Genomic DNA, 64,341 nt, shown 5'->3' with positions numbered 1-64,341 from the left:
GAAGTCGGACGCTTAACCGACTGCGCCACCCAGGCGCCCCTGGCTGGGTGGTTTTAATTCGCATTTCCCATATATTTTGAAGGTAGAGTTTGAGGGTAGAGCCAATAGGATTTGCAAATGAATCAGATAAGTAATGTGAGAGAAGAGTCAAAAATGACTTCAACTCTGGCCAATCCCTGAGTACTTTTTAATATTTCTTCTCCCTGGCATGCACTGGCTGCTCCCTCTGCCTGAAGTGCTATTCCCCACATTAGCTACCTTGTAAATTCCTAAACCACCAAGGTCTGAAGAGCCTTCAGTGACCCTTTTGGGTGGCACCCACAGCCCCTGAAGTTTATCTTCACCCTTAAAGTTCTACTTTTCTGTTTACTCATTGTCTATCCTATTAGCTGATGAGTTTCTGGAGAGTATGGATGGTTAGATTATCTCACAATGACTAGCCCCTGCCTGCAGCCCAGTCTCAATCATTTCAGTGTATTTTCACAAACAGTATCCATTATATTTACATTTCAAATTATGGGTGCTTTATGTCAAGCTACGAGCCCTCTAGCAGTATGATTATGGCAACTTTTCTAACTTGAATATTTTGCCTTTTTTTTTTCCCTGGAACTCACAGATAGGTGCTTTACAAATAGTTACTCATAAAATCTCAATCTTTTGAGAAGTGAGTGGGAAAATTTTTCTGTAGAGGTCAGATTCCTTGCAGCAGGTAATTGAATTGCTTTCCCTGCATTGGGGAATCCACCCTGTTGTAGTAACTGTGCCATTTCCAGTCCTGGTGCTGGCCTCTCAGGTCTGTCTTCACCCTTCACCACTTACCTGCTACCATGACTGTCCTCTACACTGAGACCCTTGAGCGTGGGGCAAAAGTATCTGAAAAACTTGCCTTTGTTTCAAAATCTCTTGATGTCCCATATCTTACTAAATACAATTCAGACTCTAGCGTGGCACGTCCTCTCAGTTTTGGTCTATGCCTTACTAACCCTCTAGCCCAAATATTAGTGTTATATTTCATTCATTCAATTAAAAAAAGTGTAAAATCCCTTCTGTGAGTACCTACTAGGAGCCAAACATTATGGTAGAGATCTGAAGCTAAAAATGTGAATGTGGAACTGTCCAGGCTCTTGAGAGAACAATGAAATTGTGGGCGCAGGAAGTATGATAGGAGAATGATGTTAAGGAAGGTGTTCTGTAGGTGGAGAGGAAGCCAGGCAGAAGGGCCATGTGATCCTACTTATCATTTACCTGTCTTCAATCTGTTTGTTTTGTGTCCAGCCTGCTGCTGGGCCCCGAGCATTTAATAAGTAGATTTCATTCTGTGTTCCCAAGACCGAGGCAGGCCCTGAGTTTGGAGCCTGGGGTGGGGAATGTTGTGGAATAACCAAATGACTGCAGCTTCCCTGTCCAAGATGGGCATGTCCAGGAAAGTTTTCCCAGACAGCAGTGTGTAATCAATCCTGGCCCCAGGGACCACTCCAGGGTGTGGCTGTACTCAGTATACTTGGAGTCCTGTCTCCAGAGGGTATCTGTTGATATGATGGTAACTGGAGAAAACACAGTCATGAAGATTACCAGATTCCATCCCGCACCAGGGTGATCTCCCTGCTCCCTGACTCACTGCACTGACCCTAGGCTTCTTAGGCTCTAGTGTATTGGTCAGGCCAGCCCCAGTTCCAGGTTCTGCGTGGGCTCTCCAGCTGCTCCCTGTCTCTTGCCTTGGACAAATTCCTTGCCTGAGCTGCCAGGTTCTGTCTTTCTCCTGAAATACAACTAGTAATCCGTGTGAGAATGTGTGCAAAGCAGCTTCCTGGACTTCAAAGAACAAGCATGAGGGCAGCTGAAGAGTCATCATCATCATCACCATCATCATCATCACCATCACAATAACAAAAACTAAAAGTAAAGTAATATTTACTAAGGGCCAAAGATTATTCTCAGTGGTTTATACATATTAATTTGTTTAGTCCTACAACCTTCCTACAAAGTAGGTAGCGGTGTGGTGATTAAAAGCATAGACTCTAGGGACGCCTGGGTGGCTCAGTGGGTTAAGTGTTTGACTCTTTGTTTTGGCTCAGGTCACAATCTTGCAATTCTGTGGGACTGAGCTCCGGGTTGGGCTCTGCACTGGCAGTGAGGCATCTTCTTGGGATTCTCTGTCTCCCTCTCTCTCTCTCAAAATAAATAAATAAACATTGAAAAAAAAAAAAAGAGCATAGACTCTAGACTAGATAACCCAAGTTTGAATCCCTGCTTTGCCATTTACCAATAGTATGGGGGTGAGGGGGACAGCCGTGTTTCAGTTTCCCCATCTGCCAAAAGAGGATCATTCTAATACTATCTCATAGCATTGTTATGAGGATTAAATGAATTAAAATTTATAAAGCATACAAAACAGTGGGTGGCACATTGTAAAAGCTAAGTTTTTGATAAATCTAATTATTACATATGAGAAAACAGGCATAAAGGAGTTAAGTAATTTGCCTAAGATCACACAACTAGTAAATGATGGGGCTGGGAATCAAACCCCAGGAAGTCTGGCTTCAGAGCCTGCACTCTTAAATATCATTCGCTAGCAATGAAGAGGGGATGTCCGCATGAATTACTTTATGAAGGAAGTGGGTGGGGGAAGACCTGAATTAATTGATGTGGAAGCTTCTGGTACTTAAGATGTCAGTGTTCCTTCTGCTGTGGTAAATGAAGTTTGCAGCAGCTGGCTAATTTGGCCTCAGGTGCCCAGTAAGGTGGCCTTTTCCTCAGATTTCAGGAAGAGGAATCTGAGACATAGCAGGAGCTAAGAGCTGGGGTTCAGCCAGATTTCCCCAGTCTCCCGTCGCATAGTTCATTTACCTTGCTCTCAGCATTCCTCCCAGGGAGCCCGGTGTGACGTGCCTCTTGGGAGGTACTTGGCATAAATGGCAACTTAAAATGGAAAATCCTTGCTAGGCCTCTAGTAGTTTAAGCACTTGAACAATTCTGGGCCCTGGGGATACTGCGGTGAATTGAGAGGCCACTTGGACCTCAGCGTGCCCATAGTTCGGAGGGAAAAATGCACTAGTCGACGAGCAGATGGTGGGCAGGGAACCCAAAGCATAGATTGGAATTCGGTGCGAGTCGCGGGAAGTGTTCCCGGCCAGACAATGGCCCTACGCAAAGGCAAAAGGCCAGGAGGCTAGCTAGTTTCCTTTGGCTAGGGGCAGGGTGGTGATTTGGCAGAATCCTATAAGCCTGATTAGGGAATATTTTACCCTGAGGGAGGGGAGAGAGGTTTTCTGTTCCGGAGAGGAAAGATCGATTTTGCATTTTAGGAAGCTCACTCAGACTGCCGGGAGTTGGATCGAGCGAGAGCCATCGAATTCGAGGCTGGAGAGGAAGCAGGGAAGACAGTTCGAAGGCACAGACCCTGCCTAGGTAGGGGTGAGGGGACGGAGGAGCGCCTTGGGAGTAGCGCTTAGGGTTTTGCACAGGCTGTTTCCCTAGCCTGACTCTCCCATCCTTATGCCTCAGTACCTTTCCTCAGTCTCCTGGATGGGCAACTCCTGGGCCGCCCGGGACCCACCACATTTGGCCTGGGTCCGGCCTCAGTCAAATGGCGGCCGGTTCAGGACCGCAAATCCCAAGACCCGCGGCACTCAAACCCGGCCTTCCCGGCCCCACCCCGACGCTCGCGGGACACTCCCCGACCCGCGCTCCGGGCCTTGGGGCTTCAGAGCTCTGGGAGGTGCGGCGCTCCCCGTCCGCAGGCCCCGCCCCTGCTCCCGCCCCTCCGGTTCCGCCCCCGCCCCTCCGGTTCCACCCCCGCGCAGCCCTCAGACTCCGCCCCGCGCACGCCGCCCGCCCGCGCGCCAGGCCCGGGCGGCGCCGACGCGCTTGGCGGGAGATAGAAAAGTGCTTCTGTGCGCGCCGGCGGCGGCCGAAGTGCCTGCGAGCGGCGGCGGGACCTGCGTACAGGCTGACGGCTCCCAGCACGGCCCGGGGGCCCGGAGCGGCCCGAACAGCCGCGCCTGACCCCGGCCCGGCTCCCGCTCCGGGCTCAGCCGGCGGGCGGGCGAGCGCGGCGCGGCCCGGGCCGGGGGGATGTCTCGGCGGACGCGCGGGTGAGCGGAGCAGGGCGGCAGAGGGCTCCCCCCACCTTCCCTTCCACCCCGACTCTTGCCCCCACCCCCCACCCTCGCCGTGGCCCCTCCGGGCGGGGCGGGGCTTCCCCGGGAATTGCCGCGTACCGGGTAGCCCGAGGCAGGGGGGCCCGCGGGAAGCCGGGGGGCTCTTGGGGGCCCCTCGCTCTGCTCCCCGGGCGTGCTGGGCCTCGGAGCCGGGGCGGGCGGGGCTCCTGGGACCCGGGCCAAGCCCTGCATGATGTCATTTTGTCTCCCGCCTAATTGCGGGGTGGGGGTGGGACGGCGGTGTCAGCTGCTAGGGCCTTTATCGGGGAGGGAGGCGACCCCTGGGGTGGGAATGTGTTTCTCCCTCCAAGTCGCAGCGAGGGGGAAGCCCAAGCCTGGAGGACTTTTGGTTCAAGCCTATTTGGATTCGTTTCTGGCGGAGGGCGTTTCTTAACATTAGGGGAAGTACAGAGCACCCCCAACTCTCTCCGGCCTGAGAAGAGGGCCGGGGGGAGGGGACTCTTGTGTGTCCCCCACTCCCGCCCGTCCCAACCTGGGTGTCGAGCTGGAGCTCGGTTTAGTTTCAGAGATCTGTGTTCCTTTTCCACATGAGGAGTTTGGAGCAGCTGGGGTAGAAGGTGAGGGGAAGAGAGACCGATGCGTATCAAGACCGCTCTGGGGCCAAGCAGGAACTGCGGTCTCCATTTTACTTATTCCCCCAGAGAATAAGTGGCAGCGTGGGACCTGGAACCTCGTGTGTGGTACACCTGTGTGCCTGGGGCCTGACTTCTGGGCTTTTCATCAGTCTGGGAAGTCCGAGGACAAAGGGGGCCTGCCTGCCCTATTCCCTCCCTGGAATGGCGCAGCCCCCTTGACCTTAACCCCCTCTTCCCATGGTGTTTGCCCCCTCCCGAGGAGGGTGTAGACTAGAGAAACACTCACTGCTGGCCTTCCCCAGAGTTCCTCTCAGTGAGGAAGCCTCTGATCCCTGGGCAGTGGTGAGGGTGCCGGCACGGGTTCTGTCTCTCAGGCCACCATTTCCCAGGGCAGCTCCAGTTCCCAGGAGTTTTCTGGTCAGGCACTTGTGGGACCGTGTCCTGATAGGTGGTGCTGGAACTGTTACTCCAGGGAATGACCGAAGCCCCAGAAAACCCCCAGGTCCTCTGCCACTGCTCCCTTAGGGCTCAGTGGAGGACTCCTGTCCCATGTGAGGGGTGATTTCTGCGTCCTGGTACCCCACAGCCCCTCAGTTCGATTCTTGGCCGATTGATGTAACTCTCCTCTGCACCAGTGCCCCCACTTCCTGCTCAGCTTCTGACTCACCTGGCCTGGAGCAGAGCCCAGAACATCGAAGGGTATAGAAAGGGTGTGTTGGACCTATAGGTGGTTGCCACCACCGGCTTGGTGTCTGCTTTTTCAGCTGGCATTGCAGGGTGAGGGCTTGAAGATGCAGGTGTGCAGTCTGGCTCCGTGGACTTGGCAAGTGGCATAATCCCTATCAGCCTTGATTTCCACATCTGTTAAATGGAGATACTGGGAATGCTAGTGAAGTAGTCATTCATGTTGATGATAGAAGCAAATTTTGTATACTATCTCACAGAATTCTCCCAGCTGAGTTGCTTGTCCCCATTAAAGTATTGGAGCACCAGGGAGTGTCCACACGTTTCATCCTTGAGGGAACATTTACTGAGCTGCTATTAGAAGCTGGGTGCTGGAGAACCAAAGATGGTTTCTGTTAGAAGTCTGGATGCAATTGATTTTAAAGGCAGCTTTATTCTGTTAGTATCTTGTGGAGTTTTTGACTCCTACTTTGTGTTGGAGGAAGACACCATAAACGGGGTCAGGGAAGACCGGACAAGGCTCAATTCTAGCTCCTTCTGTGACCGATGTATTCCTGGGTTTAGACATTGTCCATTCCTTCTTTTTCTACTTTGAAAAGATTTACTTTAACATTTCTTGTCAACGAGTAGACTTCATGTTTAGTTATTAATTCGAGGACTTGGTCATTCCCTTAGCAAACATTTCTTAAGGTCTTTGGTGGCAACCCCCAAAGGGAGTCTCATTCTGAGACAGGAGGATTTCCAGCGTGTGGGAGCACAAGAGTGACTCTAGGAAGATGCTGAGCTCTTCCTAGAAGGGGAAGGAAGATGGACATGCAAGGAAGTCCTTGTCCTTTTGGAACAAGGCTTGTGCTGTCTTTGTTGTTTGGAAATGGCTTTTCCCACCTACAGACACCTGACTTAGGAATGTGCCTAACAGATGACCTGAGGCAGTCCTACTGACTGGAGTTGGGAGCTTACTAACCTTACCCTGCCTTCACCCCCAGCACCAGCATTCCTGGAGGTGGATAGTGTGATTTCCACTTTTGTAATCATTAAACCAGATAAATATGAAGACTTTGGAGGAACTTGAAAAACTACCTCTTAGAACATAAGAACATCCAGAAGTCCAGGTTGCTTGTACTTTGATTTTCTTTTCCATAAACCATGCCTGTGTGTAGGCAAGGATTGGAAAATGGACATAGTCACTGAGGATATGTATTTAAAATGTTATTCTCAGATAACCAATATTTCTTGAAATCCTGGTACTTGGTGATTGCATATATCATCGGGTTTAATCCTTAAAATAATCCATAAAATTTTAAAAAGTTCTGTCCAAAAGAAAATATTAAAAAAATTTTTTTAATGTTTAATGTTTAAAATGTTTTTGAATGTTTATTTAGTTTTGAGAGAGAGGAGACAGAGCATGAGCGGGGGAGGGGCAGAGAGAGAGGGAGGCACAGAATCCGAAGCAGGCTCCAGGCTCTGAGCTGTCAGCACAGAGCCCCATGCGGGGCTTGAACTCACGAACCATGAGTTCATGACCCAAGCCAAAGCCGGACACTCAACCGACTGAGCCACCCAGGCACCCCAAATGTTTATTTTTGAGAGAGGGAGACATGGAGTGCGAGCAGGGGAGGGACAGAGAGAGAGGGAGACACAGAATCCGAAGCAGGTTCCAGGCTCTGAGCTGTAAGCACAGTGCCCTACGTGGGGCTCGAACTCACAAACTGTGAGATCATGACTTGAGCTGAAGTCGGACACTTAACCGACTGAGCCACCCAGGTGCCCCTGTGCAAAAGAAAATATTAAATCGGTGTCTGGTTTCAAATATTATAATATTCTTGGTGAAATCTTTTTTTCTTGAAGCTTTTTAAATCATTAGGGTGTTTGTGAAAATAGAAAAATAAAGAAGAAAATAAAAATTGCCCATAATCCTAATTCATTAAAGAATTAAAAAAAGAGGAGGTGGACATATCAAAAGTAGAGCCTAAAAGGCTGCCTCCCCCAAGCCTTTACCTAGAGATCACTGTCCATCCATCACACAGCAGTGTGACACATGGCCTTGACCCTTAGCTTGCTCTCCCTGCAGCGAGGAGCTGGATGAGCTGCACTACCAGGATACAGATTCAGACGTGCCAGAGCAGAGGGACAGCAAGTGCAAGGTCAAATGGACCCACGAGGAGGTGAGTGACACTGAGGGACATTTTAAGGAGGGAGGCTGATGGCAGCTGAGGGGCTGGTCAGAGAACTGAGCCTGGGGTATGTCTGCCTGATGCCCCGTTGGGTATGATGAAGAGCCGGCGGAAGAGGTGGAGGGGTCCTCTGGTTCTCCACAATGCCTCTTCTCAGCACTCCACGTGGAGGACTCTCAGGAGAATGTGTCTCAGACCTCAGGGCCAGCAGTTGCTGTTCTTTCTCTTGGAAGCCGGCCTGTTCTGCATCATGGGCGTTAATTGTGCTTCTTGTCCTTTAGCTGCTAAATCTGCAACCTCCTCTTTATTATTTTTGAAAATTGTCTTCAGACATCCAGCTCTGAATTGATTCTCTTTTTCGTTAATCAACTTCCCAGAAGTATAATTTATATATAATCGAATGCACCTTTTAATGGTGAATAGTTCAGCAGTTCTGACAAGTATGTATAAGTAAGTAAGTACTTACTTACATAAGTAAGCACCACCTCCATTATCCCAGAAAGTCCCCTTTGAGGTCCATCTTCCCTGGCTCCAGGCAATGGCTAATGTGATGTCTCTTAGTTTGAGTTGTTTTGCCTATTCTTGAATGTCCTACAAGTGAAATCATAAGGCTGTATTCTTTTCTATCTGGCTTCTTTTGCTTAACAAAATAGTTGCTTGATTCAGCAATTTTTTCGTTTTTGTTACTGAATAGCATTCCACTGTATGGGTCTACCACAATATGTTTCACTTGTTGATGGGCATTTGGGCTGGTTCCAGTTTTTGGCTATTGTGGATAGAGCTCCTGGGAGGATTCTTGCCTAAATCTTTTTTGAGGATTGTATTTTCATTTCTTTAGGGGAGATAACTTAAGTATGGTCCTGGAGTAGATATAGGTTTAGTTTCATAGAAACTGCCAGACCTTTTCTAAGGTCTAGTCTCCTGTTCCATCCTAGACTCCTGCTGGCCTTATCTTTTTATTCTGCCTCCTTTTTCCTAGGTATGTTTAATTTAGGGCTCCCCACTCCCCCCCAGCTTTGTGTATGAGTTGTAAAACCTTTTAACATCATGTTTCTTCAGAGGAGCGCTAAGCCAGCCTTTTCTCTTCATCCCACTGTGGGTCAGGAGCTATATTCAGCTCTTGTAGGCCTAGAAGAACAAATAAATTGGGGCCCCCAGCCCAGAACCGCTCTCCGCTGGAGGTGGAGAGAGAAGACTGCATGGGCCTGTGGATGTGCTTTGGTGATCCCTGGTGCTGGCAGGATCAGTGTGTGCTCACTGTTGTATCTCTCCTTCCCGTGCTAAGGCTCCTAGTATGTAGGAGGGGTAATTGTTGAAATACCTTTAGGAGAGGTTAATGTTGCCTGAAGAGCTCAGGGAAAGTTTCATGGATAAGGATTTGGAAATCAAGTCAGGGAAGAGTACAAAGCGATGGGTATGTAAGAATAGGAAATGGGCTATAGGTGGAGAAAGGGAGGAAGAGGGGCCCTGGTTTGGCTAAAGGGAAGAGTCCTTGAATGGAATGGATTGAATGGATGAAAGATAAGGACGAAAAGATTGACTGAGGCCAAATCCTGAAAGGCCTTGAATGTCAGGCTCAGTGTGTAGGATTGTTGAGCTAGCAAGGTGGAGCCATTGAAGGTTTTTAAAGCAGAGGAGTGACCTGAACATAGCTGGGCTTAAGGGGAACTAATCTGTGTGTAGGATGGATAAGAGATTAGGGGGCAATCTGGGGCCTGGAGACTGGTGCCCAGCTGTGGAGACAGTAGGACAGTAGGATGGAAGTGATAGCGGCAGGAGGTCCCTGGATCCGGGAGGAGATGGAGGTGAAACAGCAAAGTGTCCTTGCCAGTTGTCGGGACAGCAGTGCTAGAGATGGATATGAGGACATGGGAAGAAGGGGAGTGTTGGCCTGACCAGGCTGGGTGGCAGAGGAGGGCAGGGTGTTTGGGGCTGGCTCAGCTACAGGATTTTTGGGGACTTTGCCCAGGTGGTGCTGGATTGCACTTGAGGGTCTGGATTTCTGTAGTGGCTTTTTTTTTTCTGTCCAGGAGTATGTGTGTGTTAAACATGGAACATTAACTTTATCATCATAGCCATTTTTAAGTATACAGGTCAGTAGTGTTAAATATATTCCCATTGTGCAACAGATCTTTAGAACTTCTTTATCTTGCAAAATTGAATTTCTTCTTCTTTTTTTTTTTAAATTTTTTAATGTTTTTATTTATTTTTGAAGGAGAGAGAGATAGAGCATGAGCGGGGGAGGAGCAGAGAGAGAGGGAGACGCAGAATCAGAAGCAGGCTCCAGGCTCTAAGCTGTCAGCACAGAGCCCGATGTGGGGCTCGAACCCACAAACTGAGATCATGACCTGAGCCGAAGCCAGACGCTCAACCGACTGAGCCACCCAGGCGCCCCGCAAAATTGAATTTCTATACCCATTGAACACAAATTCCTTTCACCCTTTCCCCAACTCTTGGCAACCATTTTTCTACTTTTTGTTTCTATGATTTTGACTTATTTTATTTACTTAAAATATTTATTTATTTAAGTGATCTCTATACCCAGTGTGGGGCTTGAACTTAACGACCCTGGTATCAAGAATTGCATGGTCCTCCAACTGATCCAGCTAGGCACCCCAATTTTGATTACTTTAAATATATATTTTTTAGTGTTTATTTATTTTTGAGAGAGAGAGAGAGAGAGAGAGAGGGAGGGATCAGGGGAGGGGTAGAGAGAGAGAGAGGGAGACACCGAATCTGAAGCAGGCTTCAGGCTCTGAGCTGTCAGCACAGAGCCTGACACGGGGCTTGAACCTACAAGCTGTGAGATCTTGCCCTGAGCCGAAGTTGGACGCTTAAGCGACTGAGCCACCCAGGTGCCCCAAGAATTGATTACTTTAGATACTTCACATGAATGGAATCATATAGTATTTGTCCTTTTCTGACTGGCTTATTTCACCTGTGTCCTCCTCGTTCATCTCTGTTGTAGCTTCTAACACAATTTCCTTATGTTTTAAGGATGAGTAACATTCCACTGTATGGATATACACCATATTTTCCTTTTTTTGTTTAAAATTTTTTTTTAACATTTATTCATTTTTGAGAATGAGAGAGACAGAGCATGAGTGGGGGAGGGGCAGAGAGAGAGGGAGACATAGAATCCAAAGCAGGCTCCAGGCTCTGAGCGTCAGCACAGGGCTGGACACAGGGCTCGAACTCATGGACTGCGAGATCATGACCTGAGCTGAAGTTGTACACTCAGCCGACTGAGCCATCCAGGCGCCCCTATACCATATTTTCTTTATACATATGTGTATAAAATACAAAAAATAATTTGAGGAATACTTTCCATACTGAACTGCAACCATTTAAGGTACAATTCAGTGAATTTCAACAGATGTATTACTGTGAAACTGCCTGCACCATCACATTATAGAACATTTCCATTAACTTCTAAACATTCCTTGCTCCCCTCTGATCTCAGACAACCACTGACTACCTTTAGATTAGTTGACATTTTCCAAAATGTCATATGCATAGAATCATGCAGTGTGTACTCTCTTATATCTGGCTTTTCTCATGCATCATCATGATCCTGAGATTTCATGTTGGGAGAGTCAGTAGTGTATTTTCAGGAGACTATTTTAACATCTACTGTCTGCCTTCTAACTACCTGTGGTTCTGCCCAAGATTCCCCATCTCTAGTGCCGCATTGCTGTCATCTCTGGCCTGGGGGCCTCTAATGGCCTCCCTTCCTCCATTCTGCCCTCTTACAACCCCTTTCCCTGAAGCTGCCGAGGTAAACTTCATAATAAGCACATCAGACTGCTCAAATACATCGGTGGCTTTGTGTGACACAGAGGCTCAAATCGATCTCGTGTGGGTCCGGCCCCTGTTGTGCCCCCCAGAATCATTTTGCATGCCCCTCTCACTTGCTTCCTGCATCCTATCTGCATTAGACTTCCTTTGAGCCTGTCCCTTGGTCTCCCTCAAAAGGCAGTCACCCTGTACCTGTCCATTGGCCCCGAGCCAGCCACAGGGTGGCTTTACTTTTGTTTGTGAGAGCCTTTGATTAGCTCCCTCTGGACTGTAATTCCCACAAGGTCAGGCAGCTCTGTTGCTGCCTGTTGCTGTGTCTGTATACCTGGCACAACGTTGGCACTCCCTACGTGACTGGCCTTTAGGCTGCCTCCATCATGAACGGCTGCTTTCTGCACGTGTACAAGCTGAGCCTTCTCTTTCTGGCGTTGGCAGGATGAGCAGCTGAGGACCCTGGTAAGGCAGTTCGGACAACAAGACTGGAAGTTCCTGGCCAGCCACTTTCCTGTGAGTGCAGCCCCTCGATGGCCCCCTCCGTCAGAGATAAGGGTTCTGGGTGACCAGACAGTGTGCCTGGGACAGACTTTCTGTCAAGGAGAAGAGGGTAGTTCTTACCAAGCTACCCCTGCTCCCCCTATAAAATAAAACAAGCTTTCTAGACCCTTTCTTCCCAAGCCAGAATTTGAGAGCCCCTGTCATAAGCATCTCCACACAGCAGCCTTTGCAGGCCTGATGGTCTTTAGGCTCTCTGTGGTCTGCAGTATGTGACCAGTGGCACATTTGCATTTCTTCATTCAAGAAGTACAAAGTCTCAACAGTGAGACTGAAACTGAAGGGAAGTGATACTTTCGTCAGGCTTCCTGGCGAGCATCTCCCCCCGCAAACAGCTAGAACCTCCTGGGGATGCGGGTCCCCCATATCCCCACCCCTAAGACTGCAGGTGTCATAGGCAGGGGATGTGGCAGGAGCTACTGTGTGGCTTATTTCCTGAGTTACTTGGCAGCTCACAGACCAAGTCAGCAGAGCCTTTCTACCCCAGTCCTCGCCTTCTCTACTTCCATGAGGTCTAAAACCTTTAGGGGACTAATGCTTTCTCAGAAGCAAAACCCCTGGCATATACCACCAGCTTCTATTGGAATTTATGGCTCATGATGGCAGGCTCCTTGTGTTGGGGGATGGGAGGTAACTTTGTACAGGGAAACCCTGTGTGTGGCATGGGGGAGTGCAGTGAATGGTGGGTGAAGGGAACAAGACAGAACCTGTCTGAGGTAGGCATGGCCCCTTAAACCCAGTGCTCAGCCAGGGTCCAAGGCTGCTGTCCTAGGAACCCTCACAGGTTCCTGTTCTCTTCCCAGAACCGCACTGACCAGCAATGCCAGTACCGGTGGCTGAGGGTCTTGAATCCAGACCTGGTCAAGGGGCCATGGACCAAAGAGGAGGACCAAAAGGTAACTATCGGGACAGTGCCTTGCACACAGTGGGCCTTCACCAGAGGATCAAGGGATGATGAGTCTGTCCTGGGGGTCGGCTGGGGTGTCTGACTGGCCCCTCTCAGGGCCATGGTAAGGTGAGGCTCACATGGAGGGAAGGTGCTGTGGTGGGCGTGAGGGAGGGCCATGTCTCCCTGACTTCACAGGAGACTTTTCCAAGGTCATCGAGCTGGTCAAGAAGTATGGCACAAAGCAGTGGACGCTGATCGCCAAGCACCTAAAGGGCCGGCTGGGGAAGCAGTGCCGTGAGCGCTGGCACAACCACCTCAACCCTGAGGTGAAGAAGTCCTGCTGGACTGAGGAGGAGGACCGCATCATCTGTGAGGCCCACAAGGTGCTGGGCAACCGCTGGGCCGAGATCGCCAAGATGCTGCCGGGGAGGTGAGCCGTTGGGGGCCGGGGGCCAGAGCAGGCAGGGATGTTCCTGGGAAGGGAAGGCGTCCTCTGGCCTTTTGGGGGGATGTACCAAGAGCCAGTCTGATTATTCTGTGGTTGTTCACTTTTCCCAGAAATGAATTAATTCTTCAGATTCTTGCCGGGGGGTGCCCGGGCCTGGCTGTAGACAGTTCTGGAATAGGGCAGGGAGAAGGAGCCTGGGGACCTTCCATTCTGTGTACACATTTCTCATTTGGTCCCTGTTGGAGCTCTGTGCACCATCCCTGCCCTCTGCCAGGGTTTTGAGGTCTTTTTTCTAGAGAATAAACCTCTCTCTTCCTGCCTGTGTGGTCAGGACCAGGACCTAGATGTCAGAATCACTGCTCAGTTTTCTATTCCTCGCTGGACCTGATCCCTTCAAGAGGCTCTTGGGTTTCTGGGGAAGCATTGGGAAGACTTGGCTCCATTCTTGCCAGAATCTTCCTCCAGGGTCAACTCCCAGTCTCCTAAGTTGCTTATTGATCCCCTAACTGCTTTCCGTCTTCTGGAAACAGAAAAATCTCTTATTTGCAGCTGTGTTCTATCCTGGTCTCTGTGTCCTTGTGCATTTCCCCCATATTCAGTTCTTAATCCTTTGTCTGTTACAGCATTGTGGTCCTGGGAAGGAGAGAAGATAAAATGCCAGATGGTGTATTTCCCCTGAAGTCTGGAATGGTCTAGTTTCAAAATTCAAACCCAGTGTGTTACTCTTCTGATGCTTCTAACACTTGGGTTGAAGACCGGGTCTCTTTCCCAGTGTGGCCTGCTTGTCCTGGCTCATGCCACCAGCCTGGCCTTGATGCACTGTCACCCTGCCTTACCTGTTGGGCTGTAGCCGCTCTGCCCTCCTTTCAGCCCTGCAGCCATGGCAAGCTCCTTCTGAGGAGCTCCTTGTGGTCCTATGTCGTCCTGGAACACACTCAGCGTGTGCCCCTTGTATAGCCAACACAGTCTTCTTCAGTCCCTGGTGGGGGATGTTATTTTCTCAGAGAAGGTTTCTCTCTTTCCAGACTGTGTTCGTTTCCCCAGCGACCTCCCCTTAGCGCCCACACCCCTGTGTGGTCAGTGCTCTGTCCTGACAGCCTCAGTGGGAGTGTTTGGAGATACAGACCCTCCTCTTTTTTTTAAAAAAAAAGTGTTGGTTTTTTTTGATGTTTATTTATTTTTGACAGAGAGAGACAGAACATGAGTGTGGGAGGGGCAGAGAAAGAGGGAGACACGGAATCTGAAGCAGGTTCCAGGCTCTGAGCTGTCAGCACAGAGTCCAACGCGGGGCTCGAACTCATGGACCGTGAGATCATGACCTGAGCCAAAGTCGGACGCTCAACTGACTGAGCCACCCAGGCCCCCCAGGCCCCCCTCTTTGACTGGTTGTTCAGTCCGGCTGTTCGTGTCTGTGCACAATTCAGGGGAAGAGCTAACTGTTAGCAGTTAGAAGAGCACTCTGCTTGGACCTCTGAGGAAGGAAGTGCCTACTATGTGCCTGCATTTCTGTAATTCTGGTTATGATGTGCTGTACTGCTGAGCTGCCTCGTGCTGCTTAGCACTGCACTGCTGGGGGCTTCCGTGGTGCTGCTCTAGTCCGTGCTTCTGTACTGCGGCTGCACTGCGGGGGGCTCCCGTGGTGCTGTATCACCCAGTACCTCTGCATGGCGCCACCCCGTGTGCGCTTCTGTAGTGCTCTTGTATTCTGTGCTTCTGTACTGATCTACTGCCATGCACTGCTGCATCTGTACTGCTGTGGGCTTCTCTCCTGCGATACTATTTTATACGTATCTACTGCTGTACTGCCCTGTGCTCTACTACTCTGCTGCCACGTGCTGCTTCCTGCTTTTCTGCTGGATGCTACCATAGTCCTGTGCTACTCCATACTTCTAAACTACCGCATGCTTTATTACACTTTGTCTGCTGTACTGTTCTAGATTTCTGTGCCACATGCACTTTTCTACTGCTCTGCTATTCTTTCTATACCAATCTGCCCTTGTGTCACTGTAATTCCCATACTTCCATACTGCCCTTTTTTTTTTTTTCATGTTTGTATATTTCTGAGAGAGGGACAGAGTGTAAGTGGGGGAGGAGCAGAGAGAGAGGGAGACACAGACTCTGAAGCAGGCTCTAGGCTCTGAGCTGTCAGCACAGAGCCCGATGTAGGGCTAGAACCTACGAACTGTGAGATCATGACCTGAGCCAAAGTTGGACACTTAACCGACTGAGCCACCTGGGTGGCTCTGTATATTCCTGTATTACTCTGTGCTTCTGTAGCATTGTGCTGCTCTGTGCTTTCTACTATTACGTATGTGTGTCCTCGTGTAGTCTTCACTAAGTGGTGGAGTGTGAAGTAGTCTCCTGATTCTCCAGAGAAAGTAGCTGAAATTCAGATGACCCGTGTTAGACCCTCTGTGTCATTTAGCTCTGCCCTCTGTGGCCATTTTGTAGTCTGGGAGGTGAACCAGGGCTTGTATTCAAGGTCACTGTGAGCCTCAAAGCGGAGGTCAGCAACCAGGGGTTTGTTTCTAGTTTCTACAGGTGCAAGGTGCACAGAGAAGGGAATGAGAGCTTCAGAAATATTTCAGTGGTGTGATTTTCCCATAGGCCCAATAAAACCTTTGCTTATTTTGTTGAGGTTAGTGGAAATCTGTAAATTGTTGACGGCTAGAAACACATGTAATTTTATCTTAGAGCTAAGAGACCTCAGAGTCATTAGGCTGAACGCTTGTTTACCGAAGTGGGAACTCAGGTTAGTGACATGCCTGGTGGCACATGGCCTGCAGAGTTCAAAGGCCCCCTGTTGGCCCCTGCAGGACAGACAATGCTGTGAAGAATCACTGGAACTCCACCATCAAAAGGAAGGTGGACACGGGTGGCTTCCTGAGTGAGTCCAAAGACTGCAAGCCCCCTGTGTACTTGCTGCTGGAGCTTGAGGACAAGGACGGCTGCCAGAGTGCCCGCCCCGTGGAAGACCAGGTGAGACAGCGGCCTGAGGCCACTCAGCCGCAGGGCTTGGCTCTGGGTTTGTCAGGTGGCATATTCCTCCAAGACCATCTCATTTAACGCCTCTTCTTTCCTTTCCATCTTACTTAGCCACAGCTGTCCATTAGCTCCTACCACGGGATCTCATGTGGGCTACGCCTCTCATCAAGGCCTTCCCTTGTCCCATAATTCTGTGCATACCTGACACCTATTTGTACGCAGGTGAATTACGACAGAACAAGCTGACATATGAAATGGAGGATTGGGTTGAAGAGATCCTAAACCTCCTACTGTCCTCCCCAGCAGCTTCCTTCCTACTTGTGCCCTTTCCAGATTTTTCATACTAAAAGCATGTTTGCAATTTAAAAAATCAGATTTAGGGGCACCTGGGTGGCGCAGTCGGTTAAGCGTCCGACTTCAGCCAGGTCACGATCTCGCGGTCCGTGAGTTCGAGCCCCGCGTCGGGCTCTGGGCTGATGGCTCGGAGCCTGGAGCCTGTTTCCGATTCTGTGTCTCCCTCTCTCTCTGCCCCTCCCCCGTTCATGCTCTGTCTCTCTCTGTCCCAAAAATAAATAAACGTTGAAAAATAAAAAATAAAAAAAAAAATAAAAAAATAAAAATCAGATTTATTGAGGTATAATTCGCATACAGTAAAATCTGTGTTTAGTGTACAGTTCTTTTTTTATTTTATTTTTTATTTTTAAGTTTATTTATTTATTAGAGCATGAAAGTGAGGAAGGAGCAGAGAGACTCCCAAGCAGACCTCACACCACCCGTGTGGAGACTGATGTGGGGCTCGAACCCACAAACCATGAGATCATGACTTGAGCCCAAGTCAGACGCTTAACCGACTGAGCCAACCAGGCAACCCCGTGCAGTTCTTTTTTTTAAGTTTTACTTTCTCTTTTCTAATATTTTTTTCTTTTTTTTTTAATTTTATTTTTAATTTTTTAAAATTTACATCCAAATGAGTTACCATATAGTGCAACAATGATTTCAGGAGTAGATTCCTTAGTGCCCCTGACCCATTTAGCCCCCACCCCCTGCCACAACCCCTCCAGCAACCCTCATTTTGTTTTCCATATTTATGAGTCTCTTCTGTTTTGTCCCCCTCCCTGTTTTTATATTATTTTTGTTTCCCTTCCCTTATGTTCCTCTGTTTTGTCTCTTAAAGTCCTCATATGAGTGAAGTCATATGATTTTTGTCTTTCTTTAATTTCACTTAGCATAATACCCTCCGGTTCTATCCATGTAGTTGCGAATGGCAATATTTCATTCATTTTGATTGCCAAGTAGTACTCCATTGTGTGTGTGTGTGTGTGTGTGTGTGTGTGTGTGTGTGTGTGTATGTATATATGTGTGTGTGTGTGTGTGTATATATATATATACACACACACACTACATCATCTTTATCCACTCATCCATTGATGGACATTTGGGCTCTTTCCATACTTTGGCTATTGTTGATAGTGCTGTTGATATATTGTTGATATATATATACACACACACACACACACTACATCATCTTTATCCACTCATCCATTGATGGACATTTGGGCTCTTTCCATACTTTGGCTATTGTTGATAGTGCTGCTATAAACATGGGGGTGCATGTGTCCCTTCGAAACAGCACACCTGTATCCTGTGGATAAATGCCTACTAGTGCAATTGCTGGGTCGTAAGGTAGTTCTATTTTTAGTTTTTTGAGGAACCTCCATACTGTTTTCCAGAGTGGCTACACCAGCTTACATTCCCATCTTTCCTAATTTTTTTAAGTTTATTTATTTTTGAGGGAGAGTGATTGGAGGAGGGACAGAGAGCAAGGGAGACAAAAAATCCCAAGCAGGCTCTATGCTGTCAGCGCACAAATATATTACATATGCAATTGTAGAAATGTAACCAGTGTGCAGATGTTTACATCCTAAACTGCATTCTGGAGCAAACTTTATTGATGTTTTTAAGCTATGTCTCTAATGATTTATTCTTTTTTTCCCTTTTATGTATTTGTTTTCTCCCCTTTTAAAAATGTGTATTTATTTATTTTTGAGAGAGAGAGAGACAGAATCCCAAGCAGGCCCTGCACTGTCCATGCAGAGCCCCATTTGGGGCTCGAACTCACAAACCATGAGATCATGACCTGAACCAAAATCAAAAGTCAGATGCTTAACTGACTGAGCCACCCAGGTGTCCCTCTAATGATTTATTTATTTTATTATTTTTAAAAAATGTTTATATTTTTGAGAGAGAAAGTGCGTGTCCGTGAGGTTGGGGAAGGGTCAGAGAAGGAGGGAGACAAAAAATCTGAAGCAGGCTCCAGGCTCTGAGCTGTCAGCACAGAGCCTGTTGGCGGGGCTTGAACTCAAAAACCATGAGATCATGACCTGAGCCGAAGTTGGACACTTAACCAGCTGAGCTACCCAAGTGCCCCTCTAATGATTTATTCTTGAAAAATAAAGATTTGGGGCACCTGACTGACTCAGCCTGAAGAGCATGTGACTCTTGATCTCAAGGCTGTGAGTTCAAGCCCCACGTTGTATATAGAGATTATACACATTTAGAGATTACATACACAAAAAAAATAAACTTAAAAAATTTTGAAACAAATGTGTCAAAGAATGGAGATTCGACAATGCTGAGTATGTGGTAGGTAACGCTCTGTACTCTGTTCTAGTTTCTTCTGTGATGGTGAACGAGTGAATAATCCTTTTTTTTTTAGAGAGGAGAGCATGAGTGGTGGAGGGCCAGAGGGAGAGGGAGAGAGAATTTTAAGCAGGTGCCATGCTCAGTGTAAGGCCTGACTCAGGTCCTAACATGAGCTTGATCTCACAACTGTGAGATTGTGACCTGAATCGAAATCAAGAGTCGTACACTTAACCCACTGAGTCACCCAGGTGCCCCGTGAATAATCAATCAATCTTTCTTTCTTTCTTTCTTTCTTTCTTTCTTTCTTTCTTTCTTTCTTTCTTTCTTTCTTTCTTTCTTTCCTTCCTTCCTTCCTTCCTTCCTTCCTTCCTTCCGTCTTTCTGTCTTTCTTACCGCTCCCCCTTCCCTTTTCCTTCCCGTTAGGTAGAACTGTGTACCGCTCCAGTTCTACAATGCCCTACTGGAGCATTACATAATGTTTTTGCTTCTGTCTCTTGATTTTTCAACTTGAGAGAGAGAATATCGCTTAATTTCCTGGTACAAATGCTCATATGGAGTAACAGTAGAGAAAGATACAGAATGAAAAGTAAATCAACTTCCAGTCTCGACTCCTCACACACCCCTAACCGGAGGAGGTTACTCACACTTTCTGGTGTATCTAAGTAATATTCATAAACTAAGTAATATGTTTTCAAGCCTTTTACTTCTTATTGGAGAGGCATATGTTCCCACAAAGAGAAAACAGGCATCAGCACACACCAGGCTGCCTTTCAGGGTAGGGGAAGTGGATAGACCTTCCTCAGTCTCTGAAAATCCTACCTGGTTGAAAGTCTGTTTATTGGCTAGGTTTTTGCCCCTGGCACTTTGTGTCTTGTGTCTGGAGCACTGGTCATGCTGGGCCAGAATGAGCCCAGATCATGACCCTGAGTACCGGAGGTCATCTCCATCATTTTCATGGTTCTGTTGTGCTGTTTATTTAATTATGGTTATATCTAATTTTTAAAATTAGAAACAAAACTTTAATGACCATCCTTGTAGCTAAAATCACTGCTCATGTGCTCAATTATTTTAGAAATTCCTAGAGATGGGTTGAGACACATTCTTGAAAAACTTCTAATATATTTTGCTAGATTATCTGCCAGAAAAGGTTTGCCTATTAATGTGTGTATAGGACTATGTCCTGTTCTCCCCACTCACTAGTCAGTGCTTGCAGTTATAATTCTCGTTCTTGTCCTTTGAAAGCAATGCATGATCATTGTAAAGAGTTACTAACTTTATAGAATTCAGTATTATGGAAGGTGAGCCTGCTAATCTCAGCTGCCATAAGGAACCAATATATTGTTTAATGTGTTTGCCAACATTTTTTACTAAGGGCAATAAGGTTAAAATGAGATTATGTTCTATCTTACTGCCTTACAGGTTTCTTCTTAAATCTTTCCACATCATTGTGTATATACAGATCTCTATACCATTCTTGACTCTGTCACCTCTTATAACCTATTGAAGAACATGTGTCACCATTTGTTAATATGCTGCAACGAACATCACTGTTCAAGTTCTTTGTACATTTACCTATTTATATGGGTTAATTTTACAGATGTGGCATGACTGGGTCAAGTGGTATGGACATTTGAGATTTTCATAGGCATCACCAAATTGCCATTCAGGTGGTGGCACCATTTTTCCTGTCAGCAGCACATGGCATTGCCTGTTTTCCCACACTGTGTCACCACTGGCTGTGATTCTATAAGACTATCTTTGCCAGCTTTATGAGCAACAGTGGAGTATTTGGTTTTGATTTTACTACTGGTGAAGTTGACCGTTTTTCTTTAATGATTTGCTTTTCCCTTCTTTTTTTGTCTTTTTAATCATTCACAAACTTTTATTTCTATATCAAGAATATTACGGGGCGCCTGGGTGGCTCAGTCGGTTAAGCATCCGACTTCGGCTCAGGTCATAATCTCATAGTTTGTGTGTTCGAGCCCCTCATCGGGCTCTGTGCTTACAGCTCAGAGCCTGGAGCCTGCTTTGGGTTCTGTGTCTCCCCCTCTCTCTGCCCCTCATGCTCATGCTCTGTCTTTCTTTGTCTCTCAATAGTAAATAAACGTTAAAAAAAAAAAAAAGAATATTACCCTTTCATCATGTAGTAGCTCCGTTTTTCCGGTTTGGGAAACTTGGAGCTTCCTCATCCCTTCACTTTATAAAAGGGTAGTTTATAGACAGTAAAATTCACCCTTTTAGTGACAGTTCTGTGAGTTTTGACAAATGTAACCAACACTACAGTGAAGGTGGAGGGCATTTCATCACCCCCTAAAATTCCCAAGTCCCCAGCCCTTGGCAACTACTTACCTGTTTTCTGTCTTGATGTAGTTTTATCTTAGTAAGGATGTCATACAAATGGAATCGTACAGTCTGTACTCTTCTGTGACTGCATTTGTCAGTGATTTGTTCCTTTTTATTGCTGAGTGATAATCTGTCATATGCAGGTACCATCTAGTCTTTATTTACCAGCTGAGGGACATTGTTTCTGGCTAGGGTTTATAAATAAAGCTGTTATGAACATCTGTATACAGGATTTTGTGTGAACATAAATTTTTATTTCTCTTGGGTAAATATCTAGGATTGGGATTGCTGGGTCGTATGTTAAGTGTTTTCTGCATTCTATGTGTAATTGCCAAGCCATTTTCAATGTGGCTATTTTCTGAAGTGGGATGCCCACATTCGAACCTTTAAATGGTGTTTATGGCCTTCCTCCTCTTTCTCCAATTGTAGCAGGTATAAGTTTTTAATCAAATCTGCTTTTTTTTTTTTTAAGTTTATTTTGAGAAAGCACACCGTGCTTGTGAGTGGGGAGGGGCAGAGAAGGAGGGGGAGAGAATTTCAAGCAGGTTCTGTGCTGTCAGCGTGGAGCCCAACGTGGGGCTCAATGTTCCAAAATGTGAGATCATGACCTGAGCAGAATCAAGAGTCAGATGCTTAACCAACTGAGCCACCCAGACGCCCCAATCAAATTATCTCCTTTTCTTCCTTTGCTTGTATCCCAAACCATTTCCATCCTGTTCACTTGACACCAATAGTGATAATAACCACTGTTTAGGTTGGGTGCTTTTCACATCATTGCTGATCTTTGTAATGTCCCTGCATGGTAAACTTTAGTGTCTTCATTTTACAGGCAAGAAAACTGAATCGCAGACAGGTCACACAGCTTGCCCACGGTCAGCTAGCAAAAATGTCCAAGCTCTGGTTGAATCCAGAGCCCATGTCCTCTCCCTGACGCCATTGTGCCCCTCCCATTGACACAGGATCCCACTCCTTGCCCTCTAGAAGGCCTTGTTAATCACATGTGCTGTTTTCAAGGCTATACTGTGATCTGTTAGGTTAACGTGTCAGCCTTAGTTCCAAGGTTCTTCCAGGAAAGCTATTGCCACAAATGATTTTCCTCTATTTCTTTTCTTTTTTTGGTCACAAAATTAGTATATACCCATTTTCCAAACATTTATTTCAAAGTAATATTAAGCATACAGAAAAGTTACAAGAATAGTACAAAGAACTCCCATAATATTCTTTACTAGATTCATTAGTTGTAGTTTTATTTTTTTAAGAATTTTTTTTTTTAAAGTAATCTCTAGACCCAACGTGGGGCTCAAACTTACAACTGTGAGGTCAAGAGTCACATGCTCCACTGATTGATCCAGCCAGGCACCCCTAGATTCAATTAGTTTTTAGCATTTGCCAGACTTGCTTTATCTTTCTGTATACACATACTGCTTTGTTATCTGAGCCATGTTATCTGAGCCATTTGAGAATCCATTACATGCATTTGCCTCTCTATCCCCTAATATACTGAATCTTACATGCATTTGCCCCTTTATCCCTTAATATACTGAATCTTAGAATAAGGGCATTTGCTTACATACTCACAGTAGGCTTCTATTTAGTTGGGGGATTTTAACACTGAGTCAGGATCTTAACTGATCTACAGTCTATATTCCATTTTCCTGTCCATAATCCAGTCCAAGATGAGACTTTAATTAGTTGTCGTAAATGTTTTGTCTACTTTTTTTTTTTAATTTTTTTTTTTTAACATTTATTTATTTTTGAGACAGAGAGAGACAGAGCATGAACGGGGGAGGGGCAGAGAGAGAGGGAGACACAGAATCGGAAGCAGGCTCCAGGCTCTGAGCCATCAGCCCAGAGCCTGACGCAGGGCTCGAACTCACGGACTGCAAGATCGTGACCTGAGCTGAAGTCAGACGCTTAACCGACTGAGCCACCCAGGCGCCCCTGTTTTGTCTACTTTTATCTGGAATAGTTCATCAGCCTTTCTTAACCTTTCGTGATGTTGATACCTTTGAAGTGTATGATGTAATTTTGTAGGCTATGTCTCAATTTAGATTCCTCTGAGTTTCCTTGTTAGATTCAGATTGTATGCTTTTTTAAAAATGTCGTTAAAAACTTTTTTTTCATAAGTAACCTCTACACCCAATGAGGGGCTCAAACTTGACCCCAAGATCAAGAGTCCCACACTCTACCGACTGAGCCAGCCAGGTGCCCCGAGTTGTGCGATTTTAGGTGGAATGCTACATGGTGTATATCTCATAACCAGAAGTCCACGAACAGTGTGCCCTTGTGTCCAACAGGGAAGTCTTGTGACCAACTGGCCCCCAGCGCTTCCTGCCATGAAGGAAGAGGAAAGCAGTGAGGAGGAGGCCACGGCAGCCACCACTTCTAAGGAGCAGGGAGCTGTGCCTGCGGACCTGGATGGAGTGCGAACACCAGAGCCCTTGGAGGACTTCCCCAAGCGTGAAGACCAGGAGGGCTCCTTGCCAGAAACCAGCCTGCCCTACAAGTGGGTGGTGGAGGCCGCAAACCTCCTCATCCCTGCTGTGGGGTCCAGCTTCTCGGAAGCCCTGGACTTGATCGAGTCGGTAATGTTGGTCACAGCACTTCACAGTGGGCCTAGAGCACCCGCCAGCTGGGAGTGCTTCTCTCGTGGGCAGGCATCCTTCTTTCTGTTCACTCCATCGTCCTGCCAACATTTCCTGAGTTGATGCTGAGTGCCCGGCTGGGAGCCAGAGCTTGGGGACACAGATAGTTGCTGTGCAGTCCCTGCCTTCAGGGAGCTCCTGACTCATGCTGTATATGGTGCAGGTGGGGTGGGAGGGCTCCCCGGTGGAGGTGGCACTGCACTGAGACCTCCAGGATGAAAAGGGGTGGGCGTTTGAGGTCCGTAACCCAGCATAGGAGAGCACAGTGCTTGAGGCACCATGTATGGGGCTGGGGCTGGAGTGCCAAGGGGTTTCTGGTAACTCAGGCCACACTGGCTGTGGATTGTACCTCTTGGGAGGGAGTTCCTTGGCGGGGGCTGAACCTCTTGATGTGACATCCTAGCTCCTAGCTGTGTCAGCCAGGCCTGCTGTGTAGAGCGGGTTTCAGGAGGTGATGGGTGAGAGGCCTGGCAACCAGGAGCAGCGTTCAGTGCGAGGCACCCCCCATTCAGCTTCCCACTTGGGCTTTCCCATCCTTGCTAAGAATAATGATGCTCTTTATGGAATATGTACTAAATGCCAGGCTCTGACTTTAATGTATAATCCACACAGCATCCTGTAAGGTATGTCCTTTCTCTGTGTTTTGTAGATGAGGCTGAGGCTCAGAGAGGTCAGGTAGTATCTGTACAGTCACACAGCGAGTAAGCATGGTGGTCTTCACCGTCTTTGACCACCTCTTGTCTCCAGTGGCTGGGACTGGACCTACTGCAGGGTCCAGCTGTGGTGTCCCCTCTACTCCAAGAAATTTCTGAGTGGTATGAGAAGCAGGTCTGATGTGTTAATCAATATGTTCAATAAATAGCTCTGAGGCTGCCATATGTAGTCCCTGATTCAGGCCCTAAGGGGAGAATTAGAAGATGAGAGTTAGACCCACTCCATGCCTGGCACTGTTGGCATTTCACAGTGTTCCCTGCCTTCATCCTCAGACTATTCTGCATCCTCTTCCACTTGAGAGGGGAGCTCAGTTTTACTGAGCACCCACAGTATGCCAGGCCAAATGCTTCATTAGTAACTGGTAGCTAACATTTGAGGGTCCGCTATGTGCCAGGCTCGTTACTTGCTACCTAACATACATGCTCTGTTATAGCATTTGTGGAAACACTGCTTGCTGACTGTTCCTGCAGGCAGTCCTTGTGGAATATGCTTCTGGTCCATTAGACACCATCAGTGTGGGGCCTCCTCAAGGTTGGGGTTTGCTGCTGGGAGTGTGGGCCTGAAGTCACTGTTGGCCCTGAGCTGGCTTCCACCCTTAGGAATAACTGCCCAGGGTCCTGAGAGTCCCAAGGACCAGCAGTCACCACAGAGGCCTGGGTCTACTCAGGGCCAGACCTCCAGGGACCAAAGTGGAAGCTTCGGTCTCCCAACAGCCCTGTGGCTGGGTCGTACTTTACTGGGCAAAGGAAGAAAGACCTGGGTATGACTCTCAGAATGCTTCCAGAAACTTAGTGACTTCAGCAGGTTGCACAACTCTCTGGCCTGGAAGGGAGGAAGGTAATGCTTGCCTGGCAAGATTGTTGTGGGATTAGAGACAATTTAGGTGAAGTGGCCAAGGAGGCAGCCGTGATGGACAGGTGCATGGAGCACAGCGGAGCACATTCTCCAGGAATGTAGCTGTGCAGGTCAAGACCCTTAAACCTAGTCACACAGCCTCGGGACCAAGACTTCACTTGTAGGAGTCTCTATCAAGGAAGTCACCAAAAATGCAAGAGAAGATCTGTATCCAAGATGTTCCTGAAGGTGTTAGTTTTAATTTTTAAAAAATTGGGGCACCTGGGTGGCTCGGTGAGTTAAGCATCTGACTTTTGGTTTTGGCTCAGGTCATGATCTCACACTTAGTGAGTTCAAGCCCTGCATCGGGCTCCAGACTGGCAATGCAGAACCTGCTTGGGATTCTCTGTCTCCCTCTGTCTCTCTATCTCTTCCCCACTTGCTCTCTATCTTTCTCTCAAAATAAGTAGACATTTAAAAAAAAAAAATAGGGGGAAAATGTCCAACAGAAGAGGGGGGAATTAAGTAACTGATATATTCATATGATGGAATATTTTACAGTCATGAAAACTTGTAAAAGTTGAAAATATTTTACATAACTGATATTTATTAATAGTAAACATCTAGCTCGTAGATAATAGAGTTAAGTATTATTATTGCTGTAATTTTAAATGGAAAAAATGCAGGATATAGAAGTGATTTACTCTAAGGCTAAAAATATGCAGAAACCTAGCTGTCATTTAGGGAGCTGTTTAAGTGGTGAAATGATAAAGAAATGCGTGAGGATGGTAAATAGTTCAGGCAGAGGATGTGAACAAGGGAGGTGGGCCTGGGGCTTCAGTGATTTGGTTTTATTTCCTAGACTTCTTGATGGGTATCTGAGTTTTCTTTTTTTGTGCTTTTTGTATACCTTATGTATTGATTTTTTTAAATTGTTCATTTTTTTTAAACTTTGGTTCTTTTACTAGGCATATTTTATTAAGCATTTTTTTTTTAATTCTTATTTTGAGGGAGAGAGAGTGTGTGAGCAGGGCAAGGGCAGGGAGAGGGAGAGAGAGAATCCCAAGCAGGATCTGCGCTGTCAGTGCAGAGCCTGTGAGTGGGGCTTGATCTCACGAACTGTGAGATCATAACCCGAGCTGAAATCAAGAGCTTAACCAACTGAGCAACCGAGGTGCCCGTGCATTGCTTTTTAAAAATAACAGGGGCGCCTGGGTGGCTCAGTCAGTTAAGCATCCGATTTCGGCTCAGGTCATGATCTCATGGTTCGTGGGTTGAACCCCACATCAGGCTCTGCTGACAGCTCAGAGCCTGGAACCTGCTTCGCTTTATGTGTTTATGTCTTCACTTTATGTCTTTCTTTGCTGTGCTTGTGCTCTGACTCTCTCTCAAAAATAAATAACGTTAAAAAAAAAAGAAGAAGAAAGAAAAAAAAAATAACAGCAAGCAGCCATGTGCACAATATGACTTCAGGTATGTTTGCAAATAGAGATATACAGATGTAGAGGAACCCATTGGGAAAGCAGAGTATTGCAGTTATTCCTAACCCCCCTCTCTGGGCAGGACCCTGATGCTTGGTGTGACCTGAGTAAATTTGACCTGCCCGAGGAGCCGTCTGCAGAGGGCAGCATCAGCAACAGTCCAGTGCAGCCACAGCCAATGCAGCATCAGCAGCAACAGGCACTGCCGCCCCGCCAGCCGGCCGCCCCGGTGCCCAGTGTGACCGAATATCGTCTGGACGGCCACACCATCTCAGACCTGAGCCGGAGCAGCCGGGGCGAGCTGATCCCCATTTCCCCCAGCACTGAAGTGGGGGGCTTGGGCATCGGCACGCCGCCTTCGGTGCTCAAGCGGCAGAAGAAGCGGCGCGTCGCCCTGTCCCCTGTCACGGAGAACAGCGCCAGCCTGTCCTTCATGGACTCCTGTAACAGCCTCACCCCCAAGAGCACACCCGTCAAGACCCTGCCCTTCTCGCCCTCCCAGGTGTGTGGACCCCCACCCTGACTGCTCACTGGATTCGGTGTGCAGATTCCCGGTTCCAGTACAGGGCCTGGCACGCAGGCAGATGTCATTCAGCACGTCTTCACTGAGCACCTGCTGTGTGCAAGGTCCTGTGCTAGGTGCTGGGGGTGTAGAGTGAGCAAAAACAGGCCTGGCTCTGCCCTCATGAAGCTTGTGCTCTGGTGGGAAGACCATTGAGCAGGAAAGATGCAAATAAATGTGACATTTGGTGTGAAGGAGAAGGCTTATAGGTTTGTGAGGGCATTTAGTCTGGGGGGAAGGGGTCATCCTGGAGGGTTTGCTGTGAGGAGGAGGGATTGCTTGGCCAGCAGGTGGTAACTGAGCAAAGAAGGGATGGACTCAGTATTTGCTCAAAGAATCTCTTTATTGTGCACTTGCTCATAGCAGATTTGCCAGCCCTGGGGTGCAAATGTGAGTGTGGCATAGCCCTGCCCTTGACGAGGATGGTGAACATTGAGAGCAGCTTTGTAATTACTTGAATAGAATGGGGAATGGGAAGTGCTGTGGTCATTGAGAGCTTATTGTGTCCTGGGTGCTGCTTCCCGGGACTCAGTAATGAAAGTACTGTTGAGGAGAGCTGAGGAGGAATCCTGTCTCCCCTACAGGTCTGGAAGGCATTTAGAGCTTCTGAGAGAGATGTTTGGGCAGGGTTTTGTCAGCTTGAACAAAGACATGGAGATGAGGGAGCAGAGTCTGTGGTGTGAAGTCCAGAGCCAGGAGGGATAGGGAGGTTGGGGGATGGACGGGGGCTTTGGAGAGCCTTAGGTGTCAATGAGGGGGATGCACTGTCCTGGGGGCTGAGAGGATGGTGGGGATCTGGGAGGGTGGACTGGAAGAGCTGGTGAGAGGTAGACTGTGGAGGTCCCATGTCTCTAGACCGGAAGAGGGTGGGCGGAGGCTTTGGATCTCACTGTGTCTGGTCCCTGAGGACATGGGAGAGAGCTAGGCCTAGATGTGGCACATTTTAGGAGGCTACTTAATCATTTGTTCAAGGCTCGAGGCCAGGTGAGTGTTGGGGGTGAGTGGTATCTTTCTGCAAGAGGTCCTGTGTTCATCACTATGGGTTTCCTAACAAAGTACCACAGATCAGGGGGCTTAAACAACAGAAATTCATCTTCTCGTAGTTCTGGAGGCCGAGATTAAGCGTGGGCCATTTCAGTTTTTTTGGAGGCCTTTCTGGGTGTAGATAGCTGTCTCTTCCCTGTGTCTTCACATGGTCTCCCTTTGTGTCTGTGTCTGTGTCTGTGTCCTGATCTGTTTTCTCTTATAATCTCTTACCTCCTTCTCATAGAATCTTACAAGGACACCACTTATGTTGGATGAGGGCCTTCCCTATGACCTTGTTTTCCCTTAATCATGTCTTTGAATGCTCTGTCTCCAAATGTAGTCACATTCTGAGGTCCTGTGGGTCAGAGCTTCAACATAGGAATTTGGGGCAACAATACACTGTTCAGCCCATAGCAGGCCTCAAGTAAGGGCAGCTGATGAGAGAAGGAAGACGGTGAGCCCTGAGCTGCCCAACAAACAGCCCAGGGTGATGGGGACCCTGCACATGGCCCTGGGTTTCCAGGGGCACCTTCAGGGCAGAGGGGGGGAGGGTAGTGCCGCAGACTTGGCTCAGATCTGGTTTGAGTCCTGTCTCTAGCACTCTGTGCAAGAACCTTTACCTCTGTAAGGCTCAGCCTTCTTATTTGTAAAATGGGGTGTCATGATATCACCTACGTCACAGAAGATGGCTAAAACTATAAGAAATTCTTGGTATGAATGCTTAGCCCTGGTGTGAGGAGGTGCTCCCATCACCACAACCATTGTCACCATCCCCTGTCCACAGGTTGTGTAAGAGCTAGTCTTACTTCTGAAAAGGAGCTGCTCTGTCAGCTTTCTTGGTCCTGACTGCACGGTCATCAGTGCTGTGAGCACAGGCATGGGGAGGGACCTCCCCCAGCATCACGAAAGCAAAGGCTGGGGGCAGTGACAATGCCAGGGGTCTGTGCAATCCTAGCTGGTGGGTCCTGTCGAGCTATCTTGGTGTTTATTCTCTGTTGCCTGATGGGGGAGTGCTCCCAGGTCAGGAGGAACACTCTGTCAGAGAACAGGGGGTGGGGGTCAGGGTCTTACTCCCTCCTTGCAGGTTGTCACTTTGTCTTGTTTCCATCCTCTTCCCTGGCAGTTTCTGAACTTCTGGAACAAACAGGACACACTGGAGCTGGAGAGCCCCTCACTGACGTCCACCCCGGTGTGCAGCCAGAAGGTGGTGGTCACCACTCCCCTGCACCGGGATAAGACGCCCCTGCACCAGAAGCACGCTGCGTGAGTGCTGTACCTGCCCACTCCTGCTGGCCCCTCCCTCCCAAGCCAGGATCAGGACCACCTTTAGAGAAACTCCTGAGACTGTTTCAAGAAGGCAGCCTCCTTCTGGCTACCATGCCTCTTCGTTTTTGTCAGGATAGCCTGGTGCTTCATCTTTGTTCTTCCTCATTTTTGTTTTTTAATTTGATGGTTTTCTAATCTCCAGACTAGCGTCCAGATAGCCATGAAAAAAGTCTTCTAATCTAGTGTGACTTTTCCGTGCAAATCCACTGTGCTTGAGTAGCCTTATGTGAAGGACAGAAGTGCCTGGTTCTCCATCTCTCCATGGTGCCCAGTCAGGAGGAGGTCAGGCTGTGAGCCTAGAAAGCTCAGTGTTTCACCTATACAGGTTGCTTAACCGTGTGCTTTTATGGAGGTGTTTTCATATAAGTGTACTTCCTGTGTCATCCTGACTCTGAATTCCAGGTAGAGACAGTTGCTATGTGCTTCTGCTTATTACCTTTGCTGCAAGAGAAGCATTGCCTAATTATGTCCTTAGGAAGCTGTATAATTCAGGAATCAGCTCAGAAATTTTAGCCCTTGTAATGATACACAATGTCAGGAAAGATTTATGAATCCCCTGGTCAGAAATTGGTCTTAGCAGTTGACCGAGTTTAACTGACATGTTGGATGCAGAGTGCTTCTCTGTTCAAGCCAAAATTTTAAAAATCTAAGCCTTTAAGTGGATATGCTGGTGCCACAAAAGGCACTGATAATTCTCTTTCTCCTTTTTCTTTTCATCTGGTTCCTAGTCTGCTGCTGCTGCTGCTCTCGCTTTTCTGTTTTCTTCCACATGAGGAAGCATTTCCACTACTGTTCATTCCTCTATAAATCCGTATTTCCATCTGGGAATAATGTTCTTCTCTCTGAAAGTCATCTCTTAATGTTGCAGTTTGGTGAATCTGCAAAGTTCGTGTGTCTGAAAAGTTGCCTTAATGTTTGAAAGGTAGTTTTGCTGGGTACAGAACCCTAGGCTGACAGGTTTTTCTTGTGAGTTTTATTTTTATTTATTATTTTTTCCTTTGAGTTTTAAAGATGTTCTCCTGTCATCTGGCCTGTACTGTTTTATTGTTTGTTTGTTTGTGTTTTTGAGAGAGCTTGCAAGAGTGTGAGCTGGAGAAGGGCAGAGAGAAATCCCAAGCAGGCTCCATGCCCAGTGCTGAGCCCAGCGTGGGGCTCAATCCCATAACCCTGGGAACATGACTTGAGCCAAAATCAAGAGTCGGACACTTAACCAACTGAACCACCCAGGCGCCCCTCCCTCTGATATTTTTGCATCATTCTGCCTGCTCTCAGGTGGTCTCCTCAGATGTGTACACTGATTAGTGCCCTGCGGAATATTCAGGGAGGCCCATCTACAGATGTCCGTGCAGCCCTCTCCTCTCCAGTGATGCTGTGTTGTGCACATCTCTTCGACTCAGGGTCCTGCCGGGTTCCCCTCTGCTCCCCTCCCTGAGCTTTGCCCAGGAACTGTCCTCATCTGTCTTCCGTCTCTCGTGTCCCTGTCCTCGGTCATCTGGTGCCTGGGGTCTTGAAGCCTATTGTGTCATCCATAGTGTGTTGTTGCTCTGTTGTTTCAGGCAGGAGAGTAAATCTGGCCCCAATGTCCTATTTGGGCCACAAGTGGAGACCTGCTACTTCATCTTTAAATCCAGATTCTTCTCATAAAAGACTGTTTTGGTTTTCCTCTTGTCTCTTTCAGAAGTTATTTTTGACATCTGCAAGGTGGTATAATAGGCAATGGTTGTTTGGACTTCATTCCAAATTTGACTAGTTTCCCTGCCCACTGATTTTTATATCCCACCTTTCCCATTTTCCCCCCATAGAAGTTATGAAAGGACAGCTCTTTAACAAATAAATAAAACGTGCTCAGTATATGGTATTTCCAATGGTGATAGAAACCGTGAGCGGGGTTATACAGGCCTGGGGAGCACAGAGTAACGGAGAGGGGTTTCTAACTTAGAAGGACATCAGGGATGGCCCTGTAGGGAGGGGGAGCCATGCAGAATTTTGAGAGAGGAATTCCAGGCAGGTTGAACTGCAAATGCAAAGGCTCCCAGACAGAAACAGGCTTTTTGTGTTTTAAAGAACAAAAATAAGGCCAGTAGGTTTGGAGCGAATCTGGTGTAGAGAATGGTAGGTGAGAAGTCGGGGGTCACCAGGTCACCAGGTCTGTGTGTTAGTGGGGCTGGGCTGTGTTGAGCAGATCTTACTGGTTCATAAAGCACAAACCTTCCTCACTCTTAAAATTTGGTTATTTTCTGGGTTAGTGCTTTTTTTGAGTTCTTCCCAGAGAGGAGGCTGTGAGCAGGGAGGGTATGAGGTCTGTGCCATCTGATGTCTGGGCTGTCTGTGTACTGTTTTTCCACCACAGGAGCTGGATCTAGAAGTCTTGAGGGAGAAGAGCTGTGACCCCAAACCGCAGGCTCTGCTTTGTTTTTATGTTGCGGAAAAATCTGACACCCAACCTGCTGTTATTCCTTTGTAGCAAATCTTTTCTTTCTCCCTGGATCCTTGTAGAGCTTTGGTTTGCTTTTAGTTTTGTGTGTGTGTGGGTGTGTGTGTGTGTGTGTGTGTGTGTGTGTGTGTGTGTGTGTATGTATGTATGTGTATGTAGTTTATTCCTGAAATGTGCCAGGCGTGTAGGTGTGCTGTCTCTTTATAAATCGCTCCCTCTTCCCCCCACCCTGATTTTCAAACTCAGGACTCAAACTTTGAGCTAAGAAAATGTGCTTTTTTTTTTTTTTTTTTCTTTCTTTTTTAATTGTTTCTCTGGTGGTCTGCCCCTTTCCTTCCACTTCAGGGCCTCCTTCCTACACAGTCTTTTTGGTTGTTTGCTGTGTCTCTGTCTACCCTCACGTTCCTGTTCATTGTCCTAAGCCATCCAGAATTCTGAGGGAGCATGGTGGGGCTGTCTTCTGATTCACCAGTTTGCTCCTGCAGTCTCCCACCTGCTGAGGCCTCTGGCTCACAGAGTGGAATTATTTTCATCTCAAGTAATCGTCTGTTTTTCCTTTTCAAGTCGGTCTTCCTTGGTGTTCTAACATGCATGTATTACTACTTCTTGCTGATACAGTGAATTGGAGAGGTTCTAGAGTTTTCTCATATTTGTTGCAAAAATATGCAACATGGGGCACGCACTCTCTGGAGAGGGCTTGGGGAAGGGACTTGGTCTTCCTGGATTATTGCCTCGCTCCCCTGACCTCTCATGGGCAAAAGCTCCATGTCCCACAGAGACTTGGAGTCATCCCTTTGAACTGCAGTTTGAACTGTGAGATGTTTACATTTGACTGTCACTTACTGTCTTTCGTCATCTTTATGGGGCGGGCAGGGTGTCTGTGTGTCCTGTGTGGGAGATAACAAGGACTTGGGAAGAGATTGAGTGGATCCCTATCTAACCCCCACCCTGAGGCAGGAAATAAAGATTGGTTTACCCTTGTTCCAGCCTTTTATCTCCCTGTGGAATGGCTGGCAGGCTGGGGGAGGTGGCCAGAGCAGCAGCCCCAGTAATGGTGTCCATGTTGGCCTCTGCTCCTGAGTTCCTGACTACCTTGATATTTCTCCCATCCTCTGACGGCCCCAGTAAGGCCTGGGAGTCCACTGTAGTGGTACCTCTAGCTGACTGGGGTCACACAGCCTCATGCAGGTGGAGAGCTAAAGTTGGCCAGCTGGTGGGCCCGTGCCTGCAGCTTGGTGTGGGCCTGTGAGGGATCTCTTCTGGGCCCTCCCCAGTAGGCTTCTCCTTCATTGGCAGATATTGCATGCTGCCAGGGTCAGGGCTGATAGAAGTTTTTTAGTATCTCTGCTTGTGGACCAGACTCTTCCCAGGTTTCTGTCTGCTAAAACTTTCCCTCCCCATTTGTGTCCCCACTGTGATAATTTTGAGGGGACTTGGGAAGAGGGTACGCTAAGCATGTGCGTTGGCTTCACCATCTCGCGTCACATGTCTTCCTTTAATAATGCTGCTGCCACATGCTCTCCATGGGGCACGCACTCTCTGGAGAGGGCTTGGGGAAGGGACTTGGTCTTCCTGGATTATTGCCTCGCTCCCCTGACCTTCTCTCACTGGGCCTGCATGCAGTATGGCTACAGGCTTGCCTTGTTTATGAAAAGTCCTCACTCCCTCTCTCTCTGACCCTCCCTCATTCATGCTCTGTCTCTCTCTGTCTCAAAAATAAATAAACATTAAAAAAAATAAAAAAAAAAAAAAAGGGGGGGGGCGCCTGGGTGGCTCAGTAGGTTAAGCGTCCGACTTCAGCTCAGGTCATGATCTCACGGTCCGTGAGTTCGAGCCCCGTGTCGGGCTCTGTGCTGACAGCTCAGAGCCTGGAGCCTGCTTCGGATTGTGTGTCTCCCTCTCTCTCTGACCCTCCCTCATTCATGCTCTGTCTCTGTCTCAAAAATAAACAAACATTAAAAAAATTAAAAAAAAAAAAGTCCTCATTTATCGGCTAATGTTGGAGCAACAGTCTCAACCATTCTTCTGCCTGGCTGGGGCTCCAGGGCCCTCTTAGACTATGTCCTGTTCTTTCCTGTTTCTGAGGCTGGCGCTTCCTCTAAGCGCCTGATGAAGACCCTTGGGTGGAAAGGTGGTGGGTGGTGGAAAGGTGCCATGGGAAGAGACCATGTACCTGGGGCTTGCTCCCTGCTGCCAAGGCCAAAGGTCAGGTGGAGGGATGGTGGTTGTCATGGGCAGCCTGTGGCGGTGTGGCTGGTGTCTGTCCCCCACCCGGTCGATAAGCTTCCTTCTCTGGCCCTGGCAGGTTTGTAACCCCAGATCAGAAGTACTCCATGGACAACACTCCTCACACGCCGACCCCATTCAAGAATGCCCTGGAGAAGTATGGACCACTAAAGCCCCTGGTATGTGGTGCAGCCCAGCGGGTATGCACAGTGGGGTTGCTTGGGTCCATGCAGCCATGTATGGCTCACAGAGCTCTTCCCCTCTGAGATCTCATTAGACTCTGCCAACCTCTCAGAGGTTGCAAATACCCTGATGTTATAAATGGGGGATCTGAGGCTGAGCTACTTACCAATTCATCAGATATTATCCAAGCACCTGCAGTGTGCTGAGTGGGCACTGGCTGGTGCTGGAGACACAGTCGCACCCTGGTGAATCTCGGTATCGGGGGTGGGGGCAACATCAAACACACAAATAACTCGGTACTCCCAGTGCATTATCGGTGCTGGGGAGAAGATGGGCAGGGGCTGGAATGGAGGACGGGCTTGAGTGCTGGGGCTAATTGCCCCTCACACTGAAGCCTTTGACTAACTGCCGGTTCTTTATAAAACATGTGTGAGCCACTTGTGGGCAGGCACAAGGGGCCAGTGAGGCACCTTCCTGGCCGTGGACAAACTGCCCTTCTACCCACTCCTTCCAGTGGGATGCTCTTGCTTTCCCTGGTGAAAACAGAAAACTGGCACTGTGGGCTTTCTGAAACAGAGGCAGGTGTTCTAGAAATGAATTGAAGGTGAGAGAAAGGTTGTAGAAAAGCATTTGGCCTGTGAACAGGGTCTGTGGTGTGCCCCCGACCCCCATTGTGTGGGATTCTCGTGCTGTGGTCTCTTCGGCTCTGGGATGGAGCTGATGAAGTTAATGGGCCCAGTGAAGCACTAGTTAGCACTGCCCTCTCTAGTTCAGGTGGGGATACAGTTTCCAGACCCTGAGACATCAGCCTGCTCTCTAGACAGGCTTGATAAGGCACATCTGACCTTGGCAACCAAAATTAGAGCACGTAGGGGCTTTTAGAATGACTTCTCAGGGTTGCCATCCCCTACACTTGCTGCTCTCTTTTTCTGTTCGCTGCCGCCTGAGGCCAGAGTGGTCGTCTGGAAGCCCATAGGCCCAAGAAAGGGAAATGGAACCAAGAATCCCCGTTAGTGTGGAACAAAGGGGTAAAGGAGTTTGGGCTCGAGCATGTCCAGGTTCTAACTTCATAGCTATGTGATCTTGGGCCAGGCACTTGATCTCTGAACCTCCCATTTCTACCTTGTGGAAGATGACAGCTGTTGCACTGAGTTTTGTGAGGGTCACATTGGTGATGTGTAGGTGCACTTCTGGCTCATGACGGTCCTCGGTGAGTTGAGGTTAATGTCTACTTGTCCAAGGCAGGACAGTTAATGGTCACAAATGAGTGTGAGGCCAGCATCCTGGCCCCAGGCCTCCTTGCATTGCCTAGGATAGCCAAGGCGCGTCTGGGTGCTGTATCCTAGAGCCTGGGTGTGGAACCTCACATGGGCTGCCCTGTCCCGCCCCCAGCCCCAGACCCCGCACCTGGAGGAGGACTTGAAGGAGGTGCTGCGCTCTGAGGCCGGCATCGAGCTCATCATTGAGGATGAAGTGAGGCCTGAGAAGCAGAAGAGGAAGACTGGGGTGAGTGGCCGGTGGGGTGGGAAATGCCCTTACTGCCTGCCTGGGCAGCTCGGGCCAAGGAAGCCATGGGGAGGTGAGGGGAGAGAGTGGGGTGGGGGTCGGGGGTGGTGGGGAGTCTGGGGACAGCTGGTAAAAGGAGGGTACTGGGGAAGGTAAAGCTGCAGCCCCATGCCCTTTGTTCCCCAGAGTGGTTATCAATGAAACTGACCAAGGTGAGGCTCTAGTGCTCAGGACCCTTGCCTCTTCCCCACTGAACTAGCCCCTTACTCATGTAGCATTGTGTTCGGACCCTTCTAAGGTGGGCTCTGGGCTCAGAGCAGTAGATTAGAATGGTGATGTAGACCCAGATGTGGTCACTCCCTCCTAGAGCTCAGGGGGCGGAGGCAGACACTAGACAAACGCATCACGACCATCTCAATACATGGTATTAAGGGAGTAGAAAGGGACACAAAAAGGATTCCAAGGGATTCCAAGGATTCCTCAGATGGAGTCAGCCACGCATCTGGGCTGTGGGAGCCAGGTGGGAGACAGTTGGTTTGGGTGAGGTGGAGAGCTGGCAAGGACACCTGGGTACAGAGTACAGGGCAGGGGCTGCCCTGGGCCAGCCCAGAAGCCACACCTCTGCTGCACCATGTGTGTGGGTTTCCTGAAAGCAGATGGATTCGGTGTTCTCCCTTTTTGTAGATGCTTTCTTCTGGGAGAGGGCGGAAGATGGGAATGTGCCAGAGAGGTGTGTAGGGAAGGGGGATAGTCAGTCTGGGAGTGGCCCACTGGGTGGGGGCCCCTAGGTTCAGATAACTTGACCTCTCTATGTCAGATGGTGGTTCTGAGACATGCCGGCACCTGTTTAAGGTACACTGCTGGGTTAGGGGGTGAGTCATTCCCAGAGCTCCTCCCTAATATTGGAGCTGACCTTTGACCAGCTTATTGGAGGTGCAGGCATGGGGCTGGGGCATTCCTGTAACAAGCCTGTGTCCCTCAGGTTTTACGTGTCTGTATTCCTTGTTTGCAGGTGAGTATTTGAGGTGTAATTTGGATGATTCTCTCCCAGGCCTGTTTAGGGGTGTGTTTAGTGTGGTAGAGGCTTGGGAGCTATGCGTGGTCCATTGAGGGATGAGGAGCAGGTGTCTGGATGGAGGCATTTGTGTCCTTGCTTCCTGTGGTTGCATCTGGCAGGATGGTCTGCCCTACGTGCTGAATCTGATGGGGCCAGGGTCTCCCAATTCACCTGCACACCCCACACCCTGCCCCATTCTTGCCAACCAGGGGCCTGGCTTGAAGGCCCCACTGCATCAGGGCGTGAGTCTGTGATCAGGGCAGATGGGGCAGGCGTACCCAAGGTTCTGGTGGTGACTCAGGAGGAATCCCAAATGTCTGCCCTAATTGTCTCCCCCCTCCCCACCCCCAGCTGCGGCGGAGCCCCATCAAGAAGGTCCGCAAGTCCCTGGCTCTTGACATTGTGGATGAGGATGTGAAGCTGGTGATGTCCACACTGCCCAAGGTGCTGTCCTTGGTAAGGGGTCTGAGAGAGAAACGCCCCCCCCACCCCCGGCCGCCTTACCTGCTCCCCTGCCCAGAACTACAGAGGGCTCCTCTGTCCCACGGAGGATGGAGTCTCGCTGGAGACCCTCTGCCTTTGGAACCCTTTAGCTGTGGGGGAACCCTGGCAGCAAAGTGGCCCAGTGGTTCTCAGACCAGGCTTCTGGATATCAGGCTCTGCAATGAGGGGCTGATAGAGAAGGTGGGGCTGGGCACCCACCCCCAGCTTCAGTCAAGATAGCTCTGCATGTGTCTTTCACAGAAAGGTTTATTTGGCAAGAGTTTACATTGCTAGAACATGTTTGCAAACCATGGATCTGGGTCCTTAGCACCTTCCATTATATTCTACTCATGGTGGTGATGTGCAGAGGGTCAATGGTAGGCTTAAGGCACAGCCAGGTGGTTGGGGCACATCAGCCCTGGGATGGGTGCTCTCCAGGTCCCATTGCTGAGCTCAGGAATGGGGCTGTTGCCTATGCAGAGCCTGCCCCCAGAAAGCTTGCCACACTGTTGATCCCTCTCAGCTGACAGTGGTATGTTTCCCAGTGTGAGGCAGTGAGGAGTGTGGCAGGAGTCATGAGACAAAGGATTGCCTGATCAGATCCTGCAGATATGGGGACTTAGGACTGCTGTAGCCATAGCCCTTGCGGAGAAGCATCACTGGGTGGGGAGCCCCACCAGGCTGGGGACTTAGTGCCGTGCATCCAGACCTGTAACAGGCATCACCGTGGGCATGTAAAATAATTCTCAAACGGTAAAGAAGTATAGCAAGTAGCTAAGAGCATGGGATTTGGGGTGGGGTGGATCTGATGGAGTCCTGGCACTGGTGACACTGGCTCTTGCTCTCTGGGATCTCTTAGGTTCCCCGAGCCTGACTCTTGCCTGTCATAAGAGCACCTAGCCCAGCAGACTGTTAGGAGGGTAAAGGAGAAGTGCTGGGAGACTGGAGGGCCTGGAGGTGTTTTGTGCAGCTGTGTGTATGTGCTGGTTGATGCTGCCATCTCTGACTGCCCGCCTGTGGATATTTCTGATCCCAGGAGAAACTAGAGCACCCCCCCCCCCCCCCGCCCCTGCCTGAGGCTGTGGGGAAGGAACCAGCTCCATGTAAAAGGGACCAGCACTTTTGGGCATTTATTAGGTGAAGGCTCTGAAACAGGCACTTTACAGAGAAGTCCCCATCTGGAAGAGAATACTGAGGCTTAGAGAAGTTAATGTCCTGCCCAAGATCCAACAGCCCAGAGGTAGTGCTGCTGGGATATGACTAGTTTTCTTCCTTCCCACCGTGCTTGTGGCAGAAGGGTGAGTCTTTGGCTTGGTTTTGATTTCAGCCGACAAATGTCCTATCAAGCTCCTCCAGCCTCTCTGTGCCAGGCATCAAAGAGGACAACAGCCTACTTAATGAGGGCTTCCTGCAGGCTAAGCCCGAGAAGCCCATGGCGGTGCAGAAGTCCCGAAGCCACTTTCCAACACCTGCCCCTGTGAGTGCTGGCCACGAATGTGGTATTCCCTTTGGGGATTTTGCATAGACTGTTGCCTCTGCCTGAATGCCCTTCTGAGGCTCTGTTTGCTTGATTAACTTACACTTCAGATCTCAGTCTGGACATCACACCCTCAGGGAGCCCATGTGTTGGAGACCTGCACCCCCTCCCTGCCCCCCCAGCCCTTTTATGGTGTGGTCTCGTAACTAGGTCATCGTCTCTGTGTTTAGTTGCTTAGCACATGTCTGTCCTCAAAGGCAGATGTCTATCTTGATGTCTGCCGTGGCTGCTCGCACCTCAGTGTCTGTATGTATGAATCTCTTGCTGTTCCTTCCCACCAACCTGCTTGGCTGTAGCTTTGCCTCGTGAGGAGGCTGGTGCCCACAGCCAGGGGCACAGCCATGTTGCCTGGTGCAGCCTCCTTGCTTTACATCTGAGGAAGCCCTGAGACAGGACCGACTTCTCCAGGGCCACCAGGAAGGTGGAGGGAACACAAGAATACTTGTGGCTTCAAAAGGGAGGAGGGTCATAGAAATGTCCCCCACCCCTCTGGACAGGCTCACAGCATTCACTGAGAGCATGCTGTCCCTGGATGGTAACTCATTTGCCTCCTCCCAGATGACCAGCGCCTGGAAGACGGTGGCCTGCGGGGGGACCAGGGACCAGCTCTTCATGCAAGAAAAAGCCCGGCAGCTCCTGGGCCGCTTGAAGCCCAGCCACACGTCTCGGACCCTCATCTTGTCCTGAGGGGCTTGGTGCTCATTCTTATGTTTACAGGGGGTTGGGGGGACCAAGGTTGGTCTGTGAATTTGAGAATCACACTCAGATGACCGCCTGCAGGGAGCCTTCTGCCGCCAGCCCCTCTCCAGACTGCTCAGGTGGAGGCAGAGCAGGGCCACCCACTGTCCTGTCTCCAAGTCCAGCTGTGGCTGTGGGCGGTTCCTGGTGCTAACAGAACAAAGTCCCACCCCTGGGCCTGCCTGGTCCTCTCCCCAGTGTCACAGGGAGTCCCTTTAGCTTCTCCCAAGCCCTCGTCAGGCCTGGCCTCATCTCAGACCCCTGATTAGGACGGGGGACGTGGCCAGCATGCTCATTCCCTCAACCTGTTAGTACATTTTCTTGAAAGAATAAAATTGCCTTTTTCTTTGTGCTGTTGTCTACTCCGTCTTCCTCTTGGATGCTGCTTGTGCTTTCCCAGTCACTGTGGTTCCCTGGTGACTGTTGTTGGGGTCTTGAGGGATGTGGAGACCTAGGTCCTCATCCTCAGAGCATTGCCTTGTCTGTACATCTGCACAATCTTCCCCCGAGGGGCCCAGTGTCTTGGGGGCAGTTTCATCTGTGGGCGTCTCAAAGCTCTGAGGATTCTTGGCTGTTGGCGGGGAGGGGAGGGTGCATTAGCATCCTGCTTGGCCTTAGGCATGGTTGGCTGACCTGGCCTGCCATGAGCCCTGCCCCCAGGTGAGACCAGTAAAGAAGTGAATGGCAGCTGGACAGAACCTTCTGGCACAGTAGTCTTAACTTGGCAAGGCCATGGCAGCAGTTGGAGCTTGGGCTGTGGTCCACCCTGATCATGGTGCAGTGGGATGACGGGCACTTGGCTGGAATCTGGGGATTGAAGAGGGATGGGTGCCAGGTCTGAGAAGGTCTAGACTGGGGAGTGAGGTATTATTCAGCAGTAGGGTTCATGGGATTTGGCATGTGGCCATCCTTGGGGGCTGAGGTCTCAGTTCACCACAGGACGGGCATCTGCCTGGGACAGACCCATCTCTACACTCTGCTTCAGTGCCTCTGGTTCCCAAGGGAGACTTGAAGACCAATCCTCTTGCCTGGGGCCCTGTCCTGTAAAGAGGAGGACTGGGAGTTAGTCTGACTCTGACACACCCCTGTCCTGTTAAATTTGTACATGGGGTCTTGTGGCTCAGCATGGCAGAGCCCTCCTCAGGTGACCCCCGGTTTGAGCCTGGCTAAGTCCTTCCTGCACCTCCTGTGGCCAAGCCAGATGCTCCAGCCAGTTCTATGGCAGGGCCACATCTGCCACATGCCCCTGTGCCTTTGTTGATTTCCTGGCCTGGACCCCTTCCCCCGCCCCCCACCAACTCCTTCCCCCAGGGACCTGTAGATCCTAGACTTCATCACTGAATGGTCCCCGCAGGGCTATCAGCATTGACAGGTGACCCCAGTGAGGGACTAAGGGACCTTCATATCTAGGGTTCACTGTGACTCGGTAGGACACCTACATCAAAATCGGATGCAACAAGCCTCTGAGACCACCTGCCCTCTAGTCCTCCCACCCTAGATTTATCATAGGCTCCCAGAGAGCTGTTGTTGGGCAGGTGGTCAGTGGCTGCACCTCAGTGAGCTGGCCTACAACCCACCAGGGGCTTTCTGACAGTGCCTGCTCCCGGCTGCCTCGTCCACCTATGCCCAGGGCCTGCCCTGAGGCTCCCTGCTAATTGCAAACATGTTAACTTGCCACCTCTGGCGAACTCTGCACTGGAGCTATTCTCTGCTTCATGCAGTAAGTGAACAGGCATCGAGGGTCCCCCGTGTGCCTGGTGCTGAGGATACAAGAATAAACGCCAAGACGCTTCCAAACAACCTTATTCTCACAGGGCTTAGATTCTAGAGAGGGCATAAGCCAACATCTGTACACAAGCCAGAGGGGCTTTGAAGAAAGAAAGCAGGGGAAACATGAATGGCATGGGGGCCAGGCTGCCTGCTAGGAGGAAAGGGAGGCTTGGGTGAGGAGGCCAGATGCAGCCCCTGGCCACCGTGGGGTCACCACGTGGGCCGCGGGGACTGGTTTACCAGGGTCGGTGCTGAGGGCGCCTTGCGGTTTGATTGGAAGTGTGGGACCCCACACTTTGCTCCAGTGGGGCCTGCAGCCCCTGGCTGGCCTGGGGAACTTGGTCAACTGGGTTGATTCAGGGCCCAGTGTTTCCTAGGCCAGTGCGACAAGCAAGAGGGAGTGATGATGAGGTGCTGAGGTGCCAGGTACCTGACTTCAGGGAGGGAGGAGGGCAGAAGACAGGTGGGAGGGAAAGGCGGGATTCAATTAGGATGGCAGAGGCTGAGTGTCCTGACAAGATCCAGATGGTGGCTCAGTATCTGCTGGCTCACATGGCCTGGAGGTGAAGGAGACGGGGTCAGAGGAACAGAGGCTGTGGGAGAGGATTCTGGCAACTGCCCTCTAAAAATTACTGCTTCTGGCAGCCAACCCCCTGCACGGGTCACGTGACTTACGAAGCCCAATGGGAAGCCCCTGATTGCCGCGTGAGGGATTGTGGGAAAGCCTGCTGAGAGAGGCGGGAATGACCAGGTGACTCCAGGCGTGTGAGCGAGCACATCCTAAGCCATCCAGCCTCACCTGATCTGGCCCAGTCCGGAACTGCTCGGTTGACCACGGACTCTTGAGAAATAGGAAATCGGTATTGTTTTAAGTGCCACTAAATTTGGGGGTGGTTTGTTGATACGGGCGCTGTTGCACAGTCAGCAGACGTTGGTCAGGTGTCCTGGCCCTCACGGAGCGGGAGGCCACAGCCGAGAGTTCAAGCCCCGGCTGGACCAGCACCAGGGTGGAAGAGCAAGGCGTGGCAGTGAATAGCCCGTATGGCAGTCACGAAGAACTCCGAATGCGAAAATGGTGTTCTCAGCTCGAGGTTGCTGCTGGGGTTCGGGAGCAGGCTAGGCGCCCCCTGGGAGGAGAGGGGCAGGTGGACATTGCGCGACGCCGTGGAGACTTATGTTTAGCTACAGGGCGTCTGTATGATGTTTGAGATATGTCGTGCAACATTTATTTGCATTTTATATCTCCCCTTTAATAAAGGGAATTGTCTTCTAAGATGTTTTAATACATTTTTGCCTATTTTTTATTTTTAAAAGCCTCACATGAAATTCAAGTGACATAGAGGTGTATAAACTAGAATGCAGAGGTTCCCTCTCATCGATACACCCTCATTTTCCTCAGAGGTGACCACCACTAACGGTATAATGAAATGCTTCCCAGATTCTGCCATGCATCTGAATCACAGTAGGATCCTGTTAAAAGGCAGACTTTGGTCCAGGAGGCTTTTCAGGCAGGGCTTGGGTTTCTAATGAGTTTCCAGGTGATGCTGAGTTGGGGACTGCACTTTGGGTAGTAGGGATCAATGGTACTAATCATTCAGTTGATCAAAATCAGTGAGATATCTGGGGCCATTGCTATCTTGTCTTCTTCTGGGTCTCTACAACATCTCCTAGAGTTTCACTCACTCTAAGAACTCAGTCTTGGCAGATTCAGGCCAGCCTTGGCCATGTGGTTTCCAGGGTGATAGCTCCCTGGACCCCTTCCACCTGCCCCTGATTCTCAGGCAGTGGACATCCTCTTGGGAAGGGCCTGTCTAGTTGCAGTTACACCTGTATTGTACTGGCTTATCATACATTATTGACTCTCCCATTTGCATGTAATATCCAAGGGAGCAGGGATGATACCAGCCATGTTCACGGCTTTATCCCCAGCACTGATTAGTGACTGGCACATAGTAGGTGCTCAACAAATATTTGTTGAATGAATATGAAAACCAGGAGGGATCAGTGATGCTGTGGCCATTGTTGGGCATTCATGAGCTAAGGATCTCATGTTGGACTACTTGAGGTGGGGTTGTCCTCTTGCCAAGACCAACGAAAGATCTGACTTTCTGCTATGTGACCATAGGGCCTGACCAAAAAGTGTCTGTGTCTGAGAGTTGTATGTGTATCTTGAGAGTCCCCCACTTCTTCCATTCCAGCCACCAGAGGTCCTTCCCAGAGTCATACCCCACCTTTTCCCAGATGCAGGCTTCCCTGTCCCAGGCTGGACCATGTCCTCCATCGTCACCTGTGCTGGAGTGCTCAGAGATTAAACTGACTCTGAAGGCCTGATACACAGTCTCTGCTCATGACTGATAATCACAGATCCCTTCTACGTGCCAGACTCAGTTTTGTTCCCTTTTTATTGTGGTTTAAAACATAACAAAGTTTACCATCTTAACCTTTCCTAAGTATACAGTTCAACCATGTTAACTGTATGCACATTGTCATGCAACAGATATCTAGAATTTTTTCAGCTTCTGAAGTTGAAACTGGACCCATTAACTCCCCAGTCTCTGGAAACCACCATTCTACCTTCCATTTCTATGAATTTGACTACTCTTAAGTATCTTGTATAAAGTAGAATCATATTGTTTTGTGATAGCTGATTTAACTTCACATAATATCAAGGTTCATCCCTGTTGTGGTTTGTATCAGAATTTCCTTCCTTTTTAAAAAAATCTTTTTAAGTTTATTATTTTTTTGAGAGAGAGAGCACACTTGGGGAAGGGGCAGGGAGAGAGAGGGAGAGAGAGAATCCTAGGATGGCTCCGCACCACCAGTGCTTGGACTCACGAACCAGACTCAAAATCATGACCTGAGCCGAAGTTGGATGCCTAGCCAACTGAGCCACACAGGCACCCCAGAATTTTCCTTTTTAAGGCTGAATAATATTCTGCTGCATGTATAGACCACATTTTACTTACCCATTCATCTTTCTGTGAATGGACACAAGGTTGCTTCCACCTCTTGTCAGTTGTGAATAAGACTGTCAACATGGGTGTGCAGATATCTCGAGATCCTGTTTTCAGTCCTTTTGGCTGTATACCCAGAAGTGGGATTGATGGATCATATGGTAATTCTTTTTTTTTTAAATTACAATTTTTTTAGTGTTTATTTATTTTTGAGAGAGAGAGAGAGAGAGGGAGCACGAGCAGGGGAGGGGCAGAGAGAGAGGAAGACATAGGATCCAAAGCAGACTCCAGGCTCTGAGTTGTGAGCACAGAACCCGATGTGGGGTTCAAACTCATGAACCGCAAGATCATGACCTGAGCTGAAGTCAGACACTTAACTGACTGAGCCACCCAGGCTCCCCTAATTTTTTTTTTAATGTTTATTTATTTTTGAGAGACAAAGTGCAAGCAGGGGAGAGGCAGAGAGAGGGAGACAGAATCTGATGCAGGCTCTAGGGCTCTGAACTGTCAGCATAGAGCCTGTTGTGGGGCTTGAACTTGCTAAGCATGAGATCATGACCTGAGCTGAAGTTGGACGCTTAATCAACTGAGCTGCCCAGGTGCCTTGGTAATCCTATTTTTAATTTTGGTTGTTTATATTTTGTTTCACTTAGGTTTTTGGTACTTCCAGGAAAAGCTGTGTGCTGGGCTCTTAGAGCTTTTGCAATGATGGTGTGACTCTGTCACCACCTGGTGGCCATTAGTGTTTTTGCAGCAGCAGGTAAAGTGGGCCAAAGAAGTTTTTTTAGGTCTTGGTAAAGTCCTTGAAGCATTTTTCTGTTTTTCAGGCCTTCTCTCCAGCATCCTCATCAAGCAGGTGTCTGACCTTTGCTTGAACACCTCCACTGATTGGGAGAGGTGGCTTTATTACTTATCAGCCAGCTCCATTTTTGGACACCAATTGTGAAGAAAAGGATTCTTTAGAGAAAAAATCCTCCCCTTAGTAATATCAAATAGGAATAACTAAGGTGCATTGGGAGCTGGTTTGTGGGGAAATTGGAGACCCAGGAAAGGTATTTGATAGGCCAGGATGAGCTTGAGAGCCTGACTGCCAGAATTAGCCATTTTCTCAGCAGACCCTAGCATGAATCAATCTGTCCTGTTTCCATAGGTCACCAAGTCTCTGATTTAGAAATGACAGTGATTCAGCCTCCCCTAAAGATGGAGTTTATGTTTCCACCTTAGGCCATATGTGTTTTAAAGTGATTAAAGCTGATTGGGGCACCTGGGTGGCTTAGATGGTTAAGCATCTGACTCTTCATCCCAGCTCAGATCTTCATTTCATGGTTGTGAGTTCAAGCCTTGCAATGGGCTCCATGCTGGGTGTGGAGCCTACTTAATAATAAGTTAATAAAGTAATTAAAGCTGAGTTTCTATCTGGGCTAAGAATGAAACTTTTCACTGATGTAGACCAGTGGTCTCAGCTGGTCAGGATGAAGGTGTTTTACGTGTATGTTAATTAAGGCTGCCCTATAGGTATCTAGGTTAAAGTATGCACCAAATGGAACAGTCTGACAAGGACTGGTGTAAAGCCTGAGTCGCAAGTGCATCTTCAGAAAGGCACAATTGAGAATATGTTTGTCCCCTCTCTGGGAAAGAGTCTCTGCCCCCTGCCCAGTGAGCAGCCTGGCCTGGTATCCAGTAGGTGCTCAGTAAATGTCTCATTCTGCCATGAAGTGATGTGGCAGTGAGAAAGGCCTTGGGAAGCTGGGACCAGAGGGGTAGGGGAAGCTTTGTCATTTTTTTAGTGTTGATTTCTATCTTAATTGTCCTGTGGTCAGAGAACATAGTCTCTGTGGTTTCAAGTCTTTGAAATTTGTTGAAACTTACTTTATGATCAAGCATACAATCAATTTTGTAAGTGTTCCTCATGAGTCTGAAAAGAATGTATAGTCTTCAGGCACTGAGGGCAGTGTCCCATTTTTGACACATGCTAATCCTATTGTTTACATGTCCAATATCCTGGTTTTTTGTCTGCTTTTTGTAAACCTAGATTAGTCAACCTCCAAATGATGCATGGTAAGAATGTTGTTTCAAGCAGCTGAATGTTGAGGTGGTTTGTTACTCAGAATCATTATATGACAACTAGCTGATACACAAGGTAGACTTGTGTTCACTAGAAAGCCCTAGATAATAGTGCACCCGGGGCGCAGCTGGGTGGAGGAGGAACTTAGGAGACCTGGAGTTCCTAGAACTGGACTGGAAATGAGTGGGATGAAGGGTTCTAGAAGCCAGAGCCATGTGACTGTGCCTATGTCTTGATTATTCCCTAGGACATGGGGCAAGCTTTCCAGGGCTCTTCTGACTTTGGATCAGACAGACCTAGATGTGAATCCCAGCCTGGCTGTTACTGGCTATGTTTCTTTCCTGCTCTGAGCCTTGGCATCCTTGTGATAAAATGGGGAGAATCCTTAACCTTTCACATTGTTGAAGGGGCTGGAGAGAACACTGGCACACATCTGGGGCTTAGAAAATATGGGCTCTTAGTGATGCTACTACAAAATGCTTTCTCATTCCTTTCTCATGCTTAAGAAACCGTGCAGAGGAGGAGTTTGTATCCATGCTTCAGTGGAGTGCTCCAAGGGGAAGTTACCAGCTAGGGCCTGGGGCATGACTTGAGCCACTCTTCACTTGCAGGCTCGCACTTTAATGTGCTCTGTTCTGTGTCATCACTTGTTTCATAGTTATCAGCCAGAGAAGCAGTGTGGTGCAGGAGAGCATTAGGTATGGGTTCAGTTTTTAAAGACTTTCCATAAAAGTTCAACAGACAGACAAGTACACAAATCCCAAGTCTACAGCTGGATGAATCTTCACAAAGTAAACACAGTCATGTAACCAGCACCCACATCGAGAGATACAACATGACCAGCACCCCAGAAACTCCCCTTTCCATCCTGCCAAGGGTAACCATCACCCTGACCTTAAGCACCATAGATTATTTTGACTTTTTAAAAAATGTTTTATTTTTATATTTTTGAGAGAGCAAGTGTGCCTAAGTGGGGGAGAAGCACAGAGAGAGGGGGACAGAGGATCCGAAATCAGCTCTGTGCTAATGGACTGCTAAACTGACTGAGCCAGCCAGGTGCCCTTGTTTTATCTTAAAAAATTTTTTTAATGTTTTTATTTTATTTTATTTTTTATTTTTTAACACTTATTTATTATTGAGAGACAGAGAGAGACAGAGCATGAGCAGGGGAGGGGCTGAGAGACGGGGAGACACAGAATCTGAAGCAGGCTCCAGGCTCTGAGCTGTCAGCACAGAGCCCGACATGGGGCTCGAACTCACAAATCATGAGATCATGACCTGAGCCGAAGTCAGACACTTAACTGACCGAGCCACCCAGGCGCCCCTGTTTTTATTTTTGAGAGAGAGAGACGGAGTGTGAGTGGGGAAGGGGCAGAAAGAGGGGGAGACACAGAATGTGAAGCAGGCTTCAGGCTCTGAACTGTTGGCACAGAGCCTGACACGGGGCGGGGCTCAAACTCACAGATGGTGAGATCATGACCTGAGCTGAAGTTGGGTGCTTAACCTGCTGAGCCAGCTAAGTGCTCTCTGTTTTGCCTTTTTAATATTTTATTTTAATTTATTTATTTTTAAATATTTTATTTTTAAGTAATCTCTACTCCCAATATGGGGCTCAAACGTACAACCCCAAGATCAAGAGTCAAATGCTGTACAGACTGAGCCAGCCAGTTGACCCTGTTTTGTCTCTTGAAGCTTTTATTTTTACTTTACTTTTATTATTATTATTATTTTTTATTTGAGAGAGAGAGGTATGAGCGGGGGAGAGGGACAGAGGGAGAGAGAATCTAAAGCAGGCTTCAATCTCAGCATGGAGCTCGATGTGGGGCATGACCTCAACTTCTGCTGAAATGAAGAGCTGCCATTCAACTGACTGAACCACCCAGGTGCCGCTTGCCTTTTTTTTTTTCTTTCTTTTCTTTTTTTTTTGTTAAACATTGTATAAACCAAATTTCCTATTACAAAATATTTACCCATGTTGATTTGGGTAGTGACAATTTGTTTACTCTCATGACTATATAGTGTTCCATTATAGGGCTTCTGCACAATTTGCTCATTCTTGTGAAAGGCATGGGGAAAGTCTCTGGATTGGCTATTATAAATAGAACTGTTATGAACAGCTTGTCCTAACCTTTTGGTGAGCTCATGTACACATTTCTGGTTTATGCCTTTCTAGGAGTGGAATTGCTGGGGATGGGTTTAAATTCATCAGGCCACTTACAAGCTTTGTGAACCAGTGCAGGTTATTTAGCTTCTCTGAGACTCCTTTCTCACATCTGTATATTGGAAATAGAAATAGTTACCCCTCTGTGTTGTGGCCAGGCCTAAATAAAACAATATCTACAAGGTGCCTGGCTCCAATGTAGTTCCCCTTTCTTTCCTCCTCCCTCTGCCATGCCAGAGCCCCCTCTGCCCTAGGACACGGCTCTGCTGCTAGGCTCCCCATTTGCCAGGAATCCTCTACACGAACCTGGGAAGCTTGTCTACTGCCCAGGGCTCGTGAGTGCTTTTCCCCAGCCATGGGCTCTCCTCTCTGATTCAGCCACAGGTCCAGCCCAGCACTAGCTTGCTATGGTCACCATCACTGCTAACAAATGTTTTTATGATGGTCTCAGTAAAAGTGTGCTTTGCAGCCATTGTTCTCTGGAGACTGGCCCAGTAGAGACAAGGAATGAGGACTGAGGGGAGGGAACAGCTAGCTGGCTGAGATCCAGCCCAGGAATTTAGAATAGACATACCTTTCTTGCCTGGTCTTTCTTCCCTGATGTCCAGGCAGGAGTTTTTCTTAAGCCCTTGTATTCCTTGCTTTCCTGAAACACTTCAAGTCAGGCCATGAGGGTCACTGGCCAGCTGGGGAATTGCCTACAGGGAGCTCTGTTAAGATAGAGCTGACTTCTGTCCTCTGTGTAATGGCAGCCTGGAGCGTTGTGTTGGGAAAGATTCTGAAGGTATTGTCCAGGCTCAGGAACATGTGCTCTGATTGGTTAGTTATGTCTGTTATATGTATGGGGAGTGGTGGTAGCAGCATACATTTCACGTATTTGCCTCTATCTTTGGCTTAAAGGTATTGGTTAGTACTGCTCAGAATAGACATGTATTTGATTTAGAGAAGTAAATGGAATGTTTTTAAATAGGTGGGCTAAGTCTATTTTCATTTATATGATTATTGACATATCTGGGTTGATTTCTACCATTATATTTTCTGTTTTCACTATTGTTTCCCCCTTTTCTTTTTTTCTATTTTAAGTTTATTTTTATTTATTTTGAGAGAGAGAAGTAAGCAGGAGAGGGGCAGAGAGAGAGGGAGACAGAATCTCAAGTAGATTCGGCACTGTCAGTGCAGAGCCCAATGTGGGGTTCGAAATCATGAACTGTGACATCATGACCTGAGCCAAAATCAAGCCTCAGATGCTCAACTGACTGAGTCACCCAGGCACCTCCTCCCCTTTCTTTTCTCTGTTGGATTTGTAATTTTTTTTTAAAGTTTTTTTTGAAATAGAGTGCACATGAGAGCAGAGGAAGAGCAGAGAAAATGTGAGACAGAGGATCCGAAGCAGGCTCAGTGCTGTCAGTGCAGAATCTGATGCGGGGCTCAAACCATGAGATCAGGACCTACGCCATAGTTGGATGCTTTACTGACTGAGCCACCCAAGCACCCCAAATTTATAAAGTTTTCTGTAATATCCTGGTCTGTTTTCTTCTCTTGCCTGGTTTGAATCATATAAAAAAATTTCTCTTATTTTAGAGGCTATTAAAAAATTTAATATGCATATCTGTTATTGCTTCTGTCCTGAACAATGTCCTTTTCTGGTCTATTTTTTTTTCTTCTTTTTATAAAAAAGTTTTAATGTTTATTTATTTTTGAGAGAGAGAGAGACAGAATGGAGCAGACGAGGGGTAGAGAGAGGGACACACACAGAATCTGAAGCAGGCTCCAGGCTCCGAGCACAGAGCCCGATTCAGGGCTTGAACCCACGAACTGTGAGATCATGACCTGAGCTAAAGTCTGACGCTTAACTGACTGAGCCAACCAGGTGCCACTTTCCTGACCTATTTTCATTGACAAGTTTTGTTTTATCATTTTAAATGCAAAATTGATGATTTTCTCAGTTGATTAACTTTGTGTACGTATTTTATAAGTTTCCTTACTCATCTTGTTTCTCTTAGCCCATTACATATTCTTTTTGCTGAATAATACCACCATTTCTGCTACTAGTAGGTAGCATTAGTCAGGAGCTTTCTACGTGCTAGACACTGTCCTGATAATCCTGCATGTCATCCTTTAATCTTCCCCACAGTCCCAGGAGTTTGTCATCCCTACCTTGCGGATGAGGAAACAGAATCCCAGAAAGGGTAGGGTATCCCTGAGGCCTAACATTAGTAAGAAGTGTGGCTGGGCTTCAGTCCTGGCTATTGTGTTGCTCTTTGCTCAGTGTATTTACGTTTTTTGTTTTGAAATCATTTTAGATTTACAGAAAATTTGCAAAGACAGTACAAAGAATTCCCATATATTCTCCACCCAGCTTTCCCTAGTGTTAACGTCTTAACGAGAGCATGTGGTACATTTAGCAAAAGTAAGAAATTCACATTAGTACAATACTAGTAACTACAGACTTTATTTGGATTTTACCAGTTTTTCCACTCATGTCTTTTTCTTTTCCAGGATCCAATCTGGGATCCCACATTGCATTTTAGTATATGTATGTGTATTTAAAAATATTTTTAGTATGGAAGACTTCAAATTTATATCAAATGGAGAGAATAGTAAAATTTATCTATCACTCAGCATCAAGAATGATTAATTCATGACCAATTTGTTTCATTCACACCCAAACCAAATTACTTTTTTCTTTTTCTTGGTCCTGGTGGCCAGTAGTTTACAGATATATGCCCTACACATGACCTTCTTATTTCATTTGGTTTCTGTATGTCCGTTCTCTAATTCATGCACTTTACAGACTTTCTAGGGGCAACAACTAGAACAACTTCCTCTTCTTTCTTTCTTTCTTTCTTTCTTTCTTTTTCTTCTTCTTCTTCTTCTTCTTCTTCTTCTTCTTCTTCTTCTTCTCCTCCTCCACCTTCTTCTTCTTCCTCCCCTTCCCCTTCTTCTTCTTCTTCTTCTTCTTCTTCTTCTTCTTCTTCACCTTCTTCTTCTCCACCTTCTTCTCCACCTTCTTCTTCTTCTTCTTCTTCTTCTTCTTCTTCTTCTTCTTCTTCTTCTTCTTCACCTTCTTCTCCACCTTCTTCTCCACCTTCTTCTTCTTCTTCTTCTTCTTCACCTTCTTCTTCTTCTTCTTCTTCTTCTTCTTCTTCTTCTTCTTCTCCACCTTCTTCTTCTCCACCTTCTTCTTCTTCTTCTTCTTCTTCTTCTTCTTCTTCTTCTTCTTCTTCCTCTTCCCCTTCCCCTTCCCCTTCCCCTTCTTCTTCTTCTTTTTGCAAGAAGAAATCTTTATTTCCCACTTTGTAGAAAGAATTGAGAGGCCCAGGGTTGGCGAAGTTATGATTACTTAAAAATAACTTAGCAGTTAAGATTTCCTCCTGAAAAACTTTCAAAAGACTTAAGTCTTTCACTGTTTTAAAAAATGTGTATTTTAATTTTTACCAGATAGTATATTCACATGTATTCACATGTAAAAGGTACTGAAGGGTTGGTTGCAGGCAGTGCTCCATGGCAGATGATTGAAATTGTCTAACACAATATGAACTTTCTATAACAAGAAGGTTTAACCTATTCAGGTGTTTTCTCCCCATGAGATCAGCTGTTGCATATACTTAAACAGTGTTGCAGCTGTCGCTAAAGTGCACTTGAGATATGCCCTTGTACAGACTCATGAGGGAGGAAAAAGAGGGTCGGGAGTATCCACCTTCACAAACTACATGGTCTTCTGAGGCATCCCACTTCATTTCAATCTTCCCTAACAGTTAATACCTCTACTGTTTGGGGACATTCCTTTTTTTTTTTTTTTTTTTAAGTTACTTATTTATTTTGAGAGGGACAGAGAGTGCAAGTGGGGCAGGGGCAGAGGGGCTGAGTACAGAGGGACAGAGGATCCTAAGCAGGCTCTGTGCTGACAGTAGAGAGCCTGATGTAGGGCTTGAGCTCATGAACTATGAGATGGTGACCAGAGCTGAAGTCTGATCCTTAACCAACTAGGCCACCCAGGCGCCCCTGGGACATTCCATTCTTAGCATGAATTTCTTACATATGAAATAACAGTAGATGAATTTGATCTGTGAATCCTCTTAGAATTGGAGGTAGCATTGGGTTAGTGTATGGTTTTCTGAGGTCACCTAGTTGCCTTCCCTGGAGAGAGCTGATCATTTTCTTTCTTTTTTTTTTAAAGATTTTTTTAAGTGTATTTATTTATTTTGAGAGACAGAGAGTGCGAGTCAGGGAGGAGAGAGGAGAAAGAGAACACCAAGCAGGCTCTGTGCTATGAGCACAGGGCCTCACATGGGGCTTGATCTCACAGACAGTGAGATCATGACCTGAGCAGAGATCAGGAGTCAGACACTTAACCAAATGAGCCCCCAGCTGCCCCGAGAGCTGGTAAGTTTCTAGGGAAGAGACTAACAAGCTTTTTCTGTTAGGGATCAGTTAGACATTGTATGCTTTGTAGGTGGACCGCTGTTCTAGTGTATCCTTGAGACAAATGTTATGCAAATATAAGCCCATACATGCATGTGTTCTTTCCCACAACTGGGCAAAAATGGTAGCATAATATACAGAATGTTCTGGACTTGGCTTTTATCAGTTAAACCAGGAGTTGGCAAACTATGTCCCACAGGCCAAATCTAGCCTGTTACGAGTTTCTATAAATAGATTTATTGGAACCTATATTTATTTGTTTACATATTGTTTGTGGCTGCTTCCATGCCACTAAGGCAGAGCTGAATAGCTGTGACAGAGAACATGTGGTTTATAAAGCCTCTGGCCTTTTTTGTTTGCTCTCTGGCCTTTTAGAGAAAATGCTTGCTGGTGTCTGAGTTAAACACTATGTTTTAGCCTTTCTAAGCCACTATTGAAAGCGCTGCCTCACCCTTTCTCATGGCAGCGTACTATTTCTGTATATGGCTGCACCGTAATTCATTTAATCAAACCCTCTCGCAAGAAGTATTTGGATCATTTCTGACTGACCTTTACTGCTACAAATAACATGGCAGTGGGTAACCTTGCACTCACTTCTTCTTCTGCAAGTGTGAATATATTTACAGGATGCATTCCTAGAAGTAGAATCGCTCCATCGAAGCAGAGCACACTGGTCATTTTTACAGCTTCTGTCAAATTGCCCTCTGCAGAGATTTATCAGTTTACCTTCTCACCAATGGTACGAAAGTGCCTGTTTGCCCCATCTTTGCCAGCAGAATGTCCTGCCAGCCTTTAGATCTTTACCAACTGCTTCATGACAAACGAGGTGTCCCAGGTGGCTCACTTCGCACTTTTATTCTGGTGAGTTGCATCTCCTTTCTGGCATTTAAGAGGCAAGCGCTCCTTTCTGCTGCTGGTGGTTTATCCTCCTGGTCTGAGAGTCTTCTGGGGGGTGGTCAGTCTTGGGGAATGGGCCTCTCTGTCTCTCTGACTCTCTTATGTCACTTTCGCAAACAAGCTTTTGGGGAACAAAAGTTTTAAGGACAAACACGGGATGGCAGTTAGTGCTGTCGACATTCCAGACGTCAGAACTGGGGAGCCAGGGGTGCTCTGGAGGGATATTTCCACTCTGCTCTGAACTTGGAAGGCTAACTTTCAGGGGGCACAGGCTGTCCTCTTCCTCCATTGTGCTTCTGCTGACACAGGCAGCCTCGTGCTCCTCCAGCTTTTTGATGGGGACCACGTGGCAGGCGTTGTATTTGCAGCTGGCCATCTTTTTGGCTTTCTTGGGGTTCTTTCTCCTGCAGGATGCCAGGTGGTACTGAAATCTGCTGAGTGGGACTCGGTGGTGCGGGTTGTAAGGGCAAATTTCTAAGGCTTCTGGCTCCATGAGAAATTGTTCTTGAGGCAGAGTAGCTCACTTCCCAGATTCAAAATGAAACGCCCCTGTTGGAAGAGCCCTTGGTAAGGAGGATGGAGCTGTCCTCTGCCCAGAGTTGGCCCTTAGAACTCTGTTGGCCAAGGTCTTAACAACTCATTGTTTCCGGTGCTCTGCAACCACAAGTGGTGGGTTAGGAAAGGGACAAGGAACTGTCGGGGGCAGCTGCACAGAGAGCAGAGTTACACAGAAGAACCGTATAAAGCACATGCGAGAGCCAGAACACCACAGCAGCCCCACAGGAAGGTGAAGAGGGTACATGCCAGCTCCGCTTGATTCCTAGAGGTACACTGTGTGATGTCAGGGAGCAGTCGTGAATGGTCACAATGGGCAGCTGGAGTCATCAGTGAAAGGCCACTTGTCCATCGCTTTCAAGAGGTGGAGTAGCTTTGGGGAAAGCTGCCATTCACAATTGCTGGTGACGTGTCTTTTGTCATTTAACTGTTTCTAAACTTGTATGTTTAATGTAATTCCTGATATATTTGAGTTTAAATCTATTATATTGTGCTTCCTGACCTATTCTTTGGTTAATTTTTTTCTCTCTTCCTCTCTAATTTTAGATAGACAGTTTAAAAAAAATTCTTTCCATTTCCCCCAGGGTTTTGTAAGTTACACATTCTCTAATCATTAGTAGTTACTTTACAGATTGAAACATTCGTAAATAACTTACCAAGGTTTAAAGTTCATAAAAGTCTCATCCTCTTTCCAAGTAGTACAGGACTTTCTCTACATACACTTTCCTCTTGACTTATTATGTTATTATTTTAAGCCTAATTTTAAAAAGTTGCCCAGACAGCATTGCTACTGTCATTCCACACGGTCCAGGTTTGTTGCCACTTGTCCTCATGTTGACTTCTCTCTGCTGCTTGTATTTCAGACCTGCCACATGGGATCACTTGGTTTCCGTTAGAGGTTTACCTTTTAGAGTGTTCTCCTGATGAACTCTTTTGGTTTTGTTTGTCTGAAATCGTCTTTATCTTATCCTCCTTCTTGAAAAATAACTTTGTGGAGTATAGTTGTGCTATTTTCCTTTCTTCACTGAAGCGGAGTTCAGTTTCTTCCAGCTTCCACTAGGGTTGAGAATTCAGAATTCCACCACTACCTAACTTCTTGTGAAGGTAATCTGTTTCTTTTCATGTCTCTTTTAAAGAACTTTTCTTTCTCTTTAGTTTTTCTGTAGTTTCACTATCATGTTGACATATGGGTCTCTTTTTTATTTATTCTTTGTTTTTACTTTTAGACCTCTGGAATCTGTGGATTAGTGTCTTTCATTAGTTTTGGGAAATGTTCAGCCATTGTCTCTTCAAATATTGCTTCTACCTTATTCTCGTACTTCCACTGAAATGATACATGTCACTTCCGCCAACATTTCATTGTCCTAAGTGAGCCTTCTGGCCACACTACACTCTTGGTCAAAGAGGTACAGTCCTATTGTGTACCCAGAAGGAGGAGAATAGGAACGTTGTCAAGAGTCCTAAAAGGTACCTGGCTGGCTCAGTCTGTGGAGTGTGTGACTCTTGATCTCAGGGTTGTGGGCTCGAGCCCCATGTTGCATGTAGAGATTACTTAAAAATAAAATCTTAAAAAAAAAGTCCTAAGAACGTCCTGTGTCTCCTTGTCACCAATATTTGTTTCCCTTTTCTCCACACACACATAACATACTCCCTCCATCTCCAAGGGAGAAAACCCAAAGTCCTAACTTAGAGTGGGGGATTAAACACCTTGGTCAGTGCTCACTGGGGGCTGCTTGCATTCTGGCAGGAACTTACTCTAGAATGCTGGGCATTCTAGTGCTTCCAACCAACCTGTTGCTGTGAGGAATGAGGGGCTCACGGAGTTGTGCTCACTGTACCCCCTTTACTCCCCATCCCCCTAGGGATAGCTCCTGGTATACTTTGTTGAGAAGGTGTCCTTGGTAAATTGTAACTTCCATTCCATTTATGGGATAGAGTGCCATTTTCTGTAAGCCTGCAACCCAGTATTGGAGGAGGTATGACACTGGCCCTGCTGGGAGTTAACATGTGGTTTGGTATCTGCTCTTCCATTCCCCCAAAGCCTGGCACAGTTTGTGGGCGATGCTTACAATGCTTTTTCAGTTCCTAGTCCCGTAGCCTTTTTCATGCTTATGACCAGGGCTGACCCAGACACTGAGTAATTCAGGCATGTGTAAGTCTGCAAATGGAGATGATAATGAAAGCACTTCACCCGTCATTGAAATCCACATAATAAGGAATGGGGCATTAGCTATTGCAGGCTTCTTTGTGGCCAAGTACCCATTAGTGTGGCAGGCCAGCATTTAGTCCATTATGGAGAGAGGGAAGACTGGACTTGATAATGCTTCTAATGGACATCTTGAATGGTCTGCAAGCCTGCAGCCTTCTCCCAGCATCTGTTCTGAGCCTGGGACCTGACAGGTTGCTCACCATGGAAACTTGAAGGGAGCGAGGGCTGCAGACACACCTATCTAAGCGGCACTTTCTGGGCCTGTCTGCACCTACATGACCAATAATGCAAGTGAGGTCAGATTCTGCTCATTACCCTCCCGCACTTACCATCTTGAGAGGTGCTACCGACAGATGGTAATGCAGGCATGGAGAGAGAAGGTCATGGAGCATGCAGGAATAATGTTTTCTGAAAATGAACAGTTGTGTGTGTTGGCCAGCCAAGTCATCACTTGTCATTATGGGGAGGGATGGAGCCATTAGAGGATTAGAGTCACAAGCTTGGGAGGACATCTTACATCAAGACTGGCTTCTCTCCCAGGGCTGGCATCCCTTCTGGAACATCCCTGGAGGATGGTCATATGGTGACAGGGAGCTCCCTACTCCCTAGAGAGTTTTGCTGTGGGTTTCTTACACTGAGCTGAGCCAAGCAGCCTCCTCATACCCCTTAGCATGTCAGTGTGAACTCTGTGCCCTCTGCTCTGGGAACATCCTTCAGTATGTAAGGATATCCCAAACATGCCAAACTCATGTCATGTGTATGTGGCGCTGGGGTGTGTTGTCCACTCCATTTCTGGCTCCCAGTGTCTCCCTGCATGTCCAGCAGACAGGTGTGGACAGCCTAGATAGCCCCCCTGAGAACTCGAATTCTGGCCCAGGATTTCCTCTATGCTGTCCTCTGCTGGCTGCTCTTTGCTCAAGGCTGCCCTAGTCTCAGCCCACTGGGCTCCTGCTAGCCCCTTTGACTTGAGGACTTTATTTTGAAAACCCTCCCTGTTGCGTGGTACAGTGCTGCTCAAACTGTAACATGCATATGAATTGCCTGGGATCTTGTTAAGGTGCCAGGCTGGGTGAAGTTTTTGGTTATCTCTGTCAGGTTTATGTATCATGGCTGTGCTAGATTTGTAGATGAGTTGGAGCACGGTTTATCTTTTTCTGCTTTCTGGGTAAACAGCCTAGGAACATTGTTGGAAAGTTTTAAAGAACTTGTCTACTAAACACTCGGACTCCTAACACTTTTGAGAAATAGTTCTATGTCCATGTTCACCTTGGCTCCATGGTTTTCTGCTTCTCTTGGCAATTCTCACTTTTCTAGAAAAGTATGCTGTTAGGGACTGAATTGTGCCCCCCTGCCTCCCCAATTCATGTGTGGAGGCCCTATCTTCAATGCGATGGTATTTGTAGGGGCCTTTAGGGAAGTAATTAAAGTTAAATGAGATATAAGGGTGGGGCCCTCATCCAATAGAGCTGGTGTCCTTATAAGAAAAGAATGAGACTGCAGAGATATCTCTCCACAGGAGCACAGAGGAGAGGCCATATGAGGACATGGTGAGGTGGCCATCTGCAAGCCGGGAAGAGAGATCCCACCAGACACCAATCCTGCCAGCACTGTGATCTTGAACTTCCAGCCTCCAGAATTGTGAGAAAATGAACTTTTGTAGTTTAAGCTACCCAATCAGTGGTATTTTGTTATGCAGCCTGAGCAGACTGATATACAGGCATTCCCCACTGAACATCCTAGATAAACTAGGATACTGTGTGTATTGTTTATCTCTTATGATTTGAAAACTCTTCTCTGCATATTTGGTTAAATTTCCTTTACTTTTCTAATTTTTATTTATTTTTTTGTACTCTCTCTCTTTCATGCTCCCTGCCCTCTCTCTTTATTGGGATTTTACAAGTCTAGGTGTCTTACAGCTCTTTACAAGGAGCAGAGTCTTTGATTTACCAGTTCTGATTTTTATGTTTTCTAGTTCATTAACTTTTACCTTAACTTTTAATTCTTTCCCTGAGTTTATCTTGTTGCTTATTTTCCAGCTTCTTGAGTTGGATGCTTCATTTACTTTCAGTCTTCCTTATTTTATAACAAAAACGTTTAGCGCTACAGGCAGTGTTTAGTTACATTCCATGAGTATTGCTATGCAGAGATCCAATTGTCATTATGTTCTGAATGGCCTATAATTGCAGTTTTGTTCCCTTCCTTGACTTATTTAGGAATAAATTTCCAAGTGATTTAATTTTTTTCATTTATCCTTTGGTTTTTAATCTCTGTTTTTATTGCATTGTGGTCAGATAATGTGACCAAAGAGGATTGCTCATTAGTATCTCTGAGGTTTCCTTGTGGCCTTGAATGTCATCAGTTTTAGTCACTTCCTTACAGATGTTTGAATTAAATGTCTTTTCTGTTTGTATGTATTTATTACGTGAAGCTGGAACATGAGTCCTACAGGGAGCTGGAATATTATATCCCTTTCCTGGGGAATCGCCGTGTCTGTCCACATGATCCAGGAAGTTCTAGGTAAAACAGACTGTGTACCTTCATTTAGCTCAGTGTTTCTGAGCCTCAGTTTCTCTTAACGCCTCATAGTGTCTTGAACAGCCAGTTTTCCATGGAAAGTATTTCAGAGAATTTTGTTTTAAGGTCTACTCTTATTCCTTGAGGGACAACTATTTATGAAAGGTCCTAGTACTCAGGCCCCTCCCTTTGGAACTCTGAGCCCATTCTTGAGTTCCTGTTGCTTCTCTGTTCATTTTAGAGAAGGGGGCACTGCAGTGGGGGATGTCTATGTATCTCTGTAGGAAGCTGTACCAGTCTCAGCGCAGATAGGATTTGCTGTCCTTCTGTTTTGTTACCTTGGAGGCTGAATTGTCTGAAGCACCCAGCCAAGGGTTAACATCAACACCAAGCATTGGTCCCCTACAGCTGCTCTGAAGCATTAGCTTTCCTACTCCTTATTGCTTTGAGCTTGTCCATTGCATGGAGTCCTGCTGGAGATGTAGCTCTGTTTTCACTTGGGTTTCCCCAGAAGCAGAGCCTGAGATAAGGATTCAGACTCAAGTAGTGTCTTCAGGTAAGTCTCTAGAGAGCGGGGAAGTGAGATATGTCTGTATACGTATATAAATATTTTAAAAGAATGAGACAAACACTGTCATGGTATGTCTTCTGTACTTTCTAAAGCTTTCAATGCACATATTTTTCAATAATAAGAAAACCAAGCAAAAATTGTATTCAGAAAAATATATATGGAAACTAGCAAAGGCTGGCAAAGATTAAAGTGTGAGTGGTTAATCCAGCTACCTCGGTGGGCATCTGAAGGCCTTTGGGGAAATAATGGGGAATGGTACAAAACACAACCTGGAATTGCCCCACCCAAGGGGTCAGGGAGCTGGAACACGTATACCCCAACTTCCATAAGACTCATCTGTTGACAGCTATGTCAGGGGGTTTATAAGCTCCTTGGCCCTTCTGACCTTCCAAGCATGGGCAGTCTTGGTACTACAAATAGATGTGGAGACTGGAGGTTAGGCAGAACATACCGGACCTTCCATATGGGAGGGGAACCCATGCATGGGACCATGCATATGGGAGGGGCGCTGACTGCCTCTGCTTCAGGGTCCCTTCAGCTTACTCACACATCTATTTCTTCTTATTTGGTGATTTACGGCACAGCCAGTCCAACAAATGTTTAATGACCAGTTCTTTAAAAAAAAAAAAAAAGTCCCCAACCTATCGCATCTGCTGATTTCCATGGTATGAACTCTCCCACTGTAGCTACCAGTGGTTTCACAAGGAGCTGACAAGATCCAGCTCTCCCAGCACACCACTAGCCAGCGCTTCACTGGGTGGGCTTTCCTAGCATTATGTCTCACTTGAAGGATTCTAGCATGTGGTCTGGGCTCCTCCCTGGTTTATATACTAATACAGATTTTTCTGTGTTTTTCCTTTGACCATTTCGGCAGGCATCTGGCAAAAAAGCAGTTAAGAGTACACCACTGTCAGTCATCTGGAAATCCTTTCACTTTTAACCTTTCCGTGGCATTTCACTGCATGTGGGCTTTTTGTAAACAGCACTTATGTGAGTACGGGGAGGGGAAGCCACTGCCCTTTGCTTGCTCTGACATCTCCCCGGGAGGAGCTGCTGACCGTGCTGGCCAGATTGCAGATTGATAAATCCACTCTTCTTCATCTTCCGCATCCCCCCTGCCGTGTGGCAGGGTGGGGGTTGTGTGCCAGCTTCCTCTTCCTCTGCTCTCATTTTCTGATTCACCTGCTATGGGGTGCTGGGTAGCTATATACAATACAGAACACCGAGTTAAACTTGAATTCCAGATAAACAGTGACACTTTTTTAGTGCAAGTATGTTCTAAATATTGCATGGGATATGTTTATGTTAAGAAATTACTTGGTGTGTGTCTGAAATTTGCATTTAAATGGGAATCCAGTATTTTTACTTGCTATATGTGGCAATCTAGGTACTGGTGACTTTGTTCTAGGGGTCCACTAGAATAGCTGGCTGTCAGATTTGGATTTGGGTTTTCATGGAACCTGTGGTTAGGGCTCACGCCCAATCATAATAATGTGGAAACTTGTTTACCATTTTCCTTTGTTTCTGGAGAGTCTCTGCCTTGGGAACTTTGTAAGGAAGAGTGGATGGCAGGGTGGGATTTAGTGTTCCTGGGTCCTCTAGCACGCTACCGTGGAACACTGGGAAAATCTCACTTTTTGGTTAAAAATTTGGATTTTGGTTTTGGATCCATCCTGAGTCTTGAATTTGATCTATGCACATTTATTGTGGCACCTATTATGTTCAGTCTTACTTCTGTCATTTTGTTAGTGCTGTTGTTTTTAATGAGCCATGTTTTCTTGAGTCAGTTTTATTTGTGGGTTAGAAGTCCTGCCTCTTGTATTAATTGTACCCAAGGTTACAAAAATCTTGGATTGCCCATCAAGTGCTTTTCCTGCCTCTCACATATCTCATGTCTTTGAAACAATTTGGGATAAAGAACCGCATGACTATGATCATGGTTATTCATAATAATTGACTACTGCTCAAAATGAGACCCAAAGAAGGAAGGTGGCAGGGAGGAAACACCCCTACTTCTCTCTTGCCTTCCAGCCTCCACTACCAGAAGCCAGCCAACAAGGGTGTCCACAGAGCCAACCTTCAGGACACAGAGCAGGGTAGGAAAATGGGTGGGTAGAGACTGGGGATGAAGAGCTGGCACACCCTTCTAACTGAACAGATGAGGAGATGGAGGCCTAGACAGGGGAAGGACTTGCCGAAAGTCTCTTAGCAATTGAAGGACAAAATGAGGGCTTTACCCCCAGACCTCTTCATTCCCATATTTGATCTCAAAACTATACTGCTTTCGGGCGCCTGGATGGCTCAGTTGGTTAAGTGGCCGACTTTGGCTCAGGACACAAGTTCAAACCCCACGTCAGGCTCTGTGTTGACAGCTCAGGGCCTGGAGCCTGCTGCAGATTCTGTGTGTCTCTTTGCCCCTCCCCTGCTCACGCTCTGTCTCTCTCTTTCTCTCAAAAACAAATAAAAAAGCATAAAAAAAATTTAAAAACAAAACACAAAAAACTGTACTGCTTTACTTCCTTGACACGTGACTGTATTTTCTCATTTTCAAACCTTATTATAAAAACAAATCAGAAAATGCAAAAGTATATGAAGAAGAAAATAGCATGTAGCGCATATCCTTCCAAATTGCTTAGCGATGCATGGACACACACATTTAATAAAACTGGGAGTGGGCTTCAGTTGGTAGGAGGTTTCAGGGTGTGGTGGAGGGGCTGCTGCCTGGAGCTGGACCACGGGGAGGCCTCTCGTTGATCAGCCGGTTTATGGGGCTCCTGGCCCTGCCTTGCTGTCTCTTCCAGGCCCAGAGCCACTGCTAACATCCCAGAGCTCAGCTTCACCTCCCTTATTTTCACCTGCGCATTTATAAATTACTTGTATTTCACTGCTTGTTTTTTATTTCTATAGTACTTTATATTGTGGGATAAAAATACAGAAAAAAACAAGGGCGCCTGTGTGGCTTAGTCGATTGAGTGGCCGACTTTTGATTTCAGCTCAGGTCATGATCCCAGGGTTATGGGATTGAGCCCTGTGTTGGGCTCCATGCTGTGTGTGGAACCTGCTTAAGATTCTTTCTCTCTCTGTCTTTCTCTCTCCTTCCCTCCCTCCCTTTGTCCCTCTCCCCTACTTGCATGCATGTGCTCTCTCTCTAAATAAATAAATAATACAGAAAAAACATAACAGCCCATATGTACAGGTTAACATATGATTATAACTACTTCCCAGATTAAGGAAAATTGGGTTTCCCAGAAACATCCCCCCCCCCCATTACAGCCTTCCCCCTTCACCCGGAAATAACCCCTATCCTGACTTTTATGATAATTTCTGTGCTGTTCTTTATGGTTTTACCACCTGGGCAAGCCATTTATTTTTGGTTATAAAATGCTAATATTTTTATTTAAAAACATTTGGTAATTCTTGGCTTTTTTTTTTCACTCTTTCACATCTTCCCCACCCTCTCCCCAGCCCCTATTTATTGTAAGTGGAACTATTTTTTTTTCTATCTATTGTGGACTTGCTCCTTTATTTATCTATCTATCCATCTATCTATCTATCTATCTATTTGATTTTTTAAATGTTTATTCAGTTTTGAGAGACAGAGTGTGAATGGGGAGGGACAGAGAGAGGGGGAGACACAGAATCTGAAGCAGGCTTCAGGCTCTCAGCTGTCAGCACAGAGCCCGATGCGGGGCTCAAACTCATGGACCTTGAGATCATGACCTGAGCTGAAGTCGGCCGCTTAACCGACTGAGCCACGCAGGCGACCCCGGAGTTCTCTTTTTAAATGAGTTATTTCACATACATACTTTTTTTTTTTTCAACGTTTATTTATTTTTCGGACAGAGAGAGACAGAGCATGAACGGGGGAGGGGCAGAGAGAGAGGGAGACACAGAATCGGAAACAGGCTCCAGGCTCTGAGCCATCAGCCCAGAGCCCGACGCGGGGCTCGAACTCCCGGACCGCGAGATCGTGACCTGGCTGAAGTCGGACGCTTAACCGACTGCGCCACCCAGGCGCCCCTCACATACATACTTTTAAAGAAAAAATTAAGTGAAAGTAATTCAGGTAGGATATGAGATGGGCAAAATGCTGAAGGTGTTACCCAAAAAACCTGAAGTTTGGAAAACACTGTGCTTCATTTATGAAGAGAAAAAAGCCCCGGAGAAGTCTTTGAAGAGTCAGGGACCAGACGCAG

General features: G+C 47.3%; 2 protein-coding genes and 1 non-coding gene across 5 annotated transcripts; 2 read left to right on the top strand and 1 right to left on the bottom strand.

Moving 5' to 3' along the window:
- The first annotated feature begins 3,850 nt into the window (after window positions 1-3,850).
- Window positions 3,851-40,374, top strand: MYBL2 (MYB proto-oncogene like 2). 3 transcript variants are annotated; one of them, XM_047853218.1, is made up of 14 exons: window positions 3,851-4,094; window positions 7,512-7,605; window positions 11,848-11,919; window positions 12,768-12,860; window positions 13,063-13,283; window positions 16,118-16,280; window positions 23,570-23,857; window positions 27,029-27,448; window positions 29,658-29,797; window positions 34,600-34,699; window positions 36,096-36,209; window positions 37,618-37,710; window positions 39,077-39,226; window positions 39,845-40,374. In XM_047853218.1, the coding sequence occupies exons 1-14, from the start codon at window positions 4,075-4,077 to the stop codon at window positions 39,971-39,973; spliced, it is 2,097 nt and encodes a 698-aa protein (XP_047709174.1). In that variant the 5' UTR covers window positions 3,851-4,074; the 3' UTR covers window positions 39,974-40,374. The 3 variants fall into 3 exon arrangements, with proteins under 3 accessions (XP_047709174.1, XP_047709173.1, XP_047709176.1); XM_047853217.1 differs by having other exon boundaries at window positions 3,852-4,094; window positions 37,618-37,722; XM_047853220.1 differs by lacking the exons at window positions 3,851-4,094; window positions 7,512-7,605; window positions 11,848-11,919 and adding an exon at window positions 12,612-12,680 and having other exon boundaries at window positions 37,618-37,722.
- A 12,092-nt stretch (window positions 40,375-52,466) lies between these two features.
- Window positions 52,467-52,591, top strand: LOC125163157 (small nucleolar RNA SNORA28). The gene has a single exon (XR_007151315.1). It is a non-coding gene; the product is annotated as a small nucleolar RNA SNORA28 (small nucleolar RNA).
- Window positions 52,592-53,907: 1,316 nt separating this feature from the next.
- GTSF1L (gametocyte specific factor 1 like) lies at window positions 53,908-55,334 on the bottom strand. The gene has a single exon (XM_047853262.1). The coding sequence runs from the start codon at window positions 54,787-54,789 to the stop codon at window positions 54,286-54,288; it is 504 nt and encodes a 167-aa protein (XP_047709218.1). The 5' UTR covers window positions 54,790-55,334; the 3' UTR covers window positions 53,908-54,285.
- Window positions 55,335-64,341: the final 9,007 nt, after the last annotated feature.

The sequence above is a fragment of the Prionailurus viverrinus genome, chromosome A3 (genome assembly GCF_022837055.1).
Source record: "Prionailurus viverrinus isolate Anna chromosome A3, UM_Priviv_1.0, whole genome shotgun sequence".
Classification (NCBI taxonomy): Eukaryota; Metazoa; Chordata; class Mammalia; order Carnivora; family Felidae; genus Prionailurus; species Prionailurus viverrinus.
The sequence above is the reverse complement of the archived record's forward strand: the minus strand, read 5'-3'. Positions and strand labels throughout refer to the sequence as shown.

Coding starts and splice junctions, on each gene's coding strand:
- MYBL2 (XM_047853217.1), top strand. CDS start 4,075: ATGTCTCGGCGGACGCGCGG. Junction 7,606..11,847: donor TCAAATGGACCCACGAGGAG/GTGAGTGACACT, acceptor TGGCGTTGGCAG/GATGAGCAGCTGAGGACCCT. Junction 34,700..36,095: donor ATGGACCACTAAAGCCCCTG/GTATGTGGTGCA, acceptor TCCCGCCCCCAG/CCCCAGACCCCGCACCTGGA.
- GTSF1L (XM_047853262.1), bottom strand. CDS start 54,789: ATGGAGCCAGAAGCCTTAGAAATTTGCCCTTACAACCCGCACCACCGA.